Genomic DNA, 72,089 nt, shown 5'->3' on the forward strand with positions numbered 1-72,089 from the left:
GGGGAAGTGGGGCCCATAGCATGCCACATGGCATCCCAGTAAGCAGGTGGAGCCCACATGGCAGCCCATTAGCCTTTGACACTTGGAATGTTCTCATTTGTCTCCTAAAACCTACATAAGAGACAAAATCATTTTTATGGGTATTAAATAACCATATCACTAAAATTGTTCTAATATATAGTTATTAAAATAACTATATAAAAACAATCAAACATGGTTTCAGGATCGACAACAACAACCCCCGCCGAACCCTTTAAAACGGCCTTAATAAAAATTTCATGGCATATATATATTTTAAGACCGATGGCCATAACCCCCGCCGGCCTTATAGCAATTGCAAACCATATTATATGGGATTGACAACCATAACCTCTGCTGAACCCTCCACAACTGTCGTGCCCTTATATATATATATATATATATCTATAGGCTGATCTTTGCACCGATTGCCGAATTACAATGCTACCACCGTAACTACCGATCACCAATATGGATATCGACGAAGACCCGGAAATCGGGCTGATATATGTGCTAGCGCCTCATGTTAAGTGCCAATTGCGAATTGTGCGCGCCGTTATATGTATTAAAATGTGCCGATAAGGTATATTGCAGGGTCTAAGGGAATTGACACCCCTATTTCAAATATTTTATGGTTTATAAAAGGTTTATATATGGACACGACGAGATTTGATCCCCCGACCTCTCTGTAACCATATGCCTCCTTTGCCAATACGCCAACCACTTTACCTTGGTGAATCCACCCAAGATTTTTCTACTTAAACAATAATTTTTGCCTTTACACGTAGTTCGAGGAGGAGAGATATTGCAGGCACAAATTTCGAGGTAGAAGGCAGATTAATTAATATTTTAATGCAGGAACCATGAATTTTGCAGGAGGGCAAAATTTTCACTTTGTCAAAATTTGACAAGTTTTATATGGTTTTTACACCTCTCATCGCCACGAACACAATGGTGTTGTTCGTTTCTTCATCAGAGGTCTACATTTTCTAGTCATTTCCAGAATGCACGTGGAACCATGATTTCAGCAAAAACAGGGAGCGGAACCATGAGCCATGAAATTTTCCCAAGGAGGTAAAATTTTGACATTTCAGAATATAGTCAAGTTTATACTTGTTTTTCATGGTTTTCCATAGGGATCACAATGGTGAGATCAGATTCACCATCTGAGTTGCATATTTATAGTCCATCCATGGAACATAATCTTTGAGGAATGCCAAGGAATCTAGAAGATTCCGTGAGCCTAGAATTCTCAACTTCTTAGAATTTGGATTTTGGACAGTCAATTCAGTACTACTCGACACTACAAAGCTGATGGCGGCTTCAAATTTCTTGTTCTCTCATTTCTTCTTCTCGTCACTTTTCCAAGTGCCAGTGTAGATGTCCACATTCATGTGCTAGTAGCCATTTTCATGAGATCGATGCCTTGAGAGCAATGGTCTGAGCAGCTTCAGCAGTGAGACATCCACTTCTTCAGATGGCCCTTGGTTGTGAGGTATATGATGTGTTCATGTACTTCTTTCTGCATTATGCTGTACAGATCCTTGATTGATGTTGATGCAGGATCTTGTTTATTACATGTTGTCATGCTTCCTTGCTTCATGTTATGCAAAATATTTCATGTGATGTACTTTATTTCATAACTCTTCATGTTATGCTTTGAGATCCCTTGTTGTATGTTGCTGGGATACTCTTGTTGTCATCATGCATGTGCTTTTCTTTGACATCCCTTTTGTGCCATGTTGGTGGGATGCGCACCATGCTTGTTTTTGTGTCATACTGATAGGAGTCTTTTGATTGAGAGTTCTAGTTGTGGAACATATCTTAGATCCACTCCTGTGTGAGGGAATTCTTCCTTGTATGATTGAGACATCATCTCTATTTAAATCATCATTATTGACAACACATAATGCAGCGACCTACACCATCTTAACACCAGGGCCTGGAGACGTAGTCTCTCATGGACGAACTCTGTTATCAACGCTTATGTTTTCATTTGTTGATGATTGTCTTGTTCCTCTTCTTTACAACATGTAGATGTATTCATTAATGTTCTTTTAAAAGAAATTTTAACACATCACGAAAGTAAAAGGTCTTGGAAGGGTCCTTCTTCACACCCGGACCTGGATCATAGAGTAGAAGCCATCTCTTGTTATGTATTCCCTTATGAAAGGCTTATCTGTTGCTTTTGTTTTTCCTTCTTCTGAGGTCTAGATGGCTGTCCAAGGGTCTCTTATGCTGCCTTTTCTTTCCTTATTTCTTATTTCCTCTCTTCTCCATATTCTCCTTCAACCTATTCTTCCTTCCCTTCAACCTCTTCCTCTTGTTCATCTTATTTCTCTTCAACTTATTCTCCTTATTATTCAACCTCTCCTTCTTGTTATTTCTTACCTTCAACCCTAAATTTTGTGGTTTCTTCATGTTGTGTCAATGTTTGGGCTTGTGTTTCAATGAAGTCCTCCCTATCCACTTCCAAAAAATAGGTACACAACACGTGGCTCCTAAGATGGCTTAAGGAATTCATAACAATGAGCCTTCTCAAGCCATGATGGGAATTGTAATGGTGCTTCCCTTCCCCCACCCTTTGGCTCATTTCAATCATGGACTAAAGGAGGAAATCTGGAACACTGAGCCTGCTTAGAATGGGAAATTATGTTTAGAACCTTAGCTCATAGAGTAGCCTAAATTTATAGGCATATACCACACTCAAACTCTCTTCAAAAGATATGTACTTGAGGATGCTACAGGCCACTTCATCCCAAGGGTAAGGGAGTCTCTCCCTTCTTACTCCATTTTTTTTCTTCAATAGGATTCTCTTCAAGGAGGAATAAATTTATCTTAGTTGTGATGGTTTATTTTCTATCTTCCTTCCCCATCTAATCCATAAGGGTATGGTGGTTACTCTGCTAATGATATTTGCATTCACATGAATGGAAAGTCCCCTAACAATAGTGGTGTAGTTGTCTTCCCCTTGAGAGTGAAGGGGGCCATGGAAAATTCATGGGTTACATCACTACCATACCTCTTCAATTTTCCAAAGAATCCCATCCATTGATGGCTCAGGAAGATATATATGACAAGAGGATGTTAATGAATTCTTTTAGTGTTTGTGGGCTCCCTTCTATTGGAACCCCCTCCCATGTTTTCTATAGTTGTTTCCTCAAATTTCTAAAATAATTTTTTTGTGGAGGTTGTGTTATGAGCAACCTAAGGTTTCAAGATAGGGTGAGAGGGTTGGAACTTTTCTTCTGGTTAGATGAAGGATAATTATAGGTCAAATTTCAAGTAGACTATCTCTAATGCCACCTCGCCTCCCACATATAAGAGGATTTTGTTTCTTTGTAAGGGAAATTCAATTCTATAATGATTTTCTATAGGATGTATACACAAGCATAATTTCAATTAAATCCTCTTAATTTTTTTGTCATCAAAGGTGGCGAGAAAAAAACTAATTACCCTTCCCCAAGTGATTTATTTAGTACTGTGGGTAATTGGAAGAAGAATTTTGTCGATTTGGACCCTCTTTCCTTTCTCGACCCGATCTTATAGCACTTGTTATACAATCCTGTAGCACTTTATTTCAAACCTGTAGCATCTGCTAGCTAATCTTGTAGCTTCTCTGTAGCACCCTAGGGACCCCATGTTCATAGCTATCTCACCTCTCGATGCCTTAGTGGGAATATCCAATGGTTTTGGGAATGGGCTCCTTCATACAACTGAAGTTGGGTTTGTAATTTTTATTTCCTCTTATGGTAGTGGCCTCAACACACTTTATGAGTTAGCCCCTACCTTCCATACATGTGTTTCATTTTTTGGACCGTTGTCCCCCACTCCTTCTAATCATCACCCCTATTTGTTTGGATTTTCCACATTAGATGAAAGGTGAGTGAACTGCACTTTAACTGCTCGAGCATGGCTAGGTTTACTGGCCACATTCAACCTATAATATTCACTCCTCATCCACTATTTTTTTTTAAAACCATTATGTGCTTAAAGGAAGAGGCGAGGAGTGTCATATCTGATCCTACCTGGTGATGTTAAGCTGACATTTATGCTTGAATTCTTCTTTAGTGATTAATTTGCTAGCCTATGGAGGTGCTATCTCTCATACTAGTCCTTTTATGTACAAAAAATAATTTTTTTATTATTATAGATATTCTCTGATGTGTGTCTGACTGAGTGAAGTCTTATGATACAGGTTCTTCAGGGATCAATATGTTGCTATTGAAGGTGATCAATTCCCCTATAGTTGATCCTAAATAGTGTTATGGATTCCTAGAATCTCAAGGATTGTCTCTCAATGCTTTTGGGTGGCCAAATTTTCATTCTGGAGTTGTCAGGTGTTTTTGGCTATGGTTCTATAGGGTTTGTACAAGCTACTACATGATTGGATTTTTCCTATAGAAGTCACACCGACCCTTCCAAAATCACTATCTCCTTTGTGAAATATGATCATAGGCTTGGATAATTCGTGGTGATCCTATTAATAAGGACTAGAAACTATAATGGTGGTGAGAACTCATGAAGAAGTGGAAGAAATAGAGTTTTTCATGAACAAGAGTGAAGTTTTGGATGGAAAAATGGCTAAGTGATGTGAATGGAAGATGATGAAGATGTGGTGAACCTATCGCTTCATTTTCCCAAGAAAAACATGAGAATTGACCCCTTTTCCTATGTTCATCTCAATCCTGTAGTAATTCTGGTCAATCCTATAGCAATTCAGGACAATCCTGTAGTAGTTGCAGGATTGAGGCAGAATTGAGTAAGATGGGGTGCCTAATGATGGAGGAATGTAGGGATATGGATGGACTGATGAAGGAAATGCAGGAGGCTAGCTTGAGAAGTGGAAAAGTGGAATGTGGACCCCCTTCTTCCCTTCAATGTTGTTCTTTAATCGTGGCTACAACCCTACAAAAATTTGTTAGCAAAACTAGTTTAAGGGTTCCATTACCTTTATGTTACTTTCTCCTTCTCCTTCTCTTTTATTTTCTCTCCTTTTTTCCTTTTTTAATTTTTGAGACCCGTAGGCTGCCTCTAAAGAGTTTTTCAATTTGCAGGCCTACCCCATGTGCCTCAAAGGAGGTTTTCACCCAGGGATCTTTTGTTGGGAAAAATATTGAGAGGGGGGGTGAGGTGAATCAGTATTTTAAAAACTCACAACTATAATTTTCTTTTCTGAAATATGTATGTTACTTTACTCAACCCAACTCACATATGTACATGACTGTTGTAAAAGAAACTAGAGTATGCTTAGTAAACTTATAGAACAACTAACTATTTATATGTTAAACTTAAACCATAATGTAAGAGATTTATCAGGAATTTGATAAGCAGTAAGAAGGTGCGGTAAGAATAGAATAAAGTATCACACATAAGCAACACACATGAACACCAAGATTTAAGGTGGAAACCCAATGTCGGAGAAAACCATCGTTGCTGTCGTATCAGTATTCAAACTTATTAATATCAAAAACTTCTTACATTATTGTACTGGTGCATACTCATGTCAGTATTCAGGCACCCACCTTTTGAAGGCTACAACCTGTTGGGTTGTGTTATATTCTTTCCACGACTAACCCACGTAGTTAAACGGGGGGCGGTAGCCCCCCTTCGTTGCGCCGATTTCACAGCGGGGGGGCGACAGCCCCCCTTGTCCGGGGGGTTTGAGGGGGGCGGGTAGCCCCCCTCTACGGGGTCCGGGGCAGCGCCCCAGGAAATTTTTTTTTGGACCCTATATTAGGTTGGGCGAACCTACCTATGGTTTTGTGCATGATTTTCGCACATGGTATTGGACGCGATGGTTTTTCGGTCCATGGTATTGGATGCTTTGGCATGTATAAATATGTATTGTAACATTGAAAGGACCATAATGAAAAATCAAGCTGGTAGTCCCGGTTTTGGGATCCAGGGAAAAATCTCTGTGCATATGTGTTTTATGGGTTATGCTCTCGCATTGTTTATTTTCTTTGTTTAAGAATTCGTATGCAGGTAATTTTTGTACAGGGTTAAAACCTACATTTGGTATCGGAGCTGTTTTGGCTTCAAGGGGACGCCTTTATTGCTGAGGGGTTTCGCTCGGGCCTGTGGTAGACCCTGTTCAGTGGGAGATCTGCGAGATCGATTCTGGTGGTGAAAGAAGATGGCGAGCAGTGGAAAGATCGAGATTGAGAAGTTCAATGGTCAGAGTTTTGAGTTGTGGAAACTCAAGATGGAGGATCTGTTGGTCGATAAAGATCAGTGGATCGCGGTAGGTCCGGGTACTAAACCATCGGGAGTGACCGATGAAGAATGGAAGAAATTGGATCGGAAGGCAAAGAGCACAATACGATTGTGTGTCTCAGATTCAGTATTGCTGAATGTATCAGGGGAAGCTACGGCAAAGGCTTTGTGGGTCAAGTTAGGGACTTTGTACCAATCTAAGTCTCTGGTGAATAAACTGTTCCTGCGGAAAAAGCTGTATAACCTGAGGATGAAAGATGGAGACTCGGTGACAGAGCATCTGAATGCGTTTAATACTGTGGTAAGTCAATTATTATCTGTTGATATTAAAATTTTAGATGAAGATAAGTGCATCAGTCTATTGTGTTCTCTACCAGATTCGTGGGATAGTCTGGTTATTGCAATAGGTAGCAATGCAACTGCTTTGCAGTTTGATGAAATAGTCTCAGCCTTGCTGACAAAGGAGATGAGACGGAAGAATATGGACAACCAGAATGGTGATGCCTTGTCTGTACGAGGACGGTCCCAGAACAGAAACAAAAAAAAGTCATCGAGTGGGAGATCTAAATCTAGAGGGAGATCTAAATCTCCAGGAAAACCTACAAAGGTGGTGTGCTGGAAATGCGGAAAGGAAGGGCACTTCAGAAGGGATTGTAATTCTAAAGCTCCTGATAAAGGAAAGGGATCTGATGATGCTCCTTCTGCAGAGGCGAAAACCACCTCAGATGAAGGTGGGGATGTGTACTTGGCTTCTTCAAGTACACATGTAGATCATGAGGCATGGTTGATTGACTCAGGTGCATCCTTTCACTTCACTCCCCATAGAGAGTGGTTCTGCGAGTATGAGAAATACGATGGTGGTGATGTCTTCTTAGGAGATGATAGGAAGGCTAGAATCATTGTTCGGGGAAAAGTAAAGTTGAAGTTGCAAGGTGGAAGGGTTAGAACACTTCCGGGTGTTCTACATATTCCTGCATTGGCCAGAAATCTGATTTCTGTAAGCAAGTTGGATGACGCAGGTGTAAAGACGGTGTTCGAGAAAGATACCTGCAAGATGGTTCGAGGAGCACTGATATTGATGCGGGGAGTTCGGATTGGAACTCTGTACAGGCTGCAAGGTAGCACTGTTGTTGATGGGTGCAATAGTTCTATGGTTCCTGAAAATGGAGTAGAAAATCTAGTGGTCTCTGGAGAGAAGACCATGTTGTGGCATCAAAGGCTTGGACATATTGGAGAGAAGGGCCTTCGAATACTTCATGGTAAAGGTATGGTAGAAGGTATGAATGATAGCTCTCTGGATTTTGATTTCTGTGAAAATTGTGTGTATGGGAAGCAGAATCGAGTGAGTTTCCCCTCTGGTGGTAAGAGGACGAAACATATATTAGAGCTTGTGCACAGTGATGTGTTTGGACCTATGAAGGTTCCATCACTGGGTAAGTCTGTGTACTATGTATCATTCATAGATGACTTCTCAAGGAATACATGGATATATTTCCTTAAGAAGAAATCTGAAGTCTTTGACAGGTTTAAAGAATTTAAGGCTCTGGTGGAAAATCAGACAGAGAAGAAGATAAAGGTGCTGAGGACAGATAATGGTGGAGAATTTTACAGCAAGGAATTTGAAGAATTTTGTAAGAAGTGTGGTATAGCACGGCAGAAGACTACTCCATATACACCTCAGCAAAATGGAGTCGCAGAAAGAATGAACAAGACGTTGATGGAAAGGGCAAGAAGCATGCTCAGTGGTGCCGGGTTAGGACAGGAATTCTGGGCAGAGGCGGTGGACACTGCACGTTACCTGATCAACAGATCACCCTCATCAGCATTGGAGGATAAGAATCCACAAGAAGTATGGACTGGTAAGAAACCCTCTCTTTCACATCTGAGGGTATTTGGATGTGATGCATATGTACATGTTCCAAAGGAGAAACGAACCAAGTTGGATAGTAAATCTGAAAAGTGCATCTTTATTGGGTATAAGGATGGTTTAAAGGGTTATAAGCTTTGGAACCCAGTCACACGGAAGGTTGTGTACAACCGAGATGTGGTGTTCAGAGAGGTAAAAGATGTTATTCAATCTGAAGTCCAACCAAAGGATCCTGAGAAGATAGAGTTTGAGCCAAAGGAGGAAGAATCAGACTCTGCAGCAGAGGAGGAATCAGAAGATGAAGAGCCACAAACTCCGGCTGTGAGAAGATCAGGTCGAGAAAGAAGGCAGCCATAAAGGTATAGTCCATTTGCTTTCAGTTCAAATTTTGCTTTGTCTGTTACTGATGATGATCCCAGAACTATGAAGGAAGCAGTGGATTCAGAGGATGGAAAATTCTGGAAAGAGGCCATGGTTGATGAAATGGCATCCTTGCACAAAAATGAGGCTTGGGATCTGGTAGAGTTGTCGGCTGGAAGGAAACCCATTGGCAGCAAATGGGTGTTCAAGAAGAAGACTGATGCAGAAGGAAAGGTGGAGAAATACAAAGCTCGGTTGGTAGAAAAAGGTTATTCCCAGGTGCCGGGAATTGATTTTGGTGATATTTTTTCTCCTGTTGCCAAGGTAGCTTCTATTAGATTACTTTTATCTGTTGCTGCTGCTTTTGATTTTGAGGTAGAACAAATGGATGTGAAGACAGCATTTCTTCACGGGGATTTGGAAGAGGAAATCTACATGAGGCAACCTGAAGACTTTGCGGTGAAGGGTAAGAAAGAACTGGTATGCAAGTTAAAGAAGTCTCTGTATGGGTTAAAACAGTCACCAAGGATGTGGTATCAGAAATTTGATACATTTATACGGGGACTTGGCTTCACCAGAAGCAAAGCAGATCATTGTGTGTATTTTAAATTAATTGGTGACCGTGTTATTTATCTGGTCTTGTATGTGGATGATATGTTGCTGGTTGGAAATGACAAAGAAATTATCCAGGATTTGAAGACCCAATTGTCCTCCAAATTTGACATGAAAGATCTTGGTGCTGCAAACTATATTTTGGGCATGGAAATTAAAAGAGATCGGGCAAAGAGGAAGCTCTGGTTAAACCAGAGGAAGTATGTCGAGACAATACTGCAGAGGTTTAATATGCAGGATAGTAAATCGGTGAAGGTTCCTATTCCTGTAGGTGTGAGGTTATCTGCTGAACAGTGTCCCAAGACACAAGAAGAGGAAGAGGACATGTCCCGTGTTCCATATGCAAGTGCAGTCGGTAGCTTGATGTATGCAATGGTCTGTACTAGACCAGACATTGCACATGCAGTGGGAGTATTGAGCAGGTTTATGTCAAAACCTGGGAAGGAGCACTGGACAACAGTGAAGCGGGTTTTCAGGTATTTGCGTGGCACTAGTGATTATGGTTTGTGCTACCAAGGAAGACCAGGATTGGACAGAGTGTTGGATATTCATGGTTTTGTTGATGCAGACTGGGCTGGAGATCTGGATCAAAGAAGATCTACAAGTGGGTATGTGTTTAACCTATTTGGAGGTGCAGTCAGTTGGATGAGTAAGAAACAATCTGTAGTGGCACTATCAACTACAGAGGCAGAATACATGGCAGCCACTCATGCAAGCAAGGAAGCAGTTTGGTTGCAGAGATTGTGTTCAAGTATGGGGTTAGTACAGGGAGCTATAAGAATAGACTGTGACAGCCAAAGTGCAATTTTCTTGGCAAAGAACCCTACTTATCATTCAAAGACAAAGCACATTGATGTTCAGTATCACTTTGTGAGGGATATGATAGAAGACAAAAAGGTGTTGCTGGTAAAGGTGGACACTTTGAAGAATACTGCAGATGCATTGAAAAAATCTGTGAGCTCTAAGAAGTTCTCTTGGTGTAGAGAAACAATGGGTGTTTCAGGGCTGGAAAAATGACTAAGCTCTCCTATGGAAAGAAAACAACAAGTGGGAGATTGTTGGGTTGTGTTATATTCTTTCCACAACTAACCCACGTAGTTAAACGGGGGGTTAGAGGGGGGTGGTAGCCCCCCTTCGTTGTGCCGATTGCGCAGCGGGGGGGTCACAGTGGGGCGGCAGCCCCCCCTGTCCGGGGGGTTTGAGGGGGGCGGGTAGCCCCCCTCTACGGGGTCCGGGGCAGCGCCCTGGGAAATTTTTTTTTGGACCCTATATTAGGTTGGGCGAACCTACCTATGGTTTTGTGCATGATTTTCGCACATGGTATTGGACGCGATGGTTTTTCGGTCCATGGTATTGGATGCTTCGGCATGTATAAATATGTATTGTAACATTGAAAGGAACATAATGAAAAATCAAGCTGGTAGTCCCGGTTTTGGGATCCAGGGAAAAATCTCTGTGCATATGTGTTTTATGGGTTATGCTCTCGCATTGTTTATTTTCTTTGTTTAAGAATTCGTATGCAGGTAATTTCTGTACAGGGTTAAAACCTACACAACCTTCACTCATTCTCCAGCTCCTACTAGAAGGGAGCTCCAACCCCCCGATCTAATTACCGAATACTATTAGCAGGAAGCTTCGACTTCCTCATTGAAGGCTCGAACCCTCTGATATAATTACTAGGTACTACTAGTAGGAAGCTTCAACTTCCTAACTGAAGGCTCCAACCCTCAGCAACATCCATGGAGCATGTTTCATAAATTTTCACACTAGATCCACCTTCTTTAATACATCACAACTTGTAGATCAACTAAAGCAAACACCAACTTAATTCAAATAGAACAATGAGATCACTATAACCAAAACACATAACTAAACTCAGAATACTACATCAACACACAAAATCAACTACAACCCTCATCATTCATATTCCAACATGTATACACTACTTCACTTAAGGAAACCCATGTGTATACACGATTTTCTATAGAGAAACCTACAAATCTCAATATACTAAAAACTTGTAATTCTGAATTAGACACAGAGTTTACCAAATTTATTCTAAAATATCCTGTTAGCTTACAAAAGCCTCATATAGTTAGAAACATCAATAATCTTTTCAATCAATCAACATGTAACCAAATTCAAATTCATCATTCAATCAATTCTACTTCAAATATCATCACTCAACTCAGATCAACATGAGGACACCATTGACAAACAACAGAGATACAACAACACTGATCAGGTTGATCAGTCATTTATGAACAAAAATCCTTCCTTTATGTACATGAATTTGAAGAAACAAACCTGCGTGTACATGCGACTTAACTGAGAACAACTTGCATATAGATCTACAAATTTTGACCTAAAATTGTGCAGCTCTTCAGAACATTAGAAATACCCAGATCATAATATTTAGAGATAAAAACATGCCTCAATACTTATATCTAGTCAATCCATGAGCAAATCATACAATGGAAAGTCATTTTAGGTCTCATGATCTAAATCCATCATTTTATTCCTCGATGCATAGTTATTTCATATCTATGTCTCAACTATGCCCTTGCAATACAAATATATTTCAGATTGAAGTATTCATCAAAAACCCTTTCACATGCACACTTAGCACTTTGATCTTCACCTCCTTATATAGTTAGAGCCTTATCCAATCCCATGATTAAAAACTACATTAGTGTTGGTGGTAATCTTGGACGGGATCAAGTAACCGTTACTACACTCAATATTGTGGGCTAATACCATGGCAAGGAACCTTGGTATTCTTAAATTAGTGCACCAACATGTACACAAATTTGCTTCTTTGTACTTGCATGTATACACGACTTCGCCTTGATGAAGCCACATATAGATCATCGAATATTCACCTTTATCAAACTTTTGATTCTGATCTGTAAACCTTTGTCCCATCATTCTATTATTATGTTCCATCACTCTGTCACCTTTGAATTGACTTGTGGATTCATCCAGTTACCATATACTTGTTTTGTTACAAGTGAGTATCCATCAAGGACAACACATGCATCATAATGCCAATAATCTCCCCCTTTGGACTTGATGGAAACCATGTTGATGTTGATCACCTCAACCTATAGAAACCTTAGATATATCAAATAACCATTATTAAAACACCAAGATACTCTCCGCCTTTGACATCAAGGGCAAAGGGTGGACCAAAACTTCCCCTTTGGATCTGATTTGCACTATACTGTCCATGCTCCACTTGAGCACATGCTAAATCTTTAGAAAGATTTTCAAATGAAGAACATGACTCTATAACTCAGTTGAGTATGACCTTCCTATCACCAAGGAGTTATACTTACATCAATCACCCAACCAAGTGGGGATACATATTTGACTCAACCACCCAACCAAGTGGGATTACATTTTGACACTACCACCCAACCAAGTGGGATTACATATTTTGCATGACCTCAAAAGTCCATACATGACTAAATATGACAATTATTACATCATAGGTCTCCACATGACTTTTACATCAAATGACAGATATGACATTAATAACCGAGACCAAAAGATCTTAATAGTATCATAATTCAGCAACCATAATGCCAACAATGCATTATATTTTGCAAGGCTAATGCTCCCCCTGAACTTGTGCTACATGTTCATTGTCAACAACTCATTAGTCAAAGCATCTTCATCAATAAATTAAATATCAATGAGAAAAACATAACTCAATACTATATCAGTAGACTGTACCCATCAACACCAGACCTACAAAGAAACTCACATATATACGTGGCTATACTTCATGAAACTTGCGTATAGAAATAAACCTTCTTGTTTTTCTCCTATAGACTAGCATACTATATTAACATCAAAATGAGGTAGAGACAACTCCTAGTTTCTGTCCGAGACATTCAAATTCTTCTCTACGAAAAGGTTTGGTAAATATATCAACAACTTGTTCTTTGGAGGGAACATACTCCAATTTAACCTTTTTCTCAAGCACTTGTTCTTGTAGAAAATGATACTTAATTGGAATGTGCTTGGTATTGGAGTGAATAATAGGATTTTTTGAAATACTAATAGAACTTGTATTATCACATAGGATGGAGATGGGTGGAGAAAATTTGATTTGTATATCTTGTGATGTTTGCATCATCCAGAGAAGTTGTGTGCAACAAGATGTAGTAGCCACATATTATGCTTCTGTTGTAGATAAGGCAATGGAACTTTATTTCTTGCTGAACCAAGATACCAATCGGGGTCCCATGTAAAATGTACCTCCACTGGTGCTTTTATCGTCATCAACATTTCCATCCAAATCTGCATCTTTGTATGCATGAAGGTTAAGATCTTCATATTTAGGATACCATAGACCAAAGTCTTAGGTTCCTTGGAGATATTTGAATATTATATTTACTACCTGAAGATGTGATTCCTTTGGATTGGCTTGGAAATTTCCAACGATCCCAACTGCATGCATGATATCTAGTCTAGTACATGTTAGATAAAGTAGACTTCCATTCATAGACCTGTACTATGGGTGGTTTACTGTAGGAGAATCATCATTAGAATTGAGGCTACATCTTGTCATCATGGGAGTACATACATGTTTGCAATCTTCCATCCCATACTTCTTTAGAATCTACTTGAGATATTTTGTTTGTGAGAGAAAGATGCCATCTTTTGCTTGTTGCACTTGTAGACTAAGAAAATAGTTTAGTTCCCCATGTAAAGAGGTTTCAAATTATCGCACATAACAGAAGCAAAGTTTTGACTCATATATTCTTCATTACTTCCAAAGATGATATCATCAACATAAATAGGAATAATTAGCAGTTTATCATCCTCAATTTTTGTGTACAAGTTGCTTTCTGCATATCCTTTTGTGAAACCTTGTTGTTGAAGATATTTTTCAAAATGATAATACCATGCCTGCAGAGCTTGTTTTAGCCCATATAAATCCTTTTTTAGTTTGCATAAAAGGTTTTCATCATGCCCCAAAATGAATCCTTCTGGTTGTTCAATATATACTTCTTCTTCTAGATCTCCATTAAGGAAAGCAGATTTTACATCCATTTGATAAACTTTGAAATGTTGAAAACTTGACAATGCAAGAAACATTCTTATGGTTTCAAGTCTGGCTACTGGTGAAAATGTTTCTTCAAAGTCTATACCTTCTTATTGAGCATAACCTTTACAAACAAGTCTAGCTTTTTTCCTAATGACCTCTTCATTTTCATTCAACTTATTTTTGAATATCCATTTTGTCCCAATAACATTTTTATCATGAGGCCTTGGAACCAATTCCCAAGTATCATTCTTTTCAATTCGATCAAGCTATTCATTCATGGACTTAACCCAACATTCATCTTTACTAGCTTGATTTAAATTTTGTGGTTCAATGGTGGATAATAAATCTAGATAACTAGAAGATCCTACAAGGGTTCTTCTTGTTTGTACCCCAGATTCCTTTTCTCCTAGAATTTGAGTTTCTGGATGATTCTTTTGAACATACATGGATGGAGACTTTTCTTTGTCTGATGTGTCTTCTTCTACTACTTCATTAGTTTCTTCTTCTATATCATTTCCATTTGATATGGGAAAGCATTCATCATCATCATCCTCTTTTGCTGATGTTACGTTTTTGGGATCTGCGCATGCTTCATCAATCAGAACATCAATGCATTCAACAATTTTCTGAAGTCTCTTATTGTAACATTTGTATCCTTTGCTTTTCGATGAGTAACCAAGAAGTATGTCTTCATCTTCTCTAGCTTCAAACTTACCAAGTTTTTCATCATTATTTTTTATGAAAAATTTGCTTCCAAAAACTCTAAAATGCTTTATAGTGGGAGGCTTACCATACCAAAGTTCATATCGAGTTTTATCACTATTCACACGAACATGACCTTGTTGAGAATATTTACTTCGGTATGTGTAGCTTCACCCCAGAAGGTCTTAGGAGTTCTAGACTCATCAAGCATAGCACGAGCCATTTTTTGAATAGTTCTATTCATTCTTTCTATCACGCCATTTTGTTGAGGAGTTTTAGCTACATAAAATTGACTTTTTGTGCCATGTTTTTGACATAAATCAAAGAAATCATTTGATATGTATTCTCCTCCTCTGTCAGATTTGAGACATTTGATTTTTAGATCTAATTCACTTTCAAATAATGATTTGAATACTTTAAATTTATCAAATGCCTCATTTTTTGTTTCAATAAATTGATCCAACACATTCTAGAAAATTCATCAATGAATAAGATATAGTATTGTTCTCCACGAGGTGAATTTTTCCTTACTAGTCCACACAAATCAATATGTATAATTTCAAGAGGCTTAATTGTTGATCCTTCTTTGGCATTGAATTGAACTCTGGTTTTCTTACCGAATTGACATGACTTACATATGGTACTTTCTGGTAGGGTAATGTTGGGTAGATTACGAACAACTTTGAGCTTGCTTGATTTGCTTAATTGAGAGAATCTTAGATGTCCCAACCTTTTGTGCCATAACCGATTTTCCTCTGTCTTGCCTAGGTAAAATTGTTCTTGGCCACCTTTCAATATATACAAATTGCTCGGGGTTCTTGTTCCTTTTATTATGTTCTTTCCTATGTCAAGTTCACGAACCACACATTCTTTTGATCAGAATACCATCTCATTTCCTTGGTCACACTTTTGGCTAGCACTCAAAAAGTTATGCCTTAATACGTCGACATACATAACATTACTAACTTTAACCTTTTCTTTTAGAAAAACAAAACCTTTACCGTTAATGACAGTAGGTGAGTGTTACACAACATTTTTCACTATCCTTGTACTCCCTATTCCTTGATCCTAGAGGACCTCTACATTGAACCCCGCATGCTTTTCCTTCATGAAGAAACTCCCATTATGTCCCTCTTCATGAGCATATCAATTCCATTTTTCACCATTTACAAGATTGGTGCTAATGGCCTTTGTCTCCCCTGTGCTGATGTGAAGAGATTAGCACTACTCCTCGTGCCAACCAGAGCGTCTGGGCTATGTCCCAATCGTGCTGGTCCTGTTATGGAAAGTATTTTAATTTAGAGCCAAAGCTTCCAGCTCTAGAAGCTTCGTAACGGAAGTCTAGTAAATGGTTTGGCCGGATGCAGTCGAGGATGACAGTTTGGGTTCCTTTCCCCTATAATGATGGAACTACCTCAAGGGATAAGTCCTTCTCCCATGAGAAGAGGATCCATCTCCCATCCATATTTCCTATATAAACCTCCCTTCTTCCCAAGCACAAACTAGTCATAGTTGATAGTTTTTGGCTGAGTGTGAGTGTTATAGTTGCAAGGTGTTGATGCTATTTTGGAGTAGACAAGCAAGCTATTACTAGTTGTAGCTATCTATTTGTGTGAGGGAGAAGTGTGTTTTGGTTTGGAGTGAAGCCTAAAGGGAAGAGATTTTAAACTATTGTTGTTTGAAGTCATCATGGAATGCTAGCAAAAGTGTGTGAGAACCGGGTCTTGTCAGACGAAGACTGTAATGTCAAGACGAATGATTGTAATCTCTCTTTGATATTAATATATGCAACTATCGATTGATTTCCCACATGTTTTGTAATATTACATATCCGTGTCTTAATGTTTCTTGAATTGTTAAGTAGGTTGAATTGTAATTTGACTATTATTATGTTTGTGTGCTGTTGTTGTTTACTTGTTTCGGGAGCTTGAAGAAGGAAGCGAGAGATTGCTGGAGCGAGCAAGCGAGGACATCATCAAGTAGGATAAGTGACCAAGAGGTAGGCCCTCTTGATTGATTCTAACCTAAGGAAATATTCCATAGAATGTATCTGTTGTGGCTAGACCCATTATCGGGCTAGAGGAATTCGTTCATGTCCGCACTTATAATTTTACTTCACCACAAATTGGTGACTCTGCTCGGGATCCCAATCCTTTTATTTGTTTTCGATTTCATGATTTCGTGAGAACTTTTCTAGTTTCATGTTTTCCATTTGGTTTTGTTTCTTTTCTCCTACTTACTAGTCTAAGTCTAGAATTCATTGTAGTAGATCTGGTCCCTGTTTTGATTTTTTTTCCTTAGTTACCTCGGCCAACACACTTAATCCGCTGATAGTCATGTTGACTAGTGCGAATTTCTGAGGAAAAATTGTGCCAACTAGCCTCGGGTGCTTATTGTCTGTTAGGCAGTCGCGCCAATGCCTATAAGTGAAGATTAGGGCTTGACCCCAATCTTGGCTAGTGTGTTCTGCTCTTGTGCTTTTGACCCCGTAAGATTTTTGGACTGTCTTCTCCCTTATTAGAAAGCTACTTTTCATTTGGTTTTTCTTGCTTGTTGGCTTGTCATCTTTCTATTTGATTGATTGAGTCATTGAGTGGCCAGTGACACTAGGGCATCTAGTTGGTCGCTCATTCAGTAGTTTGTGAACTCACTAAGTCAAGTTGTAGGTGTGTTTACTCCTTGCATTTGTTTTTGGTCCTTTTTACAACTTTGACCTCTTTTTACACAAGTCTGAAAAAGTTTTGTTTACTAGCTTGAACGTCGGTGTTTCATTGATCTAAATGAACTTCTCTTTTCATGTTTTCATTTGCTTGAAGAGCTCATTGTCTCGAAAAGTTTTTCATTGAAAGATTGTATGCGATAAGTTTGTTTCGTTGTTTCATGAAAAAGTATGAAATTCTAGCTTGTTGCATCATTATTCTATGATAATTTGCATCTTTTTAAAGACTGTAATTGCATCAACATTTGAAAAAGGAAGAGAATTTTTCATTTTGAAAGGACTAATAGATAAGTTCTTCTCAGGAAATTAGGAATTGGAATGCATTTTTCATTAGTTTATTTGTTGAAAAAGTAAGGTAGTGAAAGATCATGCTTGATTGTTTGCATTCGATTGAGTAGTTTCTACCATCTCTAGTGTAGGAATTCCATCAAATTGAAAGGGTCTTGTCTCATTTAGTTGCATTTGAGCTTTTTCGAGTAGCATCGCTAATACTTGAAAACTAAAACTTAACTCAAGATCAACTCTAAAATGAATTCAATTAACCTAAGGCGCATTTGACATTAACGATCATATCTAGAAGGTCTAGGCTAGAGACATGTTCCGACGTATTTAAACCTAGCAGTTGTCGTTAGCTTCGGTATTAGACATCACTCGCATGGATTTGTGCTTCCCATACCGTCAAGTATATAACAAGAGACCCCACTAGGCTGCAATCCTTTTATCCTTAGGAAGCTGAGTCGGCCGCCTTGCGAACATGATACACCGAACATAGCATTCGGGGAGACTGCCTTCTCGTACTTCTTGGTTCACTAGGAGATATTCTATAGTTCACGGTTGCCTGGTAATCCTGTTTACCTAGATCATCCAGATCAGTCATTTGATTTTTTTGACTCATTAAATTTAAAAGATATTTCAATCACTTGTCCTTTCGAGCTTGTTTCCAATTGAAAGTGACAGATTCATCTTTGTTTCTTTCTTGAATCTTAAAAAATGAAAGAACATCAGTCTTTTACGTGTCTTAATAATTGATTGCTCATGATCCAAAACATCTTATTAGTCTTCTTGACCAAATCGTGAGTTCCATTAAAAGGAAATTTTAAACCCTTGAAGTTATTTGTTTTGTCGACTAAGACAAGGTCATCGTGGCTAAACCATTTGGTTCACCCAATTCCTCTTCCTCTCCTCCGTCTAAAAGATTATCTGAGGAGCCATTTCTTGAGTTACCAGAGTCACTCGAGGACCAAAATGTTAAACTCGCAGTTGTTTTGAGTGTTCAACGATTGTCATCTCGTCCTCCACCTAATTTCGATACAGGGTCATTTGCTGATCTTGGCCCAAAATCTCTAGACAATCCCGTTCGAACTCCAGAGAACTCACCGACCACTGATAGTTAGCTTGGACTGGTTATCTATCCTTTGAACCCTCTGTTTGACGTTGTTGAGATATCACCACAGCGTCCTTACAGTTCGTACGACTAGCTCGGTGTTCCTATTGAACTATCCCCTAGTAAACATTTGGCCATTCATCATCGTTTGTTTTCAAACATGGAACCCAAAGGCAATGCCCTAGTCACATCTCTAGATGAGTTCGAAGTTTCTACTCCGCACACTGTTGAGGGGGAAGAATTTCTATTGTAGTTTCCTCCCGAGGGTTTCCCTTTTTCAGAAGGTATTCCTGCTAGCTTGCCACCCAACTATGTGTCTTTGGGGCACTTAGTTTTAGGCACACCTAGTGCCTCATCACTCTACCATAATCATGTATGGGAGTCGGGCGTAAGGCTTATTTCAGGTCCATTTTTCACGAACAAAACTTCCCAACAGGTTGTTACTTCAGTATCGGTGCAACCCATTGCTCCGAATACTCTTGTATCATCGATCCCAATTACACATTAGTCACAACCAATGATTTCCAAGATTCTCTATCAGTTCCTCTATCCCATTAGTCAGTGGCCAGATTGTGCCACTGCCTGGGGGGTAGAACTTGAATGTTTCTATGGTGTTAGGTGCCACTAATGTGAGCAGCTCACAAGCTCACATGCTTGGTATAAACCAGCCCTCTTCTGGTATTATTTATAACCTTGCTGATCCCACTGGATCAAGCAATGTCCAGTACCAATAGGTTCAGAATCCTGTTGGTTTGTCTGGATCGAGCAATGTTCAGTATCAGCAGCCCTATGGGGCTCAGGTCCAATACCAAAATCCTTACGTTCCATATGGTTCTAAAGGATTGGTTAATCAACCTTACACCTTCCAATCTGGGTAGTACATCTAGCCTGACTACACCCAAATTCAGTTCGGCAATTTCTTGGGCACTGTTCAAGTACCCTTGCAACAACAAGGACAACCTTTACAACAACCAAGACATCCTTTGTTACCATGATGGCAACATTTGTTGCAGCAAGGGATCTCCGCGCAACAACAAGGGAAAATTATCCCGCAGCAAGGTCACCTGCAACAACTGTAAGGTCAATCCTTACAATAGTTGCAATAAGCCATGCAACAACAGATGCAATATGATCCACACACCTCTCAACCCATACCCTCGTAGGGCTAACCTCTACAACCCTAGGGACAAATTTTGCAACCGCAAGGTCAACTCTTGCAATAGAAAAACAAACCAGGGCAACAACAACCCTTATATACATACTAACAAGGTCAACCCTTGCAGGGGCAGGGTCAAGGTCAAGTCCTGCAGTAGCAGGCCCAAACCCTCTTGTCGTAGGTCAACAGGTTCAAAATCCTACTGACCAAGGGCACCAGGTACAAAACCCCTATGTCCAAGGAAAACAAGTGTATCAACCTTATGCCCAAGGGCTGCAGGTCCCGAATCCTCTTGTTCAAGGACAACAGGTTCATTAGCCCTATGTTGCAGGACAATAGGTCCCATATCCATATGTCCAATGTCAACAGGCTCAACAACCTTTTAACCCATACTTTGCCTATCAACAACCTATGGCTAGATAGTTTCAACGTATTCAGGGTCAAAATCCTCCCCATGGTCAAGGTAATCTGCAATGGGGGCAACCTTATATGCCATATGGCCAAAATCCCCCACTGTGGGGCAAAAATTCTTACCAACATGGATGGGCTCCTCCCTTTGGGACCGCTTATCGGCCTCCCATGCCTTTAACACACAATTACCTTTATTGGCCACACTTGAATTGCTAGATGTATCATGCCTTATGAATGATCTGATCCTTCATTCATTGTATTGGTCTCCGGTGCCGTCCAAGATACCAAGTGATTGCCCAAAGTTAGATGGAAAAGCTAAAGAAGATCCTCAGGCCCATGTGATGACATATCACCTCTGGTGCTCATCGAACTCGTACATGGACGATTCCATTCGTCTTCATCTTTTCCAATAAACTCTCAAGGGTGTTGCAGCAAAATGGTACATTCAGTTACCTTGAAGTACTTACCATGACTTTAACTCTTTAACCATGGATTTCCTCACGAATTTTCAGTTTTTGGTTCACTACGAAAATGGCACCTATTTTCTCATATCGCTTAAGAAAGATACTGTGACACACATCTTTGATCACATCCATGAATGGAGACGTAGGCGTCGCCTGATCAAATTCGAGATTGCTAATCAGCTGCTCACTAAATGGTTTACCAAATCATTCGTAGCCCCAATTTCTCATGATATAGCTATGGGTGGATGCGTCACTGAAGAGAAAGCGATCGCTCATGCCCAGTACTTGGATCTGGTTTACTCCCAGTCTGGCACTTTATATGAGTTGTTACCCAATACTCTACGCCCATCATCCGATCTCGTAACATCAAAGTCACCAGCTGTTCCTCCCGTTGATGTATTTATTGGTTCAGTATCCCAGCCCCCTGCTAAAAATTCTTCCAAACAGAAGTCAGTCTCGAATGCTGCTCCTAACAGTTCATCTCAGAATCCACCTGGCCCTGGTAAAATCTCAGAGGTCCACACTGTCTAGTCTATTGCAGCAGAAAAATCCTCGAAAGGAAAAAAGAAAGGCAAAAGCAAAGCTAAATCCAATGCCCAGAAACAAGGTCCTCCCAAATCGTCTGCTGGCGAATCTTTGGAAAGGAAACCTAACTATCCCTACCTCATTTGCGAGGAGGATCACTACACTAAGGATTGTCGTCAACAATCCGAAGTTAGACGCCTACTCAAAGGGACCCCTGCCATCCTTAAAGAACCATTTCTGTTTCAGCAGTCCCAAATGGTAGACCAACCCCAATCTGCTTCATTTGGATCTCAAGTTTTCATGATGAGAATGCCTATTAAAGTGGCTACCTGATCGAAAGATTATCAAACTCTAGCTCCAACAACTGGGAAAGAAAAAATAAGTTGCACCTTCTTCTTCTACCCCGAGTTCCGGCCCTCTACAAATTGAGTGCCCTAACCCTGATTCTGCTACACAACCACCCTCTCAAGGTGTACTGTGGAAGTCCTCATATAATCCCAATGCCCGAGCTGCTCAACACTACAATATTGTTGAGGACTTGGCTCAGGCACTGTCAACCATGTCGTCTCTTGAGGTACTCCAAAGATGCCCATCGCAGTAGAAATCCTTGTTGTCAGCTATCGGGGGCATCAATCCCATCGATTCTAATTTGATATGTTTTTATCTGGAGAACCATGTTCCACGGCTCCCTCATCAGATTTCCTTTCTTATTCAGGTAATCATCAATGAGAAGACCATCCCCTGCACTGTCATCGATGAAGGTGCTTCCAACTGCATCATGTCAACTACATGTTGGAAGGCTATTGGTTCCCCTGCACTGAACCAATCTACAAATACTTTTGAATCTTTCGATGGGCGCGATTCGTGACCCTTTGGTGTCTTACCTAACCTTGTGTCACCCTGGAAGGCAAGACTGTGCAGGTCGAAGTGGAAATTGTTGACACCAATCTCAATTATAATCTCCTACTCGGTCGAAGTTGGACTCATTCCATGCATGCAGTGGCCTTGTCCTTATTCCACATGATCCGTTTTCTCCATCAAGGGAAAATTGTCACTGTCGATCAGCTATCTTTTTTTGCCTCTTCCTCCTCGAAGGGCAATGTTCTGTATGTTAAGCACTTTGGTGCTCCCTATGAGAGTGTGGGGGAAGGTCTCTTCAAATATTTTTCCTTAATGGGAATTTTTCCACTCCCACCTCCTCATGTTGCCTCTGTCAACATGATCTTGGTCAAATATGATCCCTGGGTCATACCTGCACCCGATCTTGTTGATACTTCGGGTGAGGTTATGTCGCTTTGTCCCGCCGATGTCAATTACATGGAAATTGTTTCGACTTTGAATTCTGCATCCTCTTATTCTCATATGTCGAATACCTCTCTCGATATGTACTCTCAATCCCCCTAGCTTGGCACTTTGGAATCATCTGATCCCTTAGCCAAGACCTTCCTCGTTGATGAAAGTATCATGGAAATCATGTCCCTCGAGGAACTACCATGGATTGATACTTATCATCGTTCCTCATTCCTACCTTTCGTGGCGGTCATGTCTACTACTTTCAAAGAGTCCTCTTCTCATTTTCCGCCACTGATTGTTACTCATGATGTTTGGTCGGAAGGAAATCTGGGTAATATTACCCAAATGATGCCGATTGTCATTTCTATCAAACCAGGTGTCGTTGAACATGTTCAAATAGGGTTATCTTGTTCTCCGGATGAGATCAAGACATATACTCATCTATTTCATGAATTCTATGATGTGTTTGCATGGTCTTACGAAGAAATGCCTAGCATTGATCCTAGCATTGTGGTGCATAAAGTACCAACGTATCTGCAAGTGAAGCCCGTTCACCAATGACTTCATCCAGTGCACCCTAGGAAGGCCGCTGCTATCAAGGGTGAAGTTAAAAAGCTTCTCAAGGCTGGTTTCATCTATCTCATCCCCCTTACAGACTGGGTGTCCAATATTGTCTCGATGACTAAAAAATAAGGAACGATCCGCGTTTGCGTGGATTATCAAGCTCTTAATTATGCCTGTCCTAAAGACAACTATCCTACTCCCTTCATTGATCAAATCATTGATGAATGTGTCGAGAGTGAGATCATTTCAGTTATGGATGGTTTTTCTGGTTATAACTAGATTAACATCGCACCGACTGATCAAGAAAAAAAACCTTTATCTATCCATGGGGTATGTTTATGTACAAGAAGCTCCCTTTCGGCCTCAAAAATGCTGGAGCTCTGTTTCAATGGGCAATGTCCTACTTGTTTCATGATATTTGAAACATTGTCCAACCTTACTTGGATGACCTTCCTACCCATTCTCGTAAGCGCCAAGACCACCCAGACCATCTCCGACAGATTTTTCTACACTGTTGACACTATAAAATTTTGTTAAATCCACACAAATGTGTTTTATGAATGGAATTAGGACGACTCCTCAGCTTCATCATTTCTAAGGAAAATATTCACCTGGATTCACTAAAAGTCGAGGCCATTGTAAATTTACCCCCTCCTTCTTCACTGCACCAGCTCCAGAGCCTACAAGGAAAGGCTAACTTTCTTTGTCATTTTATATCCAACTATGCTAGGCTAGCCACAAGATTTACCCAGTTACTCAAACAAGGAATGGCCATTGCATGGGACGAGGTGGCCCAAAATTATTTTGATGATCTTAAGGCCATCCTCATAAATGCTCCTATGTTGCATCCGTCGGATTATTATCGAGATTACTTCCTTTACTTAGCCGCGGCCCCTAGCACCATTGCTATGGTTTTGGTCCAAGACAATGACAAAGGCAGTGAACATGTAATCTACTACCTTATTCAGAATCTCCTCGACACTAAAACACACTATGCACATGTTGAGAAGTTGGATTTGGCTACCGTTCAGGCTATTCAATGATTTCGGCACTATATCCTTTTACGTATGACTACAATGATTTCTGAATGAAACCCTCTGACCTATATCCTAACTCGTCAGTTGCTAGGGGGAAAGTATTCTAAATTGATCGTTATCATGCAAGAATTCGATTTGTTCTTCACTACGACCAAATCTAAGAAGTCACTTGTTTTCACTGAATTGATTTTTTCCCTCCCCTCCAAAGCTCTTCCCTCTGGTGTAGATGAACAACTTCCAGATGAGACCCTTTTCCTGATTATCACCCTTGATCGATGGTACAGTGATATCATCGTGTATCTCCAAACCTCCACATTTTAGTCCACGTTGACTAAGGATGATCATCGAAGGATTCAACATCATTCCCAACCCTACCGTATTATTGGCGATACTTTATACCGTGTCGGTGTCGATTCTATTCTTCGCTGATGCCTCATGATCGAGGAAGATGAAAGAGATCTCAATGATTTCCACTCCGGCACATGTGGTGGTCATATGTCTGGTTACTTTATAGCTCTAAAAATCCTTCGCGCTGGTTATTTCTGGTCGTCTTTCTTCAAAGATTTCATTCTTACTATTCGTAAGTTCCACAAATGCCAAATTTAGTAACGCAAGATGCGTGCTCCACCCACTCACCTACACCTCATCATTACTATTGGTCCCTTTGCCAAATGGGGCATCGATTATATGACATGTAACCCTCATTCGACCGGGGGGCATGGCTATATTATCATCGCTGTGGATTATTTCACCAAATGGGCTAAAGCAATGCCTACATATTCTACAGATGGTAAGACAATGGTTCAATTCCTTTTTAACCATGTTATTGCCAGATTCGGTGTACCCCAAGCCATTGTCATAGAACATGGCTCCAATTTCAGAGATTACATGATGGCAGAGTTGACATCTACATTGGGTTTGCACCACGATTGCTTGACGCCATATTACCCTCAGGCCAACAGCCAAGTTGAACCCATGAACAAGGTTTTGGTCAGAATTCTTCAGTGTACTATTGGGATGCACAAGTCAAACTGGCATCTCATGCTCTTTTCAGCTATGTGGGCCTACCGAACTTCAACCAAAGACGCAACTGGTTTCACACCATTCCAGCTGGTCTATGGTCTAGAAGCAACATTGCCGATCGAATGCGAGATTCCTTCACTCAAGTTAGTCATTGAAATCCTCCTCGAAACATCACCTCAAGAGGAATGCCTCTTATATTTAGAATGACTAGATGAGACTCACCGTCTTGTTGCCTTGGTCATCGAAGCACAAAAGAAATGGGTCAAATCCAATTTCGATTTGTCGGTCTCCCCTCGCACATTCTTTGAGGGTGATTTGGTCCTATTATACAACCAAGCTAATGATAAGCTGGGGGCAGGCAAGTTCGAAACTATGTGGCATGGGCACTATATTGTAAAACGCGTTTTGCAAAAAGGAGCTTACAAGCTTATTGATTATGAAGGAAATCCTCTAGATAAGCCCCGAAACGGGCTTTACCTCAAAAATTACTATGCTTAGGTCATATTGCATGGTTACTTATGTACATTAGTGTGTGATTCATTTTTGTACATCATGGTTTTGTGTGATAGTTTTCAAACAACTTTCTTGTTTACTATGTTTTTCTTGCTTTGCAGATGTCCACGACTCCTCACGTTGGTTTCGCCGATGGTGCTTGCTGTAGTACCCAAAACCTATCATCTGTGGCATGGGCTATCTATGACCCTAACGGTGATTTGATTGACATTCAAGGAATCTTCCTAGGTCATACAACCAACAACATTTTTGAATACAGTGCAATCATCGAATTGTTGTCAGAAGCCATCGCTCTGAGCATCAAAGAATTGGTTGTCAACCTAGATTCACAGCTTGTCGTCCTTCAACTCAACAGGCAATATTCCATCAGGAACCCTCAAATATTATGAATGTATCTTCGTATCCATATATTGGAAAGGCATTTTGATTATATTACATATGATCATATTCCTAGATGCATGAATACAATGACAGATGCATTAGCTAATTATGTGTTGGATAAACATTTACGAAACATGTAAAAGATAGGCAAACCATTTGTACCATAATAGATAGGAAAATAGAACATATACATACATACATACATACATACATACATACATACATACATACATACATACATACATACATACATACATACATACATACATATATATATATATATATATATATATATATATATATATATATATATATATATATATATATATATATATATATATATATATATAAGAATGTTTAATACATCAGAACCCCAAAAAATAATATGTGTGTCTACAATAACATCAGCGGCTCGCAGCCCTAATACATCTATGGAACGCAGGCCTCAAAAAGTATGTAAGTGTTGGACCTAGGAACTAATCAACATGGTAGTAATGGTAGCACAAGAAAAATCATGCAATGTGACTCAGGAGTCAGCGGATCCAATCTGAGACTCCCACCGTGTGCCTTTGGTACTGATGGGGCATGTCTCCTATCTGAGCATGTTATAGGATACCATGAGTTAACCCCTCAAGGTTCCTCGCGATCTCCTCCTTGTTTTCACTCCCTTCCTGATAAGGGGTGACGAAATCAATAGGGAGGGGATGCGCCTGGCTATCGAGGACATCCTGGCTGGCTTCTTTGGTCCAACATCTTCATAAACAAGAGAAATGTTATAAGAACACATATACCAAAAATAATTAAAAAATCTCACAATCTGAAAATTGATTTTTTACCTTTATCATCGAAGTCCTCTCCATCTCTAAAGGCATATCTGGATCTCCACAGAAATTAGTGCTGCTGTATGTCCAATCCTCCATGACGATCTTTTTTCGTCATAGCCATGAGAAGAATGCAGGTTGGTATGACATGTGTTGACCCCCAGTGATCGTAGGCATCAAATGACTCCAGTGGACCATCTGCGGATTGCGTGGCGCAGGAGGATCTACCTCAGTCAACTGTTACTGGAATAGTGGCACCCATTCAAGGAAGAAGGTCACAAGTACAGATCTGAAGCCAAATTTCTTCAGATTCCCCACCTTGTCCTTGGACAACTGGCGCTTGATGTTCATCTTCATGACCTCTGCCCAGTTGAAGATTGTAGGAGCTGTGCAATCAATAGCATAAAGGAACTTTGACTTGTTAGTCTCATGTTCCGTCTGGAACCCCATCACTCTGTTGATAGTAAACAAAAGCACCGTGAGTGTCAAATCTCGCACATTGGAAATCTCTATCTTCCCATTCTTGGATTTTAGGGCCTCAGGTCAGTGTTCGACAAGCAGGGAAGATATGCTTGCCTCGATCGAACGTGACCCATACAAGTTCACTAGCTCACCTCCACGAGACAGTCCAGTGATGAAGTAGATATCTGAAGTTGTCAACTCCAGCTTTTGGTCCCCAATGACAAAAATCTCCCGGTTAATGTCCCAAAGGCTTATCAAGTATCGAAGCAACTCGGGCTGGGCCCACATCCCTGGTGTAAGGAAGAATTTGAGGAGTCCACAAGCCCTCAAAGCCTCCAGGAACTTTAGATCATTCATTTCGTGGGTGTCAACATCTTTATGTTCCCTTTCCTTCCAATCCACCATTTTCGGCAATTATCTCTTGCAAAGCCATTAATTTAAGTCAATAATCATTCTTGGCACATAAAGTTCAAGATTAAACAGTCAATTTTTGAGAACATAGGGTTTTTCCCAATCCACTGCATCGGTGCGCCCGTTTTAAAAATAGTTGCACCAGTTGGTACGGATGGCTTTGCAAATCACCCTCGGCCGACGCGATTCCATGCCTGGAAATCGCGCTGATCGAGGGCGAAGACGATTTTCAAAAACATCCCCAAAAACCCAGAAAAATGGCTAAAAATAGAAATAAATGGCATGAAAATGGAGCTGAGGGCTTCGGCTATTACTTGGAATTGACGACTCGTCAATTGACCTCCTGGATCTCCCGCAATCTACTCCGGAACAATTAGGGAAAAAGTGGGTAAAAAGTCTTCACACGAAAGGTAAAATGGTAAATGGTAAAAATATATTTACTTTTCCCATTTTTAATCATTTTTTCATGAAAATATTAGGTTTTGTAAGTATTTTTGATCTATTTTGGCTCAAGGACTCGATAATACACTTTACCTTACTTGTGTAGCGACAGGCGATGGATGTTTGACAATGATGATGAGTCACAATTCAACTCTTTTCTCGACTCGTTAAACTCATATGAAAAGATTGCCAAGTATTTTTTCTCTTTTTGACTCGTTGATGAGAATAAAAATGGGGGGTCCACTTTGAGCTCTTTTCCGACCCTTTAAAAGCGAAAATATGGCCAAGCCCTTGTTGTTTCAAACTTGTTAATGGATGCGAAACATTGTGCAACCAGTATAAGTTTACCCCTTTTTCGGGCTAGGAGGCACTATTTACGAAAAAGGTACTCCTTGACTGAAATGGTCAAGCGGTTCTCTCAAGTATTATTTTCTACCTTTTCAGACTCGGGAGACACAAGTGTATGAAAAGGGACCATGTGGAGTTTTCATTTACATGTCTTTTTCCAACTCTCTAAACATGAAAAATATACCGAGTTACACCTTTGTCAGACTCGTTAAACTATTAGATGACATCATATTCGTCACCATGACGAACATGAGCTTCTCCTTCCTAAGGATCGTTAAAATTACTAGGTTGGATTCATCCTAAGGATGAACTTAAAGTGCAAGAATATGCTATCCCCTTTAAGCTTGCGATCAAAAAAAAATTGGGGTACTCACTAGAAATGGTTGGGGAAAATTTGGAAATCTATCAGTCATGTGGACAACTCACTCTTGAACATGACACTCTTTGCTTCATGTCGAGTTGGGACATCCTCCTCTGTATCGTTGACATTCCTTGGTTTGGGCCATTGATTTTTTCCTTCCATTTCATATTTGTCACGTCATTATGACCACCGATCCCATGGATCCAAAAGCTACCAAACTTCTAGTTGTGTTGCCAATATGTTCAAGAGTTTTCCTTCTACAGTTAAACTTACCTTTGATTCTCCGTATCATCCAAAATTATTTTGCATCCTCTCATCTCATGTCGATGCTGTGGGATTAATTATGTCCCTCCTTTGACACAGTCGCTTTCCTTCGACTTCAACTCATTATCTGGGAAGTTGACCGAGTGACTCCCTTTTAGTACCTTAGAGATTGCATGCCCTAATGGCAAGTTCTTCGCACTCGATGACAAGTTCACATCATTGGCTTTCGATCGAGTGATTTCATGGGTGTTTGACTTCAGTTCCTATATTCACATTCAGTGAATTATGCTGATAGTACCTTGAGGACAATTGTCATTATTTGTGGTTTCTCTCACGCTTGTTAACAATTTACATCATTGACTAGTAATCAAATGAATTTATAGCATGTTCAACGTCAACACATCTATTCACATGTAGGATCTATACTTTGATCAGGTCGTGTTGGAGCGCAAGACTCTGGAATCAGATCACAAAAGTCCACGTTACGAAGTGGTGTGACATGGTTACAATGATATGAATGTCTCTTTCAAATGGCTGCATGCAACCAGACCATGAGTTATCATATGTGATCCTTCTCATTATTGGATGGTTGCGACCATGCCGTGGTTTCATTATGATCCTCTTTGATGGATGGTTGTGCCCATACATGGATCCATTTACATGATCATTCTTTGGATGTCTACGTTCATGCCACTATTCATGTATCATTTTCCAGAGATCTCAGTCTATGTATATGTATCTGTACTTGCTTGCAGGTTTTTCGACAGCAAATTGGTTCCCCGCACTAATTTATAAAGCATTTCATCCCTCACGCTAGCTTGACCTTCACACTTTAGGGGGCATCTGTTACATAGCATTTTGTCATTGTCCCTGTACTGCCTGTTCCTTGATCCTGGAGGACCTCTACAGTGAAACCCGCATGCTTTTCCTTCATGAAGAAACTCCCATTATGTCCCTCTTCATGAGCAGATCAATTCCCTTTTGCACCATTTCCCCTAAAACTTCTGTTTTGCCCAGTTTACAAGACCAATGCCAATGGCCTTTGTCTCCCCCATGCCGATGTGAAGAGATTAGCACTACTCCTTGCGCCTAACAGAGCAAATGGGTTGTGTCTCAGTCGTGCTGGGCTTGTTATGGAGAGTCTTTTAAATTAGAGTCGAAGCTTCCAGCTCTAGAAACTTCGTAATGGAAGTCTGGTAAATGGTTTGGCAGGATGGGGTCGAGGATGATAGTTTGGGCTACTTTCCCCTATAATGAAGGAACTACCTCAAGGGATAAGTCCTTCTCCCATGAGAAGAGGATCCATCTCCCATCCATATTTCCTATACAAATCTCCCTTCTTCCCAAGCACAAACTAGTCACAGTTGATAGTTTTTGGCTGAGTGTGACTGCTATAGTTGCAAAGTGTTGATGTCATTTTCGAGTAGACAAGCAAGCTATTACTAGTTGTAGCTATCTAGTTATGTGAGGGAGAAGTGTGTTTTGGTTTGGAGTGAAGCCTAAAGGGAAGAGATTTTAAACTATTGTTGTTTGAAGTCATCATGGAATGCTAGCAGAAGTGTGTGAGCCCTGGTCTTGTCAGAGGAAGATTGCAACGTCAAGACGAATGGTTGTAATCTCTCTTTGATATTAATACATGCAACTATTGATTGATTTCCTACATGTTTTGTAATATTACATATCCATGTCTTAATGTTTCTTGACTTGTTAAGTAGGTTGAATTGTAATTTGTCTATTATTGTGTTTGTGTGTTGTTGTTGTTTACTTGTTTCAGGAGCTTGAAGAAGGAAGCGAGAGATTGCTGGAGTGAGCAAATGAGGACATCATCAAGCATGATAAGTGACCAAGAGGTAGGCCCTTTTGATTGATTCTAACCTAAGGAAATCTTCCATAGAACGTATCTGTTGTGGCTAGACCCATTATCGGGCTAAAGGAATTCATTCGTGTTTGCACTTACAATTTTACTTCACCATAGTGAGTCATTTCCAAAAGTGACATTCTTTTCTTTCTCTAAAGAATTGTATGAAATAAGTTTATCTTTATCACCTGTCATGTGTTTGAAGCATCTGCTATCAATGTACCATTGATTTTATTGTCCTTCTACAAATAATGATATGCCACATCTTTCAGAGTGTAACTCCTTCCTTTTCCATACTTTAGAATTTGTTGATATTTTCTCTTTTTGAGATGTTGGCTGTAATTTTCTCTTGCATTCAGATTCTTCATGTCCAAATTTATTGTAAAATTAGCATTCAATTTCATCTTTAAGAGGTGAGAAGTTATTATAGGTGTTCTTCTTGACTCCTATCTCATTCCTTTGTTTTCTTGCTTCTCTAGTCATGATGGTTTTTTATGCAACACATTGAGCAACCTTATGACCAAAATTATGATATGAGAAACATTGTCCATTAAAGAAGAAATTTATGTGATCATAGAATCTTCTGGTGTTGTTTACTTATTGATTAGTGCTTTTTCTATTGTTCATCCTTGGATTAGAGTGAACATGATTTACCTATGGGGTTCCTTTATTCATTTGCTGAGGACCGAAGCTTTGCTTACTGGTTTTTGCTGCATTTAGATAGCTTCTAGTGGTGGTTGAAGACTTTTCTGTTTGAGATGTTTCTCCAGTGTATCCAAGACATGTCTTCATAATAGGAGATCATTGTACCTTGATAATTTCATCTAAGGTTCAGATCCTTTAGCAAATCTAAGATTCAAATTTTTTATTTTCTCAAGTTCCTTTTTTAGACTTACTACACATTCTAACTTCTCATTATGCTATTCCTTTTCTATGAGTTGATGCTTCAATGAATATATGGATACTTTGTTTTCTTCCAAGCAGATTTTGAGTTCCATAATTTCTTCAAATAAATATTTTCCTCTAAAGCATCCACAAATTGATCATTAGACTCATTAGTATTTTTCTCAAAAGGCTTGAGTAATTTAAGATCTTGTTCAGATTCTCCTTCTTCACTATTTGACAAGCGATCACTATCTTCATGAGTATAATAACTTCTTCTATTATCAAAACATCTTTTATTGCCTTTTGAAATATCCTTTCCTTTGTCATGGTTGTATTTATTAGGACATTAAGCAACATAATGACCAAATCTACCACAAGGAAAACATTTGAAGGGAATCTTACCTCTGAATCTTCCAGTGCCCAATTGAAGTTTCTTTACAAAGTTCACCTCATCTTCTTCTAATATATATCCTCATCATTTCCTATGGTAAGGTTAGCCTTGACAGAAAATATGGAACCACATTCCATTTTTTTGGTTTGTCAACAATAGTTAGATTGAATTGATGCAATAATAACAACTATATAATGATTATATCATTAACACTAGGTTTATTCACTAAGTATTTAATAGTTGCATGATCAGTATGAATAAAGACTTGATATCCAATGATATAGTGCCTAAACTTATCCAAATAATGCATCACAACTAAGAGATCCTTTTCAGTGACTATATAGTTCAGTTCAACTTTAGAAAGGTTCTTACTGATGAAGTATATTACATAAGGCAATTTTCCTTCCACTTGTCCTAAGGTTTCAACTACAACTTTATCTGATGCATCTACGCAGAAGTGGAAAGGTAATGCCCAATTGGGGCCTATAAGGATGGGTGAAGTTGTTAATTTTTCTTTTAGCTTTTCAAATTCCTCTTAGAAATTGTCTATTCAACAAAAGTTTGAATATTTAGCCAACAATCCAAATAGGGGTGAGACCAACTTACTGAGTTCCTTGATGAATCTTCTGTAATATCCAACCAACCTAAGGAAGCTTCTGACATCCCTTTGTTTTTGATAGGTAGGGACCTTTATAATGATGTAAAATTTATTGGGGTCAACTTAGATCCCTTCCTTGGATATGAAATGGCCTAAGACAATCCCCACATTCATAAAAAAATAACACTTCTCGGGACTCAATGAAAGATTTCAATACATTTCCTCAAGACTTTACATAGATAAGAAAGTTCAGATTCCGAGAGATCACTCCCACAAGGGGTGAATGCATCCATGTATATCTCAATAATTTCATGCACAAGGTCAAAAAAGATAATACTACCCTATGTAAAGTAGCAGGAGAGTTACACAAACCAAATGGAAGGAAACTATAGGCAAAGGTCCCCCATGGGCATGTGAATGTGGTCTTATATTGGTCCTCAGGGATGATATGAATTTGGTTATACCCACTAAATCCTCTAAGAAGGAAAATAATTTCTTCCCTGCAAGGTCATCTAGTACTTGATTAATGAAGTGTATTGGGAAATGGTCCTTCCTTGCTGTTGACAAGGTTAATCCTCTTTGCAGACAAAGAATATTCCTCTAGCCCAATGAGTGGGTCTAGCAACTGAAGTGACAATAAACTAGACATATTCCTAGGTTATAATTGGAAAGGAGAATGAAAGATATGACCTACCTCGTTCCAATGCTATTCCAATTTCATTTGTTGAGGGCCTCAAACCGCTTGTGTCACAGACTTGTTCCTGCTTCTCTCAGCATTTATGTACCTGCACAAGTGATCAAAATATAACAAAGCATGCCAAAACCAATAGCAAATCCAATATGAACCTACTTAACTAATCAAGGAATGTCAAGCTAAATAAATACATGAACATATATATTTTGGGAAGATGAACCAATAGTTGTATATTATTAACAAATAAAAGGAAGCTTACAACCAAATCCTTAATGTTGAAAGGCTCTCCTTGAGTGGTAATCCAAGTCTAAGCCAATATTTCTCCAAGAACTCCTTATCCAAGCCTAATGAATAACCTCTAGACACAAGCTTAGCAAAAGGGTGCAAATAGACAAAGACCAACCAACCTCTAACTAGCAAAAAACCCTTTGGGAATGGGAGAGAATGAATTTATAGGCTGGGAAAGGGAGTTAGGACCTCTCCAAAGATAGGATTAGGCCCTCATATCAAGGAAGTAACTCATAGGGATAAGACCAAGAGGCCAAGTTGGGAGGATTCAACTTCATCTACACTGAAAAACCTCGATCTCGCCGCTCTAGAAGATTCTAGATCACGGAGCTTCTCATCCTCTTTGGGAAAATATACTTTTTGGGATCATTGTGGGTATATGAGAAAATAGAGCGATGCCATTGTGGGTCAAGTGTGAGGCAACAAGTGACCATCACAATTTTTAACCTCAGAAGAGTGATGAGTCTCAAAATTAGGGTTTTAGAGCTATTTCTTCAGGGAAAGCTCAAGGAATTTTCCAATAAATGTTCTAGGGAGGATATGAGGTGCATATATGAATAAGTACACTGCATGATTGTCATGTTTTGGGCACTTCAGGGTATGTCACTGGGAAGTGCAAGAAGTGTGACAAAATACAGTGTAACAGTAGCCTTGTTAAGTTATCTATAATCAACACAAATTCTCCACTTCCCATTTTTTTGGGTATTATGAAAAGAGGGGACACCCATTCACAATTGAAATGAGGTATATGAACCTTGCATATAGTAGCTTTTACAATTATTCCTTTACAATATCCTTAAGAGAAATATTCATCCTCCTCTAGGATTGGTGCACAAGCTTGCATCCTTCCTTAATGTAGATATGACGAGTACAAATTGAGGGATGCACCCCTTTTGTTTCCTTGTAGTCCCATGCAAAGGCATCAAGATGTTGTCTCAACACTATACATAATTTTTCTTTTGGCTCATCTATGAGGGAAGGGTTACCTTTTAGAGTCCTAAATGGGATGATTTCCACAACCTTAGTATGGTCTAGGTTAGAATCGATAGAGTATAGATCAGTCCATGGATTGTTCTCAGATTTCTCTAAGGATTCCTCCACCAGTTCATCAATTGACATGGAAGTAGGAGGTTGATTCTGTAAGAAGTGGTCAATAAGGTCATCTTCATCTAGTTTCCTACTTCCCACAATAATGTCTAGTGTACAAATTGGGTAGAGGGATGACTGATAAAGGTCTTCTTCTTCCTTGTCCTCTATCCACAAGGGTAAGTCATGCTCAACAAAGGGTTGAGTAGGGGGATATAATACAAGATACTTTGAGAGATGCCCATTCTTAATGGTCATGTTCCCAGCCCTGCAACTAATGTAAGCATCAACAATGACCAACCAAGGTCTCCCTAGGATGAGAGGATAACCATTAAACTTGGTCTTGGGATGGAGGACAAGGAAATATGTGGGATACTCCTAGGAGTCAATAGATACCATCAAGTCCTCAATAACTCCTTTAGGGGATACTATGGACTTATCTACAAGATGTAGTATGGTTGTGGTCTTCCTCAAGGCTCCTTGGAGGTTGAGCTTTAGCATAGTTTCCTTGGTCATAATATTGATTGTATCCCCAAGGTCAATCAAGGTGTTAGGGACCACAATTCTATTAATGTGCACATCCACTACTAGGCTACTAAGATCCAAGTACTTTGGGGAGACCACCATCCCAAGAATTAGATCAAACAACTGCCCAACAACATTGATAGTGGGGGAATCTCTTCTCCTTCTCCCAGAATTGTTGAAACATTCTTCCTTGATTAACTTGTAGTAGATGGGGACATATTTTATGGCCTGAAGAAGGGTGTTTTAACACACAAGTCCTTCAATTTTCCCAGAAGTTCAAACTATTTTGGGGTGTGTTTTTTAGGTTGTACCAACCTTTCAGGATACGAAGGTGCATTAGATTGATGGGTACCTCTTCCTTCTTTTCTTCAATTTCTTTAGGTGGAGAAGGTGAGTGAGAATATGGAAGTGCCTTCCCAGCCCAAAGTTTTATCTCTTATATTTCCACGGAATAATTAGGATAAGATGTTTCCCACTGTAAACTTATTGTGCCTGCTTATTGTTTAGGTTTGGATTGGGTTGGGAAGGCATTTGAGGTTGTTGAAGTGGGTTGTTATGAGGTAGTTATGGTCAAGCTTGAGGAGGAGGAATTAAAGTAGGAGGTTGGGTTGTCTAAGGCCTCCATCCTTGTGAATGGTTGCCCCATTGAGGAGGTTGAGGTTGATATGGCTAGAAAGGTTAGTTGACAAGATGAAGAATATATTGAGGAGCATGGTACTAGGGAGAGGGAATGGATCATGATGGATGAGTTAGAGGGTACCAAGGCTGGAAGGGTGGATTCATATTTCAAACGAGAGGAGGATATTGTGCACCTTGCATGCCCTAATGATATGGATAAGGGTCTTGGGACCCCCTTCGGTTGATGAAAAATAGTTGTTCCAACCCATTCTCTATTCCTTGGTAGACAACCTTTAGGCTTGGAAGAGAGGGGCATGTATTTTTTACATGATTTTCCTCATAGAAATAATAGAACTATATGGTTTTCAGTGGAAACTCATTTCTTAGATGCTTCTTAATGCATCTAGGGAAAAATATAGCTATATCCCTTTCTTCTTCCTCTTGCTTCCTTTTAATTTTCATAGTGTCCATACGCAAGGAAAATATTTGCAACATTTCAGTCTTGAAATCTTCCAACATAATCCACATCTGATGTTTGATGGTTGAGGTGGAGGGAGAAGAGTTAACCAGGCCTTCAATGGACCTTCCCTTTTTCCTAGAAACCCTCGAATGGTTCTTGAATAATGTCTTGACATCATCATAGGCCAGTTGATAAACATCTCGTCCAAACAACATATTGAGAGTCTCCATTACATCCTCCCTAACCCCTCAGAGAAGTAAAAGCTTGAGTGATTCAGGATCAAGGGTACAATTAGGCCTCCTATAATTGATTTGGAACCTCTCCTCATAACGTTCTAAGGACTCATCTAGCCCTAGGGTCATCCTAAAGATTTGTCATTTTGTCTCCTTATACCTATAGTAATCCTTGTACTTCTCATTAAAGGTTTGCTGCATCTGTTACTAGGTAGTGATGTTGCCTCCAGGTAGACTCATAAACCACTGCAAGGTTGCATCTATAAGGGTGGAGGGAGGCCACTTCACCTTATGTTCATTAGATGTATAGTCATAGGTCCTACAAACTATATCAAACTCAAACATAAATGTGTCAGGGTCCTCAGAGGCTAATCCATGGAAGTGTGGAAGGGCCATGGGGTTGATATTATTCATCCTGGCCACTCCATTGGTTTCTCAGATGGGAAAGAACTCATTATTCTTGATTTAATCCATGTTTTGGATGGGTGATATGGGCTCTTCCTTCCCTAAGGGTTCTTTAAAATTTTTAGGTTGCTCACCTAAAGGATTTTCTAACTCCCTTGTGGTCAGAGAGGGAAGCTCACAGTCACCAAAGAAGAGCGATGGTTGACTGGTTGAACGGGTGGGGTTTTTTTCTAGGAATTTCCCTTGGTTATCCCTACTCCTATGATGCATGATAGAACTAGTTTTCTTTTTTATTTTTGGGTTTTTCCCCTTTTCTTTAAAATTTTTCAAGTCAATAGTACTGATGAAAAAGAAAAGATAGAAAAATAAATGCATCTTTTAAGTAGAAATATAACCTACTTGGACACCTCCCCAGCAATGTCGCCAAAATGTGACAAAACTCATCATCCCAACAAGAATTTTGAGACTCCCAAGGCTACAATATTTAATTATCAACCCGAGGTTTGTAGAAACTTAATGGTGACAATGCTATATGAATAGTAGGTCAAGTTCTACTCATTCCACCTTGAAGCAATGGATCAGATCAAGGCATACAAAGACTAATCCTTCAGCTAGCTTAGAGAAATAAATTGCATGAAAAGAGAGAGTTCTACTCTATTTGTGGGAATGAAAACATTATTCTAATTGCAGCAATGAAAGTGATATTCATCTAATTGTAAAGAATGAATCTAATTGCAGGAATGTAAAGACTATGCTAATTGCAAAATGAAAAGTGCAATTCTATGTGTAGAATGTAAAATCAATGCTCTACTTGGAGAATGTGGAAAGTTTATTTGAAAAAGATCTTTTCAACAACAATGTGTGTGACTAAAATCCTAATAAATCATAAACTCAAGAACCAGGTCTAATATACATTAAATTGGTGAATGTAACACCCTCCTCACACATCTACCCAAGTAACCAACCAACCGGGGTAAACATGTGACGATAGGCTACTATGATTAGATTCAAACTCCTATGTGACTTAAGGAAGTGGAATCAACAGAACACATCAACGAACCTATCCACATCTGTTATAGACAATTTTGGGCACTGCAACCCCAAGCATAAAATGTCCATAAACCAAGGGCTCCTAAGTCCCTAAAAGTGTTGTTCTAACCCCTAAAGGAACAAGGTCAACTGATTACAGTTTCTCCCAAAAGTTCTCCATGAAAAACTGCTCAGAACTGGTCAAAACAGGATCATTTCAGCTGCTCCATAGGCAAAGTGTGTTGCATCTCACCTAAGTACACTCTGTGGGTGCGTTGCATTTCAAAAATCCATTCTATGGGGTGCGATGGGCGAGAAGTGACAAATGGAAGTGTCAATCCGCGAAGTGGAGAGGCATGGAATATTCCAGAAACTTCTCCTGTGACACTTGCCTCTCTGAATTCGACCAAGGATGAGTAAGAGATCATCAATCTCCAAGTGGAAGCAAGAACTATCAGAGGGAAGACACTAATCAAATCACAAGCTGACTCATCTCCCTTACAGATATCTATATATGGATCCCTCATCCCAGAGATCCAGAGGCTAGAATTTTGCATCTTGTAAGGAATTGTTGTTGGTTTCTTGAGACAACATCATAGTTTTGGGTGATCTAAGCTTTGTATGAGGTGAAGAAGGGCTTACTTGCTGAGAGGATGATGCTAGGTCAGAACAACTGGTTGTAACTCCCTTGGCTCTTTCTTGATTATCAATAAAAGCTATTCAAGTTTTCCTCCATACTCTTGTGTCATTTATGTTTTATGCATTTTGTATGGTCAATTTACATCTGATCCTAGATTTTTTATGATTATAGATCCATGTTCTTGTATAGTGTTATGCTACTTTGATCCTACAGGTACTCTGTGAAGCTGGGCGTACGAGGGAGCAAGTAGCGACGGACTATCAAGAGAGAGAGGAATCGAACTAGGAGATAAGCGCAAGACAGAGGTTGGTCTTCTTTGTTCTTCTCTCATCTATATTTCTTAAAGGAAAAACGAAAGTAGCTTTACTTTGTTTGTTTCTAAGGTAGATACCACACCTTAGTGGGATAAGCAGTTCTGTGTAGACACTTTTCCCTATAACAAAATGGAAACTCCACTGGGGATGAATCAGGTTGTTTGTTTATCTTCCTTGTTGTTTATATTATAAACTTACAGACGGAGCCTGAAGTCGAGCTAGGTAGCTTTCAAATTGCATTTGCTATGCAAATGCAAAGTAGATAAATGCCACTTCGGTCAATATCTCGGTTTTGTTTATAAATTAAACAACTGATTTACAAGCTCTCTGATTGCCCCTTGTGGTAGCTCTAGTAACCTCCTTAGATCTACCCCTAATTGTTGGTTTACTGATTACCATTTGCTCGACCAAAACCCCTGAACTAAACTGCAAACTGTGACCCGGAACCCAAGCAAAGTCTCGTCTCTGGTCCAATGCAGGCTTTGTTCTGTGAATCTGAAATTCAACGCACTTCCCGATTGTAGTAGGTGCGCTGCATTTCAAGTTCACTGTGTTACAGGTGCGCTGATCATACTAGGCATTGTTCCTCAGTTTTGGTTTATGTGTTCATTCTTTTCAGTTCTATTCATGAGTTTTGCTGTTTGTAATCAGTATATCTCTGTTTGAAACCCCTTTCCTTGTTGATATTCCGCCTCCATTGTGCAAAAGAACTGTAAACGTTTTTGTGTATTTGTTGAGTCATTTTCAGTTCTCCTTTGCAAAAAGTAACGTAATTGCACTCTCGTTCCTTGATTTGAAAGTGTCGCAAGTGTCATTTTCAGTCATAGGAGAGAGTTTGGTTGCTCTTGATAGTCGATTACCCTGTTACTATTATATTTGGTCTGAATTTGTAGTTTTTCTAGTGTCGAAAGCAAGTATTCATTTCCGAATCATAAAGTGTTGTGATTGTCTCCATTTTTGATTTTGAAAAGAAACTTGTTAGTAATTGTCGCTTGAAAAGTAATTCAGATTTGCGCATTAGCTTTCTTTTTATTATTCACATACTAAGAAAGCCGAAAACAAATACATGCATGTGCATTTGCATTTAGACTATTTGATTGGTTTGATTTAGGACAGTGCGTTTAGTGTGTGCTCTTTGCTCTTTGTGAAAGAATACTGTCTCTCTTTCCTTAGTAGCTAGGATTTTCATTGCACAAAGAAGATAAAAGACTGCTTATCATCTTAGATTGCATTTTAGGAATTGTACATCTACATCTCGCGGTGAACCTGAAAGGAAAATTTCTTAAGAAAGATCAACTATAAAATAAATTTAATGAACCTAAAAACGCTTTGGAACCTAATGCACAACATCTAGAAGTCTAGGCTAGAGACGTATTTCGGCGTCGTAAAGCCTGGTAACTATTGTTCTCACTGATGGTTGGGTGATTCCTCCACTTTGAGATGATAAGTGCCAGTACAGACTTGTGCTCCCACGTACCGTCGAGTATATTTTGGGAGACCACAATAGGCTTAATCCTTTATCCATAGGAAGCCATGTTTGCCGCCCTATCGATCGCAATGCACTGAACACAGCATTCAGAAAGATTGACTGCCGTACCGTTAAAAGTATTATGCAGTTTTGCGATTGGTTTGGTAATCCCTCTACCTAGATTTCCAGAGCAGTCCCTTTCATTCCTTTTCAGACTCCTTAACGGAAAAGGTCCATCTGAGAACTTGTCACTTCAGGCTCATTAAAAATCGAAGGCGACTAGAGTCATATTTTGTTTTTTCTTGACTCTTTAAGATTGAAAAAACAAGTTGTGTCAAAGCGTCTAAAATTTATTTTAAACGGAATAATCATCACCCTTTCCTACATTGATATTAGGTTGAGAAAATGGAATCCACCAACCAAGGAATTCCCCTTGGAGGAAATCCTAGTCCTTTCTCCTCTTGGGGAGATGTTGGTGCACCCCATACGGCCACATTGTCGCTTCCAGGATTGACAATCGGCTTGCCCGTATGGCTCTTCTCAACCTCTGTCGTTCAGAACAACGCAATTCCTGAACAATCGAGTCAGCAACTAGATGAATCCAGAGTTACCCACCAACCTTCTACTTCCTCCAATTCTTCCTCTCCTCCTCCCTCTTCGCTTGATGGGGCTGGTAAACCCAAAAATCAAGTACCTGAGAAGAAGAAGGAAAAGAAGAAGAAAGAGAAGAAGAAGAAGGAGCCAAAAGCAAAAGGGGGCAACCAAGCGTCGTCTAGCGAAAATCCACACACTGCACTGGCCAGGCCTAAGTCGCCCTGTGTCAATTGCAAAGGAGACCACTATCATCGAGATTGTCCCTGCATCCCTCAGATCTTAAGGGACTGGTCTCCTTGTTTGCACAACCCAGTGTCGTCAACCTCTGATGATTATGTTGAAAACACACCATCGACTAGTGAAAGTGAAGCCCCAGTACAAAAAGGAAAATATTGATTTCCTTGTAAACTGTGTGAAGGCAATCATGCCGTCCACCATTGTCCCTTCTTAGACGAGGCTAAAAGATTTTTGGACGATCGTCCAGTTTCACCGTTACGACTTCCTCCTGGATATAAAAAACTCTTGTTGAGTCCGTCACTAGTTTAAAATCTGGTTGACCCGCCCAGGTGGTCAGCCGAAGCATCTATCATTGAAGACAAACCATCTGAACCCATACCAGACGAAAGTCAAAAGGTCAAGGCGGCAGTTGACCCGGTCTTGCCTTTAGAGGTTCCATCTTCAGATGATACAGTCACCGAAGAGAACAAGGATGACACCGTCCAAATTCTTTTTGTAAGCACAAACTCTGATGAACATGGGGGAAATTTACCCATTCCTTTACCGCAGGAAGGAAGTTCGTCAGAGTCGTACCCGGCCATCTATTCGGTCCCACCTCCAAGCAACCTAGTTGTCTCCTTTGACTAGAATCAACTAGGCAGACCCCGTTTACCAGCTAGTGTACCATTTCGAATCATTGCTCAAATATATAGAATGGTTATGGCCGGTACCATCATAGATGAAGCGTCTTCTGTGAGTATCCTTTCCTCGACTGCTTGGAAAGCGCTTGGTTCACCATCGCTTTTGCCTGAGATGAGAAATCTAACAGGCTTTGACAAAGGAACCAGTCGACCGTTAGGGATCCTTCCCAATGTGCCCATAACATTGAGAGGGAAAACCGTTCATATAAACGTAATGGTAGTCCAAGGACCCCTGGATTATAATCTACTCCTTGGACGAGACTATATTTATTGCATGGGAGCCATTGTCTCATCACTCTTTAGAGTAATACGTTTTCCGCATGAAGGAAGAGTGGTCAAGCTCGTAGACCAGCTTTCATTTCCCGGATCACACAGAGCAAATAGTCATATGCCATCCCTGAATGGTCTTTTCACACAAGGAATGTCTCATCAATCTCCAGTCCGTCCACCTGATGAGCGCGAGTGATTCGGAGGACATGACTGAAACCCAGGGGGCATGCACCCTGGTCTGCTTCGGCATGAAAACTTCGGGTATAGGGTAGGTTTCCGCGAGAGATATACGACTAGTCTGTACTCCCGTCCGTGATTGGAAAAGGGGGTTAGACTGGAATAAGATTCCCTCGTCAAAGTTATGTGAGTGGATTGTCTCACCTTTGTCTATTTTGGTAGACATCACCGAAGAAGTGTTTTGTTTGCGGTGTGAATAGAACAATCTTTGGTAACCTGAAAGAGGTAGACCTTTCCTGATAAAACAAATGTTTTGTCGGTAGAATGAAAGGTGACCTTGAAACTTTATTTTATACCTGGGGGCATGCGAACCTTTTGGCGTGCAAGCGAAGAGCGACTATTTTTTTTTTTTTAATTTGTAGGTCCTCTAATCCTTTAAACTCGTAGGATTGGTCGTTTCCTAACTTGCATAAAGAAAGGATGTGGGGCAAAACTCTAAAAATTGTCATTTTCATATATGAGACCTTCTTATTATACGACTGGATTAATCGAGCAGTTTTAGCACATAGTTCAAGCTCGTTAAAAAATAAACATAAGTCATGAGCAAATGTTTCTCCCCGCATTTAAGCTCATTAAAAAATGAACTATTTCCCGGTAAATAACCATCATGAATGTAGTACTTCAGCCTTTAAAGCCTTGGTCGTGTTCTCATCATCACCTCCACCTTGTATTGGCCGATCATTCACCTCCATTTGATTGTTTACCCCTTTTGAGGAACAACTACGAAGAGTGATCCCACTAGCCATCCTTGTAACACTGCCGTGATTGGAAAATTCCAAACCTTACTTGGAATCGGCTGCTACCCAATTTTATCACTCGTTCCTCAAAAGACGAGTCTCCTTTAAGCTCTTTTCAACTGACTTGTAAAATATGAAAAGATTGCCGAGCCATTGGCCTCTCCAGCTCATTAAAGGGACCGTAAGTGCTATCCCTCCTTTAGATTTTAATCTTTTTTGACCTGAGGGATTATTACACAAAAAGATTGAGCGCTTGTTTTATTCGGCTCGTTAAAAGTATCGAAAATTCGTCCCTTCTGTATTGTTTTATACTTTTTCAGACTTAAGGGAGTAGATGACGAAAAAGGAATTTTGGAGTTTTCTTTACGTCCCTTTTCAGACTCTCTAAAAATGAAAAGGACCGAGTTATCTTTGTCGTTAAAACCGTTAAAACTTAATAGCAACAAACTTGTCCATAGCAGACAAGAACGAGTTTCAATATCGCTAGGCTCGTTAAAACATAGCGATGGGTTTGCCTAAAGGGCAAATTATAGAACAAGAATATGTTATCCTCCTCAAGCTTGAAAAAAATAAAGAGGTACTGGTCAGCAATGACTAGGGAAAAAATTGGGAAGAAAACTTGAAGAAACTTTGTTGGTAGCAAGTCGCTCTTGAACATGACACTTTCACTCCGCATCCAAGTCGGGTTGGGTTGTTTTATTCACCGGTCACATCACCATGGTCCCATCACACCATCCACATTTGGGGTTACTTCTACCAATCCATCACGTCAGTGTCGCCGATATGTTCAAGAGAAGTCATTCAGAGAATTCACCTGTGTCTCACCCGCTACAATACATTTACACTCCATTCTTTCATGACCGCCACCCTGAAACTTATATCAACAGATCATTTTCACCTCCATTAAAATCATTTTCTCCGTTCCGTGTCATTGATGTGGGATTCATTAAGACCCTCCTATGATGGATCGCTTCTTGTCAACATCAGCTCATTATCCAAGAAGTCGATCTAGGAACACCCCATTCAGTACTTTGAAACTTGCATGCCTCAATGGCAAGTTTCTAACTTCCGGCGACATGTTTACATCAATGACCTTCGACCGAAATATTTTGCGTGGTGTTCGACGCCAAGTCCTTTATTCACACCACGTGAATTGTACTGCAGTACCTTGAGGGTCATTATCATTATTGGTGATTCCTCTCGCGCCTGTTAACAACTTACATGATTGGCTGGTAATCAGGCGATGTCTTTCCATGTTCGACTCCAGAACATCTCTCACATGGATAGACTTGTACTTTGAGTGAAGATCAAATGAGATTGAAGACCCCGGATCTAGTTTCATCCATCCGGGCTGCGATATATATTCAGGGAAATAATGACATCAAATGTACATCATTGCTGCACAGATAATCATCCAATCAAAGGGATGATGACTCTACCAGAATCATCAGTCTACACTCAGACGATTGTCTGTCCTATGTACATGAAAATGAATTTATAAAGCTGAGCATGGGAATGCCCGCCTCAGCTAGATCATGAAAATATTATGAAGATAATGTATTGTATTGTATCTTATTACAAGTCTCCTCCCATCTTGAAAGAACTTCGGATCCTCATAATAAAGCATTTCACCCGACATCAAAAGATTAACAACCTCATGCTTTAGGGGGCAACTGTTATAGACATTTTTGGGCACTGCAACCCCAAGCATAAAATGTCCATAAACCAAGGGCTCCTAAGTCCCTAAAAGTGTTGTTCTAACCCCTAAAGGAACAAGGTCAACTGATTACAGCTTCTCACAAAAGTTATCCATGAAAAACTGCTCAGAACTGGTCAAAACAGGATCATTTTAGCTGCTCCATAGGCAAAGTGCGTTGCATCTCACCTAAGTACACTCTATGGGTGCGTTGCATTTCAAAAAGCCCTTCTATGGGGTGCGATGGGCGAGAAGTGACAAATGGCAGTGTCAATCCGCGAAGTGGAGAGGCATGGAATCTTCCAGAAACTTCTTCTGTGACACTTGCCTCTTTGAATTCGACCAAGCATGAGTAAGAGATCATCAATCTCCAAGTGGACGTAAGAACTATCAGAGGGAAGACACTAATCAAATCACAAGCTGACTCATCTCCCTTACAGATATCTATATATGGATCCCTCATCCCAGAGATCCAGAGGCTGGAATTTTGCATCTTGTAAGGAATTGCTGTTGGTTTCTTGAGACAACATCATAGTGTTGGGTGATCTAAGCTTTGTATGAGGTGAAGAAGGGCTTACTTGCTGAGAGGATGATGCTGGGTCAGAACAATTGGTTGTAACTCCCTTGGCTCTTTCTTGATTATCAATAAAAGCTATTCAAGTTTTCCTCCATACTCTTGTGTCATTTATGTTTTATGCATTTGTATGGTCAATTTACATCTAATCCTAGATTGTTTATGATTATAGTTCCATGTTCTTGTATAGTGTTATGCTACTTTGATCCTACAGGTACTCTGTGAAGCTGGGCATACGAGGGAGCAAGTAGCGAAGGACTATCAAGAGAGAGAGGAATCGAACTAGGAGATAAGCGCAAGACAGAGGTTGGTCTTCTTTGTTCTTCTCTCATCTATATTTCATAAAGGAAAAACGAAAGTTGCTTTACTTTGTTTGTTTCTAAGGTAGCTACCACACCTTAGTGGGATAAGCAGTTCTGTGTAGACACTTTTCCTTGTAACAACATCAAAAACAAAACCCTCAGGAGACATGTCAACCATTCATAATTCATGTCTTTGGGTCCCGCTGATGTTCTAGACGTCTTAAGCCTCAGTCACTCTCATGTTATAGGCATGACAATGTCTAGAAACCCAAAGTCGCTCTCACAGGATTTCCTGCCAGCATATAGAGACCTAATTTTCCAGTGTTATGCCAACTTCCCCAAGATTTGAGCCACTTTTTCAGGCCCAGAGCCCGAGTCACTTCCCACAATGGAATGATAACTTATGACCAATAAAAGAACAGGGAAACAATGATGCAAAAGAAATAAGTTAAACAAGACGTTAATGAGACCCCTACTATCCATGACATGCATTTCGTCAAACATGTCGCAAGCATGCAATCTACAGGTGTAACCAACAAAATTAAACATAATGATCTTGTACTTATCTGAGGATCACTAAGAACCATTGTTCCCTCATGCGATTGTATTACCATCTATTAGGCCATAGGTACATTATCCATTCAGTTACAAGCAAAAACATGCTAAGATCCATACATAGTTGTTGTCATAAAACACACATATAACCAACATAATGGTGGGCTCCAGTATTGTAGCAATGATGCTACAACTCCTGGAGCTTCCTATCTCTAATTTTATCAACCCGGTAGTTCGTAACAAACTTGGAAGCGACGGTGCTGTATGCACAAGTACTAGCTCTTGTCGCAGCTGTCACTTGGTCAGCTGGCACAAGTCCGCTAGGGCTCAAGCCAACTTCTATATGTTCTTAGAAGAAGCTTTCTAAATGATGGATGAAGGCTATCTCAAAGGAAATTGACCTACTTTGCAATAATGAACTGAAAGCCAACAAAACAGGGAAACCCTAGTAAACCCTAATCTGACTAGTCTAATCTCTATGATGCAATGGTGGGAGTGCAAACTTCTAGAAATGATGCCATTACTTCTAGTGATATGAGATGCATGGATTTAAGCTACTTCTACTGAAAAGAACATTGTTTTTGTATTTTTTCTTAAGTGGTTGGAGTTATTATGATTTTGTTTCTTATTAGGGTTTGACTGCACAGGGGTAGTTCGAAGGGAAAGAAAGCTTGGGAAAGGTCAGGAGGGCTAGGAGAGGTTCCAGGGGATCCAAAACATCATTCCACAGAAGTCCACAACGTTCAGATGCTTGGCAACCGAGGTTACAGGTTTCTACAGGATGTCTGCAGGGGATCCTACAGGAAGCTTGGGATTTCTACAGGAAGTCTGCTAACTTCTACAGGATGTTCTGTGGTTGGAGTTTTGGGTGATGGAGGAGTGGAGGAGTTGTATGGGTGGATAGGTAGGATGGAAAGGAGCTTAGGATGGCTCAGGGACAGAGATATGAGATGAGGAAAGAGTGCTTGCAGCTGGTTGGTGAATGGAAGGGTGGAAGCAATGAAAGGTCCAAAAAGATGGAGCTACGTGAACAGTAGAAGTGTTGGAAGGCAAACGAGCTAAACAGAGGTTGGGTAGGTGGCTTTAGGCGCGGTTGGGAAGAAGAAGAAGATGATGGAGTGATGCAACGCAGTGTAAAGGAAACAAATCTGCACAAAACCTAGAATTCATCAACCTATCCTAATTGTGTTATTAAATCAACGAACAACAATGTAAACTTCAGAGAAAAATCGTGCATGGAGTTGGAATGAAGAAATACTGCTCAAGATCAGAATGCATGGATGGATCTACAATTGAAATGACTGTGTTGCAGCTTGAATGAAAGTATAAGACTGCATTTTTTGGTGGCTGGTACGGTCTACACCCCCAATCTCTAAACAGAGATGGCAGTGATGTTGGAAATAATATTGAGAGGGGGGGGTGAATCAGTATTATCAGATAAATAAAACTTTTTCAATGCTCAGAAACATATACGCTACTTCAGTTAAGTGAACCAGTGTGTACACGCTACTATGTCTAAAGAAACCAGCGTATAACCATAAATCTTATAATTCAGTTAGTTTATCTTCAGTTAAATGCATCAGGACATTATTCATCATATTAAGAGTAAACAGATGCAGTATAACAGAACAGATCATCACACAAAAGCCACACACATGAACACCATGATATAAGGTGGAAACCCAATGTGGGTGAAAACCACCTGCTGCAAGTCGTCTCTATCTTTCTTTAATAAGAACTTCAGTTTACAATCTTTTGTACTGGTGCAGCCTTATACCAGTACACAGGCTACAACCTGCAGAAGGCTTCAACCTTCTCTCATTCTCCAAACTTCCTTGGAAGGGAGCTCCAACCCCCTTTGCTCTTGTACTAGCTAAGATACTAGTACGTAGGTGCTGGCCCACCACTTTTCATCAATTTTCAGACTGGATACTCCTGAAGCACAACATTACAATCTGAAGACCACAATTCATTCAACTTTCATAGCAGATTACAAAACAACCAACAATCACTGAACCACTAAAACCCTGTCAAACCCAGTCACCAGAACACAGAGCAGACTACAGAACTCTGCAATAACAGTCAGACCCAGCTGCAACCCAAAAATCAAGCTCCAAAAGATATCTGCTACTTCAATGAAGGCAACCCGCGTATACACGCGGTTTTACTGAAGACAACCTACGTACAGATCTAAAAATAATTTTTCATAACTTGCAGCTGTACCAGACATCAGTTATACCCAGAACATAACATTGCGTCAGTATGCAGATCTAGAAATATGCATAATCAACTATATAAAGATAGTTCATTTCAGACCATTTGATCCTGATCTCTCCTTAGATCTTGTTCTCCATCAACCGATGAGATCTCTCCTTAGCTCAGATCAAGCAATACATCATCAACCAATAACCTGCATACTGGATCTAATACTTCATCAGATATTCAAGACATTTCAGATACTCTTGCCTAATGATTTCCTTCTCCTTATATAGTCTTAGGCCTTGTTCAATACCAAGGGCCAAAACCATAGAAATCCAATACCATCATCTTCAAAACTAGGGATCAACACATCCGTCGAGACACCAAGGTCCAAAACCATAGGCAAAACTTCCAAGGAATAACCGCCGTGGACCAAAGATAAGTTTTCCACATACACGCGCTTTTACTGAAGCCAACCAGCGTGTACACGCAACTTGGTATATAGCGAACCTGCGTATACACGACTTGGTATATAGTAAACCTGCTTGTATACGCGACTTGGTATATAGTGAACCATCGTGTATATATTTTTCTTCATATTTGTAGACTGATCATCAATTCCTTGCTGCTATCCTTCTGCACTATGATTTGTTATCAGTGTGATTTGCCATCAAGGAAAATACTTGTCTTATAATGCCAACAATCTCCCCCTTTGGACTTGATGGCAACAACACCAAATCAAATCACTCTCCCCCTTTGTCATCAAGGGCAAAGGGCTGTGCTCCCCCTGAGTACATGCTGATATCTTTGCTTGGCTGTGCTGAAACATGCTCCCCCTGACTGTAGGCAAGATCTGCAAAAGATGTTCTTCAAAAGAACCAAGACTTATACACCATAAGGGACCTCCCTATCACCAAAAGACTCAATCCATATTCCCAACCAAGAGGAGATACATCAGAAACAACCAATTATATTACATCATTCATCCCAGGCATAGTGGGGAAACCAACATAGGCCGTTACATGACCTTGACACCATAAAAGAGATATTACAAAAAAAATACATGACATAGAGACAACAGATCTAGACCAAGACTTATGAAGATCACAAGCAGCATCTGATAAACATCTTTTTAGATCAGCAACCAAGATTTCCTTCTGAGCTCCTTCTCCTGAAACCAACAATAGTTGTGTACTAGAACCAAAAGCATCTAAATGCCAACAATGCTTTATGAGACTTTAAGCTGCTCCCCCTGAACCTGTGCCTGCTGCATTCTGGCATACCTATCTCAGACCTTCTCCAACCAGAGTCTGCCCTTGCTGTTCAGAACTCCATATACACGACTTCTCCTGCATAAAACAGCGTATGCACGCGGATATGCTTTCTGCAACACGCGTACACCATACACGCTACTTTCCCAGCATAGATCGGCATATATACGCGGATATCCCTTACGTAACTTGCGTATACCAACTTTTCTGTAGAACAGACAAGCTTCAACAGCAGGATGAAGCATCAACTACTCCTAGCTTTTGTCTGAGATATTCAAAAGTTTCCCTGGGCAGTGGTTTTGTGAGAATGTCAGCAACTTGTTCCTTAGAAGGAACATACTCCAACTTGACCTTCTGCTCAGGCACTTGTTCCCGAAGAAAATGGTACTTGATTGGTATGTGCTTGGTCTTTGAGTGCATGACTGGATTTTTTGAAATGCTGATTGCACTTGTATTATCACATAAGATAGAGACTGGTGAAGTGCAGGTGATTTGAAAATCCTGCAAGGTCTGCATCATCCAAAGAAGTTGTGTGCAACAAGATGCCGCAGCCACATATTCTGCTTCAGCTGTAGATAAGGCAATCGAGCTCTGTTTCTTGCTGAACCAAGATACTAATCTGGAGCCCATAAAGAATGCACCACCACTTGTGCTCTTCCTGTCATCCACGCTTCCGGCCCAATCTGCATCTGTATAAGCATGAAGTGTGAGATCTGTATCTCTAGGATACCATAAGCCATAATTTTGTGTCCCTTGAAGATACTTGAAAATTCTCTTCACTGCCTGAAGATGAGTCTCCTTCGGATTTGCTTGAAATCTTCCAACTATTCCGACTGCATGCATGATGTCTGGTCGGGTACCTGTCAAATAAAGCAAACTCCCAATCATGGATCTATAAGTTGGTTGATGAACTGCTGCTGATTCATCATTTGCACTGAGGCTGCATCCTGTAACCATGGGTGTACATACTGGCTTTGACTCTTCCATGCCATACTTCTTCAAGATCTGCTTGAGGTACTTGGTTTGAGACAAGAAGATGCCTCCTTCATTTTGTTGGATTTGCAATCCAAGGAAGTATGCCAATTCTCCAAGTAGTGACATTTCGAATTCTTTCTGCATAACCAAGGCAAAGTTTTGACTCATAGTCTCTTCATTGCTGCCAAAGATAATATCATCTACATAAACAACAAGTATTAGCAATTTGTTATTTTCAACTTTTATATAGAGATTGCTATCTGCTGATCCTTTTGAAAAGCCTTGTTGGTGAAGATATTTGTCCAACCGATAGTACCAAGCCCTTGGAGCTTGTTTGAGACCATAGAGAGCCTTTTTCAATATGCATACAAGGTTTGGATCATTCCCAAGAATGAAACCATCTGGCTGTTCAATATATACTTCTTCTTCTAAGTCTCCATTCAGAAAGGCTGATTTCACGTCCATTTGAAATACCTTGAAGTTTTGAAAGCTTGAGAGAGCAAGGAACATTCGGATGGCCTCAAGTCTTGCTACAGGAGCAAAGGTCTCTTCAAAATCTATCCCTTCTTGCTGCGCATACCCTTTACAAACAAGTCTTGCCTTGTTTCTAATTACTTCTCCATTTTCATTCAATTTATTCTTGAAGACCCATTTTGTCCCTATGACATTCTTATCTTTTGGTCTAGGAACCAGTTCCCAAGTGTTGTTCTTTTCGATCTGCTCAAGTTCTTCATCCATTGCTTTGACCCAACATTCATCTTTGCATGCCTCTTTCACATTTTGTGGTTCAGTGGAAGAGAGTAATGCCAAATAGCTTGAAGCTTCTGCAATTCTTCTTCTTGTTTGTATTCATGCTTCTTTCTGCCCCACAATCTGAGATTCTGGATGATTCTTTTGAACATATCTGGATGGAGTCTTCTCTTCTATTCTTGTTTGCTCCTCTAGTTCTTCTTGAGGTTCTTCTTCTTCATCATTCTGCCTTTGAGGGTAGCCTTCATCTTCTTCAATGTCTTCATGATGAACTTGCCTAGGAATATATCCCTTCTCATCAACCACTACATCAATGCTGTCAACAATTCTGCCAAGTCTTTTGTTGTAGCACTTGTATGCTTTGCTATGTGGAGAATAACCAAGAAGAATGCCTTCATCTGCTCTTGGTTCAAGTTTTCCAAGCTGCTCATCAGTATTCTTAATATAACATTTGCTCCCAAAGATTTTGAAATGCTTCACCGAAGGAGTCTCACCACTCCAGAGCTCATGAGGTGTTTGAGTGCTGTTTACTCGGACATTTGTTTTGTTAAGAATAATAACCGCAGCATGTGCAGCCTCACCCCAGAAAGTTGTGGGAGTACTTGATTCATCAAGCATAGCACGAGCCATTTGTTGGATTGTTCTGTTCATTCTTTCCACAACCCCATTTTGCTGAGGAGTTCTAGCTGTAGAGAATTCTCTTCTTATCCCATGTTCTTCACAGAAATCGAAAAATTTGTTTGAGGTAAACTCCCCACCTCTGTAAGATCTGAGGCACTTAATTTTGTGTCCTGATTCATTTTCAACCAAGGCTTTGAAGGATTTGAATTTTTCGAATGCTTCATCCTTGTGCTTCATAAGCCCTAACCAGACAAACCTGGAGAAATCGTCAATGAATAATATCAAATATTCTTCTCCTTGAGGTGTCCTTTTCCTAAATGGACCACATACATCTGTATGGACTAGCTCAAGAGGTATGCTGGCTGATCCTTCCTTCTCTAGAAAGTTAGTTCTGGTTTGCTTTCCAAACTAACAAGATTTGCATATAGTGTTGTCTGGAATTTTGATATCTGGAAGACCACGAACTGCCTGATATTTGCATGCTTTCCTTATTTGTGAAAATCTTAGATGCCCCAACCTTCGATGCCATAGCCAGTGTTCATCATCCTTGCTCAAATAGCATTGTTGTGGTCCTTCTTCAAATATGTATAGATTATTTGGAGTCCTTCTTCCTTTGATCACTGTTTTACCTGTGTCAAGGTCACGAACACAACATCCATTTGATCTAAATATTACTTCTGTTCCTTGATCGCACATCTGACTGACACTCAGAAGATTATGCTTCAATCCATCAACATACAAAACATTTCCAGCTTTGACCTTCTCTTTCAATGGAGCAACACCTTTTCCTTTTATGGCTGCAGAGATATCGTTTCCAAAAGAAACTTTCTTCCCCTTTTCTAATGCGGTATATGACTCAAGCTTTTCTTTGTCCCCTGTCATATGCTTCGAACATCCGCTGTCAATGTACCATAGACTTTCTTGGCCTTCTGCATAAAAGGCTATCCCACATCTTTCTGGTTGCGGTTCCTTTATTCTCCATGTTCTGATATTTGAGGTTTGTTCCTTCTGAGTTGTCTTCCAGAACCTGCTCCTGCATTCAGAGTCTTCATGACCAAAGTTATTACAAATAGAGCATTCAACTTCATTTTCAAGAACCGAAAAGTTGTTATAAGTCCTTTTCATGGTTCCAGTCATTCTCCCTTGCTTTTGAGCTTCTCTAGTCATGATTGTCTTGTAGGCAACACATTGAGCTGCTTTGTGACCGAAGTTATGGCAAGAAAAGCATTGGCCATTAAAGAAACTTCTGCGATAATCAGATCTATCATCCAACCGATTGTAGCTTCTATTCACATTCATTCTTGGAGCAAATTGGGAAGATTTTACCTGAGGCTGATTGTAGCTTTTGTTTGTCCTTAAGGCAGTTTGTCCCCGAATTTCTTGATGGTATTTATTTGTTCTTGAGGTAAACTGTCCTTGATTCACTTGATGACTTTTATTTGGCCTTTGCTCGCTTCTCCTTGCTGCATCAAGATAGCTTTTAGAGGTAGAGGCTTGAGATGTTTCTCCATTATATCCAAGACCTGTCTTGATCAGAGGAGATCGCTGCACATTGATAATCTCATCCAAGGTTTCAGATCCTTTAACAAATTTAAGATTAATCGCTTTTGTTTTCTCAATCTCCTTTCTAAGACAAACAATCTCACATTCCAATTTTTCAAGATGTTTTTCCTTTTCAGCTAGTTGACATTGTAGAGAATCAATAATAGCACTCTTCTCTTCTAAGCAAACTTTGAGATCTTTCATTTCTTCACAAAAGCCTTCTACATCTATAGCATCCATATAGTCATCATCTTCAAAAGCCATTAAAAGTTTATATCTATTACCTTGTTCGTCTTCATCACTATTTGAAAGACCATCACTATCTTCATGAGTGTAATAGCTTTTCTTCTTTTCATTTTGTTTCTTGTTCCATTTAACAGGTTCCTTTCCCTTGTCATTCTTATTTTTGTGAGGACATCTGGCAACATAATGACCTACTCTTCCACAAGTAAAGCATTTAAAAGGTAACTTACCTCTGAACCTTCCAGAACCCCTTTGAAGATTTCTGACAAAATTTGATTCCTCTTATTCATCTTCTGGCACGTGACTTGCTTCATAATAATCTTCTTTGCCTGAAGCCTTAATCTTCTTTGCCTGAAGCCTTGAAGGTAGCTTCTCTTCTGTCTGATGGACCTCCCTTTCTCATTTCATAAGCGGTTAGAATTCCGTGAAGCTGAGACATAGTAAGAATTTGCAGATTTTCCTTTTCTTCTATGGCAGACACTTTAGATTCAAACTTGGGGGACAAAGATCTTAGAACCTTTTCAACCACAATAGCCTCTTTTATTTCTTCACCCAAGTTTTTCATGCAATTAACAATCTCATCTACCCTAAGGAAATAGTTAGCCACACTTTCATCATTATACATTCTGAGAGTCTCATACTTAATCCTGAGAGTTTGAAGTTTAGTACGCTTTACCTATTCGTCTCCTTCATAGCTCGTGACAATTTTGTCCCATATTTCTTTTGCAGATTTATAGTGCATTACCTTCATGAATTCTGATTGAGATATACATCCCAATAGAGTATTGACTGCTTTCGCATTTGTTTCATATTTCTTTTTCTCGGCTGCATCTGTAGGAGTAGCTGAAGGAAAAGTTTACCCTGTCTCTACGATGTCCCAAACTTCTGTACCAAGAGATTGAAGATAGGCAGTAACTCTTACCTTCCAATAATTGAAGTTTGTCCCATCAAAAACCGGTGGCCTGATTGATGCTTCTCTCTCGTAGTTGCTCATGATGAACGATCTACCTTCAAGCGATCAAGCTTCTTTGAAGGACCTGCTCTGATACCAATTGTTGGAAATAATACTGAGAGGGGGGGTGAATCAGTATTATCAGATCAATAAAACTTTTTCAATGCTCAGAAACATATACGCTACTTCAGTTAAGTGAACCAGCGTGTACATGCTACTGTGTCTAAAGAAACTAGTGTATAACCATAAATCTTATAATTCAGTTAGTTTATCTTCAGTTAAATGCATCAGGACATTATTCATCATATTAAGAGTAAACAGATGCAGTATAACAGAACAGATCATCACACAAAAGCCACACACATGAACACCATGATATAAGGTGGAAACCCAATGTGGGTGAAAACCACCTGCTGTAAGTCGTCTCTATCTTTCTTTAATAAGAACTTCAGTTTACAATCTTTTGTACTGGTGCAGCCTTATACCAGTACGCAGGCTACAACCTACAGAAGGCTTCAACCTTCTCTCGTTCTCCAAACTTCCTTGGAAGGGAGCTCCAACCCCCTTTGCTCTTGTACTAGCTAAGATACTAGTACGTAGGTGCTGGCCTACCACTTTTCATCAATTTTCAGACTGGATACTCCTGAAGCACAACATTACAATCTGAAGACCACAATTCATTCAACTTTCATAGCAGATTACAAAACAACCAATAATCACTGAACCACTGAAACCCTGTCAAACCCAGTCACCAGAACACAGAGTAGACTACAGAACTTTGCAATAACAGTGAGACCCAGCTGCAACCCAAAAATCAAGCTCCAAAAGATATACGCTACTTCAATGAAGGCAACCCGCGTATACACGCGGTTTTACCGAAGACAACCTGCGTACAGATCTAAAAATAATTTTTCATAACTTGCAGCTGTACCAGACATCAGTTATACCCAGAACATAACATTGCGTCAGTATGCAGATCTAGAAATACGCATAATCAACTATATAAAGATAGTTCATTTCAGACCATTTGATCCCGATCTCTCCTTAGATCTTGTTCTCCTTCAACCGATGAGATCTCTCCTTAGCTCAGATCAAGCAATACATCATCAACCAATAACCTGCATACTGGATCTAATACTTCATCCGATATTCAAGACATTTCAGATACTCTTGCCTAATGATTTCCTTCTCCTTATATAGTCTTAGGCCTTGTTCAATACCAAGGGCCAAAACCATAGAAATCCAATACCATCATCTTCAAAACTAGGGATCAACACGTCCGTCGAGACACCAAGGTCCAAAACCATAGGCACAACTTCCAAGGAATAACCACCGTGGACCAAAGATAAGTTTTCCACATACACGCGCTTTTACTGAAGCCAACTAGCGTGTACACGCAACTTGGTACATAGTGAACCTGCGTATACGCGACTTGGTATATAGTGAACCAGCGTGCATATATTTTTCTTCATATTTGTAGACTGATCATCAATTCCTTACTGCTATCCTTCTGCACTATGATTTGTTATCAGTGTGATTTGCCATCAAGGACAATACTTGTCTTATAATGCCAACAAGTGAGTGCACTGTCAGCCCTTTTCTTGGAGCTCGAATGAATGATGATCCTCTTACTCTAATCTAAGCAACTAAAAGCACTTGAACTGTAAACTAATCCTACTCAATCACATAAAAGAAATCAAATCAGCAGACTGTAATTTCTAAATGCATTTCAAAACAGAGGAATAAAGTGCTGAAAAGAAAGACAAGTAACAATACAAGGAAGAGGAGGTCTATTGCTCTCAGGTTGGGACCTAACCTGAGAGCTATAGCTCCCTTAAAAACTCAGAATTGAATCCAAAGCTGCCTGTCTTTATTGAATAATCATGAGTCTAATAACATGCCAATACTGGCTTACAAAGAGCAAAAACCGAGCTATAGCTCGTGCTTAGAAATTGCAAAAGTAGTTCAAAAGTTCAAAAAGCTCCTATCAAAGGCCACGACCTTAATATTTATACATGATGAGGATCAAGCTGGCTTCCTCAATTAATGGAGCTCGACTCTCCAACTAAAAGTAAACTGTTGTTCCTGTAGAATCCGTTGGCTGCCTTTAAGCTCGGCGGGGAAAGCTATTGGAGCTCGGAGTTAGGGTGGAGATCACGAGGGAGGTCATTTAAGGCTGTAGACAACCTCCCTATAAACCTGCAATGCCACCTTTGCTGTCTCCTTGTCTCCTTCTGCATGATCTTTGCTCCCTTTAATGCCAAAAAACCTGAAATCATCATGTATTAGCCACATAGATATAATGCCTGCCCTTCTTCCTACAAATAACACGAATATACCAAGAAATGAATGCATAAGTGATAAAAGATGAAGGGTTGAGAAAGGTCAGTAAGCCAAATGAGCCCAAATTGTTACCAAAAATTGGGGCTCATCATCACCCCCAGCTAAAATATTTGCTCATCCTTGAGCAATTTTGCCCCAGCTCCTTGTCCTTGGCCGAGAACTAGGCTCTGGAATACGCTCTTTCTTCCCTACTCTTGGTGGATCTGCCTGTTCTGCCCTTGGTGGCGATGAGGGTGCCGCTCCTTCCCTCTTCTCTGTTTCCTTGACCTTGAGCCGGGATTTTGAAGCCGATTGGTCTATCCTTCTTTTCCAAGTAGTTGCTTTTGGGCTCCCCTTCTCGTAGGTGACCGATATCTTCGAGGGGGACCTCTCACTGGGTGAAGTAGGGGCATCCCCTGTAGTGACTTGGCTGCTGGATGGGGGCTGTGGCTTGCCCGTCTTTATTCTCGAACTTCTTCGAACTTCAGAGTATAGAGGGGTCTCCCTCTTTCTCTTTTCTTTTGGCTTAGGTGGCGTGCTGAGGGCGGCCAGCACAGCTGCTGCCTCCCTTTCACGAATATCAGCTTTCTTCTCCTTGGGTTTCTCCTTTCCAGGGCTTCCTGTAGAAGACCCTGTTTTAGCCAATTTCGGGCTTCCTGTAGAAGACCCTGTTTTGGTAATTTTCGGGCTTCCTGTAGAAGCCCCTTTTTCAATAATTTTCGGGCTTCCTGTAGAAGACCCTTTTTCTGTTTTTGGGCTTCCTGTAGAATCCTGTTTTTGCTTTCCTGTAGACACAGGTGTCGCCACCTTGGCTTTCTTTGCTGCATGGGTTTTGCTTTTTGGTTTGGTTGCGGGTGCTGATGAGGTACTTGTGCTGATGTGGACCTTCTCAGCTTTGTCCGTTCTGCTCTGCAACCTTTTCTCTCTTGCTGACAAGATGGGTGTGTCACCTTTTTCCTCAGCATCCTTTTTCTCGTGCTTCCTCCTTTGTTCTTTCTTCTGCACTGTGGTCGGGGTCTTCTGGCCTGTTTCTTTCTTTCCTGCGGCCACTGCTTCTTTTTCCTCACTGCTGGAGGAACCAGTTTCTTCAGTCAACATCCTTGTGTCTCCATCTCTTGTCAAATTTCTAAATGCTTCCCATGAGAGGGGAACCTTATATGAATGAAGCGCATCCTCCACGAGAAGTTTGATCAATCCATGGTGGGCTACCTGATCTGGTATGCCTTCTTTTAACTTTGTGGCACACTCAATTAGAGACTGTAGCAAGAAATAAGGAATGCTCAGTTTGTTTTCTACAGGAAGATCAATCTGGTGTCTCAATTCAGTGAGCAACCTGAAGTGATACGCGTATACGATGCTAAAACGGCCTTCACAGGTTATATACTTCATGATTTGCAGGCTAACTTCATTCCATGGTGGCAGCAAGCTAGTTCTTCGCACCCCATTTTTGTCCTCCGTGAATTCCTCCTCAGGTGGAAAGAATTCTTTCTTTACCTGCTGGCTCAACTTCCTTTCTTCCTTATCCCATGGCAAACCCATCAGAATTTCAGTAATTCGACTGATATATTGCGGGGTGAGCTTGAGGCTTAGGCCCCTGAAGTTCACGGTGGCCAGTGTTTTGGATTTCGGCCTCAAGGCTTGTAAAAATTCTTCTGCCACTTCGTCGTCATGACCCTGCAACTTGTCACAAAAGGATATCCATTGTGCCCGTGTGAAGAGCTCCACCACCTCCTGGTTTTCTCTTAATTTTGATGAATCAGTGGGTTCCCGTCTAATAAACCCACCCGGCATGATAAAAACTGTTGCTAGAGGTGGCGAATGCGGAAGAAGTTTAGCTTATTGGGACAAAGCGTAGAATTACGCTTCCGTCGTGCAAATAATCCACAAAACTTATCCCTGAGGACCTTAACACAGTTTAATTACACTGTCATCCTGTAGAACGACAGTCTATGCACAACAGACAACACTTGCAACAACTTTCTACGACCAGACTGTAGACGACGATCCTGCCACCTTTAAAAACCAATTACATGGAGAGTTCAGGGTTACCTTTTTATCTGCCACCTTTTTACGTGAGGAACCCGCCTTCCTGTAGAAACAGCTTTCCTGTAGGAGCAGCTTTCCTGTAGGAGCAGCGCGTGATTCCTGGGGAAGACTGCAGTTGGTCTGCGCTCTCGGTGGTGCTTCACAGCCGTTCTGATAGCCAAAGGCTCGGAGTTTCGAACTGCAGAGGGATCCGAATGTTCACTCGAGGTTCAAACGACGAATGATAAATGCATGCGGCCAATCTAGCCGATTAGATTTGAATCGGCGGAATCCGTGGCGCGGGTGTGAGCTGTTCCCGCCGGACCATTGGATGACGTCGTTCCATCATTTGTCTGCGAGTTCACTTACTACCGCATCATCCCTCCAGCAGATCCGCCGCCGTTTCTTCTGCTAAATCTGTTTTTTCCGACGGGGATTGTTCTCACGTGTGTGCTGATCATTCCTTTTGTCACGGCTGCCACCCAAACATCTGACTGGACCATTAACCGGTCGACGTGGCCAGTCAACTGGCCATACAGCCGCTCAACCCATTCACTTTACACTTTGCAAACAATTCAAAGTAAAATTCATGCGATCTGACGGAAGAAAGGGTCGAGACACTTACCTGCGCGGCTGCAACACGATTGTTTCGGGTTTTGGACGATGATGAATGGATCTATCTGCTGCTGGTGAATTTGCACAGGCCCGGAGGTTCACGTTTACAGGCTGCCGACGATGGAGTTGATGCTTGGCTGCATGCGTCCGCGTTCATTGCATATGGCCAGCGCTGTGAATAGTATACACTCTAGCGGGCTTAACTGTTACAGGACTCCCGCGGGATGTCTTGTAACAGTTCTGTTACACTAAAAAATGTCACCTTGACTACTTACAGTTAGTATGGCTCCAATCAACAAGTCATGCTACCCTCTTAGGCAAGTCTCATGCCTCTGTTATCCATCTCAAACTCAAAGAAGAGAGAAAGTCTTGTAAAAATCATGTTTATCTCTGGGGTCGCAGGTTCTCTCTAGCCTTACCTGCGGGGACGCTGACCATGTTCACAAAATATGCGTCCATGGACGCTCTGTATGTTAAGGGACAGGTGCGTCCCTCTGTAAAAGGCAAAATGCGCGAGTTTTATCTTGAAAAAGTTACTTGTGGTTACTTCTAGAACATTCTAGAGGTCGGTTTGATGAAATGGATGCGCCTCCAGTTGGTTCATGTATCTCTATTAAGGGGGAACTTATCCCATCAATAAGGGAGCTATCCCACCCATAGAGGGGGATGATCCCATTGATAGTGGACCTGAATAACCTCTTTACAGCACTATAAATGAAGGCATTGAGCCAGAAGGAGATGAGGTTGGAGCTATACATTTTCTTTGGGTAAATGCTGCAGGATTTAGGTCTTCCATTAGAGCCTTTGTGAGGAGAGATTGTCTTCACTTGATTCTACTTGGGAGAGGGTGAGCTTTGTCAAAGTAGAGGAAAACCCTTGATGGACCCTGGGAGGAACTTGCACAACACCAAGGCCAGGTTGTAAGAGTTTCTTTGTTTCGTTATTAATACAAACTGGTTTATTTTTCTCAATAGCTTGTGTTAATGAGTTATTTCATGTGTTCCTTGGTCTGCATGTTGAATATATGTTTTATTATATGAAATGCAAGTGCTTGGTAATTGTTTGATTGTTTGTGGTTGCAGGAATTGACTTGAAGGAGGAGCTCATCCGGATCGTCAAGAACGGACTTCAACAACAGCGTTTTGGAATAAGGTAAGCCTAAACACTTGTAGTTTTCATGTTGTAAAAGGTGTATTTAGAGAAAGATCACTCCATTTTGTCTTGTTTGTCATTAGAATGTCTTAGACTTCTAGGAAGGTCAGTCGTGTCCGCACCCTTGACAGATTCCGTGTGACAAATTGGCGACTCCGCTGGGGAATCCATTAATGAGAGAGTCTTTTCCTTTATATGAACTTTGCTTTGAGAAAATCATTTTTATTTTCTGGTTTTTGACTGTGAGAATTAGTATTTGGGTGGCTTAGCTGTAGCTTTAGTTGGCTTTAGTTTTTCTTCCTTTTTCCAGAAAGACGCAGTCTCTGTGTGCTGCACAGTGCGTCCTTGGACGCGCTGTTGTCGACTGCACAGTGCGGGGTCGCACCTGTGACAACTGCTGGCCTGCGTCTTCCTGTAAAAGTTAAGAAAATTCCATTTTTGCCTTAAATTACTTTTAGATTTTGTTTTTTCTTAGTGTTTTCTGCCCAGATCCTTTAGTACCCTGTCAAGAATTCTTACCTGAACTGGTTTTGTGAGCTTTGAGTGTTTTAGTGGTTTTCAACGAAGTTTAGACCTAGGGTTTGATTTTTGGAAAGGCTTTGTAGTAACTTTGAGCTTAGAAAGTTGTCCAGCCTTAGATATCTCTGGTTAGTCAACCTTCTTAGAAGTTGAGCCTGCCGTAAAGTCTCCTTGTTTGAGCAACTTGTCATTTGAGTTGTTTTGGGTCAAATTTCGAATTGCTTGTTTTTAAAGTATTGATTTCCATTTTCAAAAAGGACAAAAAGATTAGAATTTTGTTTTGACTAGTTTTTGGTTCTGCAATAAGCTAGTCCTTGATTTGATTGTGATCAAGTAAAACACCTTAGAAATAATCATTGTTAGTTTTGGCCTCGTTAAGATTGCTTAGAGTAAATTTGCCTTTAGTTTGCTTATGAGTGCATTTTCATAGATTTTAAGAGTTGTTAAGATTGATTTTTGGTTATATTAGATTTATTTGCTTTATTAAAAGAAAAATACAAAAACATCTTCTTAAAAGTCTTGTTTCAAGTAGCTTTTTGTTTTCAAAAGAAGAAAAGAGTTTTTTTCGTGCATGTAAAGAGAAGTTATGTTTTTATGCTTGGAAAAGAAAAACGAATTGTTTCTTTGATTGTCTTCAATTAAGAAGTTGCTTTTATAAGGATTGCATTCTCTCAACTTTTTAGTTAAGCAATTCATCGAAAAAGTAAAGTAGTGGATAAATCATTTTAGGTGCATTTTGTAGTGGTTTCGAGTCGAGTCAACATACCACTAGTTTCACTTCCATCACCTTTTGACTTAAGAAACAACCTTAAAAGTAACGCTTAAATTAAAATCAATCTAGTAATCTTTATTTTTCTAGGGCTCTGAAGCACCAACATAGCTTAGGCTAGGGTCTTGGAGTAGGTGAGTACTTAACTCTCCAAGACTACAAAACCAAACAGATAGTCTATCTTGAGTAGAACAAATCCAATTGTTTCAGTTACATTCTGGGAAAGCTCCTCTTAAAGGAGAAACACGAGCTCGTGTCCGAACCAGTGAGGGGATCATTCCTCCCTCGTTGGGAACGACGCCAGGCAGTACGTATTACAAACGGTAAACCTCGGATTAACCATTGTCGAGGAGCCAGGGGTCACTTATCGGTAAACCTTGGATTGTTGTCAAGGAGCCGGTAAGGGGATTGGAGCTTGCTACTCTGCCCTTGCGTGCTGTCGGAGTTTAGACTGTTCCCCCAGGTGTAATTGTTGTGATTGGTAACCTTAGTGGCCATAATATCTAGGATTCTACCCAAGGTGACGGTGGAGGGAAGGTCCCACTGTACCTGGAGCAGACGTCGGTTATACTCACTTGGATTTTCTGGGGGGTTCGCTTCACTTCGAGACGGTTAAAGTGGAGGAACTTGGTCCAGTCTATTCATTAAGCAGGTTGCCGGGGTAACTGTTCCACCCACTATTTCTGTACTGAATCCTGCGAGGTTGGGCCTAATCACCAACTAGCGCTTTTGGTCCGGAAGACTACTGTTTGTGTGTGGTTTGACGCTCTAGATTATTTAGGCGTGTGCTTCAAATTTGATTGGTTCTTTAGAAGACTTTAGGTGGTTTGATTTGAAATTTTTTACTTTGTTTTCGTGTGTTGTAGTTAAAATCTTTAATTGTGGCGGAATTACCGAGAAGGTCCCGTCGTATTGCGGGCCAGTCTCCTGAAGTTGTATCTGTGGCCGAATTGTTGAGAAGATCCCGTGAACTTAGGGGTTCACCTCCTCGAGACGACCCCAGTTATTTAGAGGGTTTAAAGGTCCTTGTAACTCCTAGTGGCAGTAAAGTAGGTTCACCTGAAGAAGGAGAATCTTCTCTGGTAGTCCATCCAGATTACCAAAGATTAGAAACAGGTTACAATCCCGAAGCTGTTACAGTTTCCGAGCTTGCTGGTAGTTTTTCATCTGCCAGTGAAACAGGCGAAGAACCTGAAATTTCAGAACCTGTTACTCCAACTCCTAGTGTTCCTGATTCACCAAGAATAGAAAGAATTATCACCGAAAATCTTCCTGTTGGATTAATTGCTATAGAAGAACTTGTTCCAGAGGAAGAAATAGGCGTTTCTGATTCTGAAGATCTAATTACCCTTGATCTAAGGGAGCGTGAATCCATCTTTTACAGTCCTCCTAGAAGTGAGTCTTGGTACCTTGCATTAACCAATTTTTTAGACAACTCAGTAGGTTTTTCTACACCTCGTACTCCGGTTCCACCTAGAGGAATTCATTCTCCTGTAAATATGTCTGGTCAGTCGTCTGTGTTTTCGCAAAGTCCTGAATCATTTTTACATGGCGGTCCTTCTGTTCCTACTGGGTATCAGTCACTTTCTGGTACCTTTGCGGGAGCATCTCCTCAACCTGTTGATCATGGGTTATTAGTTGGAAACAGTGGTAATGTACCATTGAGTATAGGTGAAGTTTATATGATGTCAGGTTCAACTCCCATTAACCAACCTCAAGGTGGCCAATTACCGCCTGGGGGGCAACCTTCGTTAATGCCTGGGGGGCAACCTCAAGGTACTTCATTTGTGACTGGGGGGCAACCCCAAGGGTATCAACCCCAGCCTCAATACGTACCCCAAAGTCAACCTCAGTATCAGTATCAACCTCAAGGATGGCAACCTCAAGGATGGCAACCCCAAGGGTATCAACCCCAAGGGTATCAACCTCAAGGATACCAACCTCAAGGTCAAGGTCAACCCCAGTATTCGTATTTACCTCAAGGTTATCAACCTACGGGTCAATACCCTGGTCAAGGTTATCAACCACCTCAAGGGCAATCATATGGGACTACACCTTACAGTTATCAACCCTATCCTCAATACGGCTATGGATCTCAGTATCCTCAACCTGTTACGAGTCAATACCCTGGAATGTTAACATGGGATCCGTCACAGGGTCAACAGATGTCGCAACCAAGTATACAGTCGGTACCTCAAGCAGGACAACCTGCAGTTCCTGGTCCACCCCAGCAACCGCAACTTGTCCAGTCAAGTGTTCAGACCCCTGTAACTTCTGTAGTTACTCAGCCGCCAATTGCACCGAGTACTCCACCTCACACGGCTGCAGCAGCTACCGCTTCATCTACCATGCTTACATCTGGAGTATCGGCAGCTCCGGTTTCTACTGTCCCTGTAACCGTTCCTCAGACATCTGTACCGTTGTCTGGACCCACGGTTCAAACCACAGTCCAGATGCCTGCAGGTCAACCTGGTACAAGTACGGTTGTTACTACTCAACCTCAATTTGTTCAACCTCCGTACCAGGGACAGTATCAACCTGGGCAAGCTGCCCAACAACCGGTTTACCAGTATCAACCGTATCCTGGGTACAATTATCAACCACCTCAACAACCCCAGTACGGTCCGGTTAATCCTGGTTTTCCAGGAGGATATAATATCCCCAATGCGAATCCTGTTCCTAGTTATCCTGGATATCCTCCTCCTGGGGCTGGTATTGTGACTCAGAGTTTTAGAGATCCTAACCGGCAGTTACCATTTATTGCGACTTTAGATTTACCCGACTTGACGCGCCTAACGAACGATCCAATTCAATATCTTCCGTTCTGGCCGCCAATGCCAAATAAGTTGCCCAGCGATATACCCAAGTTCGAAGGTAAGTCTGGAGAGGATCCGTCTAATCACGTGATGACTTACCACCTCTGGTGTGCATCAAATTCCATCTCAGATGATTCTATCCGCTTACGTCTTTTCCAGCGTACACTCATTGGTCTCGCAGCCAAGTGGTACATTGAGTTGCCACGGGCTTCTTTTTACAACTTTAGCCAGTTAGCTACTTCATTCTTAACTCATTTTCAGTTACCAGTCAGATACGATAATGGTACAGAATTATTAACTTCGCTAAAACAATCGACATCCACGTACATTTCTGATCACATCCATGAGTGGAGACGTCGAAGGAGATTAGTGAAAGTTTTTATCCCGGACCAAATTTTAGCTGAATGGTTTGTAAAATCATTATTACCAAGAATTACTGAAGATGTAGCTAAGGCCGGCGTAGTTACTGAGGAGCAAGTCATTGCTCAGGCACAATACCTTGACTTAGTTTACACTCAGTCGGGTACGTTACACGAGAAAATTCCGGATCTTCCAAAGTCAAACCAAATCGCTGCTGCTCCTTCGGGATCTCATGCCGCTGATGGTATGATCGGTATCGTGACTACGAAGAGTAAGAAGAAGTCTTCCAAGACCTCCAATACTCCAATTATCACTTTGCCTGATTCTCCGACAGGAGAGTCTTCTCCTCCTGAACTTACCGCCGACATTCACGCTGTAGAGTCATCTACGGCCAAATCCAAAAACGGTGGAAAGAAGAAAGGAAAGAAGAAGGCTAAAGCAGACAAGGCTCCAAAGGAGAAAACGGAAAAGTCGGAAACTAATGACGAAAAGCGCAAACCTCGTTATCCTTGTCTCATTTGTGAAGAAGATCATTTTACGAGAGACTGCCCTCATCGGGCCGAGGTAGTGAAAATAGTTAAAGGTTCTCCGACTCCTGCTGTGTTAAAGAATCCATTCCCCGAGCAGGAAAATAAGATGATAGGTTCTTCTTCGAATGCCAGTGAAGAACCCATTTTGATGATGTCTCATGTCAGGATTGCGACTCGATCGCAAGATTATGGTAGTAAGGCTCCTGTTGATGGTAAAGAAGCAGAATCTTCTAACTCTAACCCATCAACCTCAGCTCCTGGTTCCGATCCACTACAGATCGAAAAACCTAACCCAGACTTAGTGATTAAGCCGCCCGCCAAGGGTGTACTTCGAAGGTCTGCTTTCAATCCACATGCGAGAGCAGCCCAGAATTACAACATTGTTGAAGATTTAGCTGTTTCACCTTCAGCAATGTCGGCACTCGAAGTGCTGCAATCATGTCCAGCGCAACGAAAATTGCTTTTGTCGGCTATTGGAGCTGTCGATGTTCAGGACCCGAACCTAATGATCTTTGATCTAGAAAGTAGTACACCGCGTCTCCCCCATCAAATGGCTTTCCAAATTCCAGTGATAGTCAAAAACAGGCCTATTCATCGGACTGTGATTGATGAGGGAGCTTCTACGTGTATTATGTCGATTCAATGTTGGAGATCGCTTGGTTCTCCTTCGTTGAACCAATCCCCCACCATCCTTAAGGCCTTTGATGGCCGTGGGTTCCGTCCGTTTGGTATTCTACAAGAATTGCCTATAGGGGTCGAAGGTAAAACCGTTAGTCTGGATGTGGAAGTGGTTGATGCCCCTCTAGACTACAACCTTCTTTTGGGTCGAAGTTGGTCATATGCTATGACAGCGGTCGTTTCATCGGTCTTCAGAGTCATTAAGTTTCCACATAACGGTAAGATCGTGACTATTGATCAGCTGACATACTTTTCATCCGACCCAACCTCTTTAGAAACTATCCAGCATGTTGGTAAAACGACAATCCCTTATAGGGACATTGGTGTAGGTTTAGTTAAGGATTCCGGTTTACTGGGAACTTTTCCTCTCCCTCCACTCAATGCAGACCCTTCGTTCGCAACAATTCATATGATCACGTCAGAAAACATTATTTATGATGATCCTTGGTATGTTCCCTCTGACTCTGAGCTAGACTCACTCGGTGATGTTATGCCGTTGAGTCCGTATGAGATTGCTTATGAAGCTCTTATGTCTTTTACCGACTTTCATTCAACCGACCAAATGAATGTGGTCAGTGAAGAGTCACTTTTCACCTCACCCTTAGAACGGATAACGTTTCCCGAAGAAGTGTCATCTGACGAACAACTTCGCGAAATCCTAAGTGTAGATGATCTACCATGGGACGATCTCCATCACAGATCTTCGTTTTTACCTAAGGATGATGTCTTTGAAAATGATTTTTCATCTATCTTTACCGCTGAATATGTCAAAGACGCTCAGGATCCAACGAAACATTCTGATTCAGAGCTGAATTTAGGGAATATTTCTCGTACTATTCCCATTGATATTTCAGTGAAGCCCGGAATCAAGGAGAACATTCATATAGGTGCCGCATGTACTGACGAAGAAATTGAAACTTACAAGGCCCTATTCCAAGAATTCCGCGACGTGTTTGCCTGGTCCTACGAAGAAATGCCAGGAATCGATCCTGCCATTGTTGTTCATGAAATCAAAACCTACCCGGATGCTAAACCCATTCGGCAACGGTTGCGTCAGATTCACCCTCGAAAAGCAGCTGCAATCAAAGCCGAAGTCGAAAAGCTGTTGAAAGCAGGTTTCATTTATCCGATCCCGTTAACGGATTGGGTATCGAATATTGTTCCCGTCAATAAAAAACAAGGAACAATAAGAATCTGTATCGATTATAGGGATATCAATCGAGCTTGTCCAAAAGACAACTATCCTACGCCTTATATCGATCAAATTATTGATGATTGTGCCGGAAGTGAGATGTTTTCCTTCATGGATGGTTTCTCAGGTTATAATCAAATCAATATTCTACCTGCCGATCAACCAAAAACGGCATTCATTTGTCCATGGGGGACATTTGCTTATTGCAAATTACCTTTTGGCCTTAAGAATGCCGGTGCTACTTTTCAACGGGCCATGTCTTATGCATTTCATGACATCAAGCACATTGTGCAACCCTATCTCGATGATTTGCCTGCTCATTCTTTACACCGAGCTGATCACCTTGTCCACCTACGAGCAATCTTTATGAGGTGTAGGCATTATCGAATTCGGTTGAATCCCCACAAGTGTGTTTTCTGTATAGAAACAGGTCGATTGCTGGGATTTGTTGTTTCCAAAACCGGCATTCGCGTCGATCCCTCGAAAGTCGAGGCTATCATCCAATTGCCTCCTCCTTCGAGTTTGCGCCAACTCCAAAGCTTGCAAGGGAAAGCAAACTTTTTACGCCGATTCATCCCTAACTACGCCGAGGTCACTAAAGGTTTTACACGGTTGTTGAAACAGAATGTACAATTCTTTTGGGACGAGATTGCTCAACAATCTTTTGATGCACTGAAACACGCGTTGACCCATGCACCGTTATTGCATCCTCCCAACTACAACCAGGACTACTTCTTATACCTCGCAGCTTCGCATTCCACCATTGGAATGGTGTTAGTTCAAGAAGATGAATTCAAGGCAGAGCATGTGATATATTACCTTAGCAGAACCTTAAATCCAACTGAGTTAAAATATTCGCATGTGGAGAAATTGGCCCTGGCAGCCGTTCAAGCTGTCCAGCGTTTTCGTCACTACATTCTTCTCCGCAAAACTACTGTTATTTCGGATTGCAACCCTATGATTTATATCTTGACAAAACAACTGCTAGGGGGCAAGTACTCTAAATGGATTGTCATCCTGCAAGAGTTCGACTTGGAGTTTGAGAAGTCCAAGTCTAAGAAATCTTTAGTCTTCGCGGAATTGATGTGTGATTTCCCGAGTGCTGACACAGAGACTGTGGCAGAGGAGTCCATTGCGGACGAATCTTTGTTTCTTATTAGCACTGTAGATCCGTGGTATGGGGATATAATCATCTATCTCCAAACCCAAACCTTTCGGCCTGAAACTTCCAAGGAAAACCGTCGAAAAATTCGGTTTCAATCCCAGCAATACAGAATTATTGGAGATACACTTTATCGCCTGGGGGCAGACTTAGTTTTTCGACGTTGTTTAACTCACGATGAGGCTGAGAGAGTTTTGAATGATTGTCACTCTGGAGCATGTGGCGGTCATATGTCTGGGTATGCCACAGCTCAGAAGGTGTTGCGCGCTGGCTATTTCTGGCCGTCTATGTTTAAAGATTGTATCCTTGCCGTCAGAAAATGCCACAACTGTCAAGTGTTTGATCGCAAGATGCGCGCTCCACCTGCTCCTCTCCACCCTATAATTGCCGCTGGTCCATTCGCCAAATGGGGCATTGACTTTATTACTTGTAACCCTCACTCGGCCGGGGGGCATGCGTATATCATCCTTGCGGTTGATTATTTTACTAAGTGGGCCGAGGCGATGCCTACATTCGACGCAAGCGGCAAGACAGCTGCACTTTTCGTATTCAATCATATCATAACTAGGTTTGGTGTCCCACAAGCAATCATTACGGACCATGGAAGCCATTTTCGAAATGTCATGATGACTGAACTTACAAGCCAGCTTGGTTTGCGCCACGATAGCTCTACACCTTATTATCCGCAAGCCAACGGTTTGGTTGAGTCAATCAACAAAGTTCTAGTCGTCATGATTCGACGGATCATTGGTATCCATCGAACGAATTGGCATAACATGTTATTTTCGGCACTATGGGCATATCGAACTTCAGTGAAAAATTCAACAGGTTTCACCCCTTTTCAGCTAGTTTATGGCTTAGAAGCTGTGTTACCTATTGAGTGCGAAATCCCATCACTTCAAATGGCTGTCGAATTACTTCCAGCTACTTCCGAAGAGGAGAAACGGTTGTTATACTTAGCTAAATTAGATGAGACTCGACGTGACGCTACTTTAGCTATCGAGACTCACGCGAAACGAATGAAAGCTCAGTACGATAAAAATGTAACCCCTCGAAGTTTTTCGGAAGGAGACCTAGTACTATTATATGATCAAGCGAACGATAAGCTAGGTGCTGGAAAATTCGTTCCCATGTGGCATGGGCCCTACATTGTAAAGCGAAAGCTAGCAAAAGGGGCTTATGAGTTAGTTGATTTTGATGGGGACTCTTTGGGCAAACCCAGAAATGGACTTTACCTAAAGAGGTATTATGCTTAAAATGGTGGATGGAGAAATTTTTAGATAGGTTAGATTTCCTTTCTAGCTAGCAAGTGTGTTAGTTTAGTCAGTGTGCTTAGCTTAGCAAGTGTGGTTTTTCGTCATTATTTTGGCTCATCTTGGTTTTACTCTTGATATTGTAGATGTCGACGCCTCTCCAAACATACATTGGATTTGCTGATGGTGCTTGTCGTAGTACACGGAATATCTCTTCCGCAGCTTGGGTTATCTATTCGCCCTCTGACGAGTTAGTTTCTATGCATGGGGTAAGCCTCGGTCAAACAACGAATAACATTGCAGAATACAGTGCAGTGGTTGAATTATTATCCGAATCTATTTCATTTGGAATTCGACGTTTGATAGTGAGGTTAGATTCTGAACTTGTTGTATTACAGCTTAATAGAGTTTATGCCATTAGAAATCCTGTGTTATTAAGGTTGTTTTTGAGAGTGCGTCTCTTGGAACGTGAATTTGATTACATTGAATATCAACATATTCCAAGGTCTTTGAATACATTAGCAGATGCAATTGCTTCTCAAGTGTTGGACAGACATTTATAATAATCATGCAAGTAAATTTAAAGACATTTCATCATACATGTTAAACAAGATAAGCCGATAATAGTGATATATAGATATAGATAGAAGTGTGTCCAAAAATATATACATCGTCTTCGATCATAGGTTTAACACACCTTATGATCGGCAAAATGATAGTGCAAAAAGTCAAAAATGTCACATGTGACTACAAAAGTGACTAGTCAATCACTGGTGGTGCTCTCTGTACGACACCACTGCGCGGGCTATCTTGCGCAGAAATCTCCTAAACGGTCCAGGGACTGCAACCACGAAGCGCTGAAGCCTCATTGGAATGTCATCCATAGTAGTCTCAGGTATATCTGCCGTGAGACGCTCTAGATCATGCTCCAAATCGGCTAGTACTTCTGCTGTCGCATCCTGTAAGGCCGGTGCCGGTGCAGCTGGATGTCGTCTGTCGTAAGGCCGGAGATTGGCTGGACGCTGTGGTCCAACATCTGCATTTTTAAAATTTTACTGTTACTTTGAGACGATATATATGAAAAATAAAAAATACATAATTAGAAAACTTGTGAAAATGAAAGTACCTCTGTCATCCCATTGTTCTCCCTGTGGAAGAACCATGTCCGGATCACCTCTGAAATCCATTCCGGCATATGGAAAGTCTTGTATCACAAAAAGCTGGCCCTCTAGCCAGTCGAAGTAACTGTCAGAGAATCGAACCACTGCAGCACCCTCGTCAGGATGCCGGGCCATCACCGCAACCCATCGAACAAGCTTTGGCTCCCGAGGACCCAAGTCATCAACAGTGAGTT

The sequence above is a fragment of the Pinus tabuliformis genome, chromosome 6 (assembly GCF_031772625.1).
Source record: "Pinus tabuliformis cultivar Carrire ecotype Pingquan chromosome 6, CPIR1, whole genome shotgun sequence".
In the NCBI taxonomy this organism is placed as follows: domain Eukaryota; kingdom Viridiplantae; phylum Streptophyta; class Pinopsida; order Pinales; family Pinaceae; genus Pinus; species Pinus tabuliformis.